Source organism: Haematobia irritans, chromosome 5 (assembly GCF_050003625.1).
Source record: "Haematobia irritans isolate KBUSLIRL chromosome 5, ASM5000362v1, whole genome shotgun sequence".
Taxonomy (NCBI): domain Eukaryota; kingdom Metazoa; phylum Arthropoda; class Insecta; order Diptera; family Muscidae; genus Haematobia; species Haematobia irritans.
The window spans coordinates 39355560-39416507 of NC_134401.1; the positions used below are offsets into that span (position 1 = coordinate 39355560).

At 33.5% G+C, this 60948-nt stretch overlaps 4 protein-coding genes across 4 annotated transcripts; 3 read left to right on the plus strand and 1 right to left on the minus strand.

The window, feature by feature from the left end:
* Nucleotides 1-26159: 26159 nt before the first annotated feature.
* Nucleotides 26160-28009, plus strand: LOC142239642 (uncharacterized). The gene is made up of 2 exons (XM_075311434.1): nucleotides 26160-27884; nucleotides 27965-28009. Exons 1-2 carry the CDS (start codon nucleotides 26160-26162, stop codon nucleotides 28007-28009), a joined length of 1770 nt encoding a protein of 589 aa, XP_075167549.1.
* A 9353-nt stretch (nucleotides 28010-37362) lies between these two features.
* Ir56c (Ionotropic receptor 56c) lies at nucleotides 37363-39198 on the minus strand. Its single transcript, XM_075311435.1, has one exon. It carries the CDS (start codon nucleotides 39196-39198, stop codon nucleotides 37363-37365), a length of 1836 nt encoding a protein of 611 aa, XP_075167550.1.
* A 5203-nt stretch (nucleotides 39199-44401) lies between these two features.
* On the plus strand, nucleotides 44402-45938 carry LOC142239378 (uncharacterized). Its single transcript, XM_075311160.1, has one exon. The coding sequence runs from the start codon at nucleotides 44402-44404 to the stop codon at nucleotides 45929-45931; it is 1530 nt and encodes a 509-aa protein (XP_075167275.1). The 3' UTR covers nucleotides 45932-45938.
* A 9676-nt stretch (nucleotides 45939-55614) lies between these two features.
* On the plus strand, nucleotides 55615-57468 carry LOC142239645 (uncharacterized). The gene has a single exon (XM_075311436.1). It carries the CDS (start codon nucleotides 55615-55617, stop codon nucleotides 57466-57468), a length of 1854 nt encoding a protein of 617 aa, XP_075167551.1.
* The last annotated feature ends 3480 nt before the right edge of the window (nucleotides 57469-60948 follow it).

Below are 60948 nucleotides of genomic sequence, written 5' to 3' on the forward strand. Positions count from 1 at the left end.
AAATAAAATTTTGTCAAAATTTTAATTCTATAGAAAATTTTTGCAAAATTTTATTTCTATCGAAAATTTTGTCAAAATTTTATTTCTATAGAAAGTTTTTGTCAAAATTTTATTTCTATAGAAAATTTTGTCAAAATTTTATTTCTATGGAATATTTTGTAAAATTATATTTCTAAAGAAATTTTTGTCAAAATTTTATTTCTATAGAAAATTTTTGCAAAATTTTATTTCTATTAAAAATTTTGTCAAAAATTTTATTTCGATAGGAAAATTTGTCAAAATTGTATTTCTGTAGAAAATTTTGTCAAAATTTTAATTTTATATAGAAAATTTTGTTAAAATTTTATTTCTACAGAAAATTTTGTCAAAATTTAATTTGACAAACATTCTTTACCTCTGTTGGTTAAGCTACACTTGTAGTTTAGTCAATGTATGGTTTTAAGCTGAAATCAAAAAAAACAACAACAAAATTTTATTTCTTTAGAAAATTTCGTCAAAATTTTATTTCTATAGAAAGTTTTTGTCAAAATTGTTTTTCCAAAAGAAATTTTGTCAAAATTTTATTTCTAAAGAAATTTTTGTTATAGAAAATTTTGTCAAAATTTTATTTCTATAGAAAATTTTTTCAAAATTTTGTTTCTATAGAAAATTTTATCTAAATTTTGTTTCTATAGAAAATTTTTTCAAAATTTTGTTACTATAGAAAATTTTTCTCAAAATTTTATTTCTATAGAAAATTTGTCAAAATTGTATTTTGATAGAAAATTTTGTCAACATTTTATTTCTATAGAACATTTTGTTAAAATTTTATTTCTATAGAAAAATTTTGTCAAAATTTAATTTCTAAAGAAAATTTTGTTAAATTTTGTTATAGAAAATTTTCTCAAAATTTTATTTCTATAGAAAATTTTGTCAAAATTTTATTTCTATGGAATATTTTGTAAAATTATATTTCTATCGAAAATTTTGTCAAAATTTTATTTCTATAGAAAGTTTTTGTCAAAATTTTATTTCTATAGAAAATTTTGTCAAAATTTTATTTCTATGGAATATTTTTTAAAATTATATTTCTAAAGAAATTTTTGTCAAAATTTTATTTCTATAGAAAATTTTTGCAAAATTTTATTTCTATCGAAAATTTTGTCAAAATTTTATTTCGATAGGAAAATTTGTCAAAACTATATTTCTGTAGAAAATTTTGTCAAAATTTTAATTTTATATAGAAAATTTTGTTAAAATTTTATTTCTACAGAAAATTTTGTCAAAATTTAATTTGACAAACATTCTTTACCTCTGTTGGTTAAGCTACACTTGTAGTTTAGTCAATGTATGGTTTTAAGCTGAAATCAAAAAAAAAACAACAACAAAATTTTATTTCTTTAGAAAATTTCGTCAAAATTTTATTTCTATAGAAAGTTTTTGTCAAAATTGTATTTCTATAGAAAATTTTGTCAAAATTTTATTTCTAAAGAAATTTTTGTTATAGAAAATTTTGTCAAAATTTTATTTCTATAGAAAATTTTTTCAAAATTTTGTTTCTATAGAAAATTTTATCTAAATTTTGTTTCTATAGAAAATTTTTTCAAAATTTTGTTTCTATAGAAAATTTTTCTCAAAATTTTATTTCTATAGAAAATTTGTCAAAATTGTATTTTGATAGAAAATTTTGTCAACATTTTATTTCTATAGAACATTTTGTTAAAATTTTATTTCTATAGAAAATTTTGTCAAAATTTAATTTCTAAAGAAAATTTTGTTTGTTATAGAAAATTTTCTCAAAATTTTATTTCTATAGAAAATTTTTCTCAAAATTTTATTTCTATAGAAAATTTTGTCAAAATTGTATTTCTATAGAAAATTTTGTCAAAATTTTATTTCTATAGAACATTTTGTTAAAATTTTATTTCTATAGAAAATTTTGTCAAAACTTTATATCTATAGCTAAATTTTGTAAAAATTTTATTTCTGTTAAAAAGTAGCACATTGCTCTTAAAACGTATTTGAGGTGTTCATATTCTTCCTCTCGGTGTATTTAGTTTATATCCACACCCGTTTAATAAAAAATACTGTTTAATTCCACGCCTAGCTCTCCTAGTAAATTCTATATAATTATGAAACTGGTCCAGTTTAATTGCAAACAATCATGTACTTGGCCATTATTTGACGGTGAAGAAAAACTTTCCAAATTATATTCGAATATAAATTGTCCGGCAAAATATAATTATTCACAGTTTAGTTTTTTATCACCAGCAGTAATATCGGATCAAACAACAAAAAACAATGACTTTAAATAGCACTACGACAATAGCTTTAATAATTCTAGCTGGCAATTTCAACAGAAGGTCAGTCAACGAAGTAACCTTAATAGCTCAACCTCAAATGGCGAACAGTCAATTGATTATGGATATTGTGGACAATTTTCATAGGCATTATAAAATAGAAAATTTTGTATTCTACATTCCTCCAATTTTAATGATTAGCAATGAACTTGCCGAAGATTGCAGACAAGGATTTTGGAAAGTTTTTTCTATGGGGTCAATTAGGCTAAAAACTGATGATGCTGGGGAGATGAGAGGATTTTTGAGGAATCCTTCGTTGTGTATGATATTGACGAAACATCTAACGAATCCTACTGGGAAAAAAGATGCTGTGGCCATGAAGAGAATAAGTTTCCGAAAAACTGTATTTTTTATTTTTACATTAAATAAAACGAAAGGTATTTCCAATATACAAATTAATCAGCACATATACAAACGGTTAAGGAGAAGGAAATTCATAAGATTCGCTTCAAAATGCCCACTACGATTTGTTAACAACATTCAAGCTTTCAAGGTCACTTCACTAAGATCGCTTCAATACAAAATGGATTTAAATTCTACAAAAGCTAATCTATCACTCTCATCAGGATTCCATAACAAAACCCAGGAAATCAATACATCTCAATGTCAAAGGAATATAACCTATGTCCTGGAAATCGTCAAAGATATCCATCAATTATATGGATTTACAAATTTTGTAGTTTTTATATCACCTCTGTTGGTCTTGGCGAAGGACATTGAAACGGAGAATTTGTTGCAAGAATTTTTGCAAACATTTCCCTTGATGCCCAGAATGTTAATAACGGATATACCTTGGAAAATGAAAGGCTTGTTGAATACGTCTTCATTGTGCTTCGTATTAACTACAAGTCCAGATGATCCCATTATGGATAAAGCTGCATTCAGTATGAAGGGAATTCGTTCATTTAAAACTATTTTCATTTATCAACCCATTAAGGATGCCAAAGGGCGCCGTTATAAAAACCCAAGTAGTATTCCCGTTACAGAAGATATAGAGCTGTTATACCAGACAATTTGGAAAAATCAATTCATTAATTCAGCTCTTATTACCATGGACAAGAGGATCTTCATACAAGAACCCTATCCAAAGGCTAAAGTGTTCGAAATAACCAACAATTGGAATAACCGAAACGTTTTCATAAATTATCGTCAAAATTTCCAAGGTTATAGTATAGATACTCCCATCAGACTGGATGTTCCCAGGGTATTCTATATGATTCGCGAACCGAGGAAGCTACAAACGAAATATCGCATTAGTGGTGTCTCAGGAAAACTATTCATGGAATTTCTGGATTATATCAATGCTACAATAAGGCAACCTTACAATGACCTTAGGGAAAATGAGCCTGTAGACTTTACATATCTTACCGAAATGGTTTACTCAGGTAAATTGGAAGCTAGTATGCATTCCTACACGGATTTATTAAATAGATCAACCGAGAATAGCTATCCCATTGGTATTAATGATTGCTGTTTACTGGTACCCTATCGACAATATGTTCCTGACTATTTCCAGCTACTAAAACCCTTTCATCTTTCCATTTGGTTTCTGATAGCCTTTGGTTTGGTCTATATAGCTTTGGCAATTTGGCTTTGTACGCCCAAGGAAGAACGTGATGTAGTTATATCCCTTCTACAGGCAATGAAATCCATCTTTTTAACAACACCTTTGAGCATATTGATGCTACCCATAATTCGTATTCGTTTATTGTTTCTAATGCTCTTCGTTTTGGGATTTTTACTGAGTAATCTTTATATTTCCAAAATGGCCAGTTTTCTAACATTCCTTCCAAAGGTAGCACAGATTGATACGATTCAGGATTTAATTGATGCTCAAGTACCAATTATGATATCGCCAATTGAATATGAGATATTCGCACGTAAAGATGTTCCCAAAGAATTTATGGATCTCCTTATAAGTGTCAGTTCAAAAGAGGACTTGGAAAAACATCGTGATAACTTCAATACTTCCTATGGATATGGCATCCATACGGATCGTTGGCGTTTTACTAGCAAACAACAGAGCTATTTGAGAAAGCCTCTATTTCGCCTTTCGCAAATATGTCATGGCCCTTATTTTCATGTATACCCCATGCTAAGTGATTCACATTTTGCCCAACCTTTAAAACAGTTCATATTGGATACCTCGGCTTTTGGTTTAACAAATCACTGGGAACAGGCAGCTTTTCAAGATGCTTTGTATTTAAATTATATGCGTATGATACCGAATGATGAAACCAATAAGCCTTTAACTTTGAATTACTATATATCTGCTTTTTCACTCTATGGACTTGGAGTAATTGTGAGCACTGTAGCTTTTGTATTGGAGTTGAAATGGGTTAAGCTGAAGAAAATCCTTAATGTTTGTGCCCGAATCCCGAGAAGCATACGTAACTTAATTAGCAGTTTTTCCAATTATTTTTTAAAATATAAATAAAATCTTGCAATGTAGATTTAATAAAATTATTATTATTGTTTTTATAATTACGCGATCATATGTGAAAAGTAGAACAGGCCTGTATATATATGATTCCCTATCACGGTTGCCACTCGTGTCAAAAATAATCTACCAATATTTGAAAAAAAAAATGTTACCAAATTTAAATAATTTTTATAAATATCCCTTGGATCGTAAATGTGTAGAATTTTAAATGTTTTAACGATTTTAGCTTGTGTCAACAAGGACTAGTTACCACTTCTACAAAAAAGGAGATTTTGCTCACTTTGATAGTATCACCTAACACGAAAAATACATGTTTTAAAGATATTGAATTTAAAGAAAATTTAAAAAATTATTTCTGTCGAAAATTTTGTCAAAATTTTATTTCTATAGACAATTTTTGCAAAATTTTATTTCTGTAGCAACATTTTGTCTAAATTTTATTTCTGTAAAAAAATTTTGTCAAAATTGTATTTCTATAGCAAAATTTTGTCAAAATTTTATTGCCATAGAAAATTTTGTCAAATATTTATTGCTATAGAATTTTTTTTTCAAATTTTTATTGCTATAGCAAATTTTGTCAAATTTTTATTGTTATAGAAAATTTTGTCAAAATTTTATTGCTATAGAAAATTTTGTAAAAATTGTATTTCTATAGAAAATTTTGTGAAAAAAAAAATTATGGTTAAATTTTGTCAGATTTTTATTTCTATAGCAATATTTTATTTCTATAGAAAATTTTTGTCAAAATTTTATTGCTATAGAAAATTTTGTCAAATTTTTATTGCTATAGAAAATTTTTTCAAATTTTTATTGCAACAGAAAATTTTGTCAAAATTTTTATTTCTATAGAAAATTTTGTCAAAATTTTATAGCTATAGAAAATTGTGTCAAAATTTTATTGCTATAGAAAATTTTGTCAAAATTTTAATTCTATAGAAAATTTTGTCAAAATTTTATTGCTATAGAAAATTTTGTCAAAATTTTATTGCTATAGAAAATTTTGTCAAAATTGTATTGCTATAGAAAATTTTGTCAAAATTTTATTGCTATAGAAAATTTTGTCAAAATTGTATTTCTATATAAAATTTTGTGAAAGTTTTATTGGTATAGAAATTTTTTCAAATTTTTATTGCTATAGAAAATTTTGTAAAAATTTTATTGCTATAGAAAATTTTGTCAAATTTTTATTGCTATAGAAAATTTTGCCAAATTTTATTGCTATAGAAAATTTTGTCAAATTGTATTTCTATAGAAAATTTTGTGAAAAAAATTTTTATGGCTAAATTTTGTCTGATTTTTATTTCTATAGAGAAAATTTTGTCAAAAATTTTATTGCTATAGAAAATTTTGTCAAAATTTTATTGCTATAGAAAATTTTGTAAAAGTTTTATTGCTATAAAAAATTTTTTTAAATTTTTATTGCTACAGAAAATTTTGTCAAAATTTTATTGCTATTGAAAATTTTGTCAAAATTGTATTTCTTTGGAAATTTTGTGAAAAAAATGTATGGCTAGGTTTTGTCAAATTTTTATTTTTATAGCAAAATTTTGTCAAAATTTTTATTTCTAGAGAAAATTTTGTCAAAATTTTATAGTATAGAAAATTTTGGCAAAATTTAATTGATATAGAAAATTTTGTCAAAATTTTATTGCTATAGAAAATTTTGTCAAAATTTTATTGCCATAGAAAATTTTGTCAAATATTTATTGCTATAGAATTTTTTTTTTAAATTTTTATTGCTATAGCAAATTTTGTCAAATTTTTATTGTTATAGAAAATTTTGTCAAAATTTTGTTGCTATAGAAAATTTTGTTAAAATTGTATTTCTATAGAAAATTTTGTGAAAAAAAAATTATGGTTAAATTTTGTCAGATTTTTATTTCTATAGCAATATTTTATTTCTATAGAAAATTTTTGTCAAAATTTTTATGCTATAGAAAATTTTGTCAAAATTTTATTGCTATAGAAAATTTTTTCAAATTTTTATTCAACAGAAAATTTTGTCAAAATTTTATAGCTTTAGAAAATTTTGTCAAAATTGTATAGCTATAAAAAATTTTGTCAAAATTTTATTGCTATAGAAAATTTTGTCAAAATTTTAATTCTAAGAAAATTTTGTCAAAATTTTATTGCTATAGAAAATTTTGTCAAAATTTTATTGCTATAGAAAATTTTGTCAAAATTTTATTGCTATAGAAAATTTTGTCAAAATTGTATTTCTATAGAAAATTTTGTCAAAATTTTATAGCTATAGAAAATTTTGTCAAAATTTTATTGCTATAGAAAATATTGTCAAAATTTTAATTCTATAGAAAATTTTGTCAAAATTTTATTGCTATAGAAAATTTTGTCAAAATTTTATTGCTATAGAAAATTTTTTTCAAATTTTTATTGCTACGAAAATTTTGTCAAAATTTTATTGCTATAGAAAATTTTGTCAAAATTGTATTTCTATAGAAAATTTTGTCAAATTTTTATTGCTATAGAAAATTTTTTCAAAATTGTATTTCTAAAGAAAATTTTGTGAAAAAAATGTATGGCTAAATTTTGTGAAAAAAATGTATGGCTAAATTTTGCAAGATTTTTATTTTTATAGCAAAATTTTGTCAAAATTTTTATTTCTATAGAAAATTTTGTCAAAATTTTATAGCTATAGAAAATTTTGTCACAATTTTATTGCTATAGAAAATTTTGTCAAAATTTATTGCTATAGAAAATTTTGTCAAAATTTTATTGCTATAGAAATTTTTGTCAAAATTGTATTGCTATAGAAAATTTTGTAAAATTTTTATTCCTATAGAAAATTTTGTCAAATTTTTATTGCTATAGAAATTTTTTTTCAAATTTTTATTGCTACAGAAAATTTTGTCAAAATTTTATTGCTATAGAACATTTTGTCAAAATTTTATTGCTATAGAAAATTTTGTCAAAATTTTATTTCTATAGAAAATTTTGTGAAAAAAAATTTATGGCTAAATTTTGTCAGATTTTTATTTTCATAGCAAAATTTTGTCAAAATTTTTATTTCTATAGAAAATTTTGTCAAAATTTTATTGCTATAGAAAATTTTGTCAAAATTTTATTGCTATAGAAAATTTTGTCAAAATTTTATTGCTATAGAAAATTTTGTCAAATTTTTATTGCTATAGAAATTTTTTTCAATTTTTTATTGCTATGGCAAGATTTTGTCAAAATTTTATTTCTATAGAAAATTTTTGTAAAATTTTATTTCTATAGAAAATTTTTGCAAAATTTTATTTCTATAGAAAATTTTCGTTCTGTTTGTTATTGTTGGTTTCTCTTCAATCATTATACCCTCCACCATAGGATGGAGGGTATGTTAACTTTGTCATTCCGTTTGTAACACATCGAAATATTGCTCTAAGACCCCATAAAGTATATATATTCTTGGTCGTGGTGAAATTCTGAGTCGATCTGAGCATGTCCGTCCATCCGTCCGTCTGTTGAAATCACGCTAACTTCCGAACGAAACAAGCCATCGAAATTGGGCACAAGTAGTTGTTATTGATGTAGGTCGTATGGTATTGCAAATGGGCCCTATCGGTCCACTTTTACGTTTAGCCACCATATAAACGGATCCCTAAATTTGACTTGCGAATCCTCTGGCTGAAATTTGGTACATGGTGTCAGCATATGATCTCTAACAACCATGCAAAAATTGGTCCACATCGATCCATAATTATATATAGCCCCCATATAAACCGATCCCACGATTTGGCTTGCGAAGCCTCTAAGAGAAGCAAACTTCATCCGAACCGGCTGAAATTTGGTACATGGTGTTAGTATATGGTCTCTAATGACCATGCAAAAATTGGTCCGCATCGGTTCATAATTATATATAGCCCCAATATAAAGCGATCCTCCGATTTCGCTTGCGGAGCCTCTAAGAGAAGCAAATTTCATCCGATCCGGCTGAAATTTGGTACATAGTGTCAGCATATGATCTCTAACAACCATGCAAAAACTGGTCCACATCGATCCATAATTATATATAGCCCCCATATAAACCGATCCCCCGATTTGGCTTGCGGAACCTCTAAGAGAAGCATATTTCATCCGATCCGGCTGAAATTTGGTACATGGTGTCAGCATATGATCTCTAACAACCATGCAAAAATTGGTCCACATCGATCCATAATTATATATAGCCCCCATATAAACCGATCCCCCGATTTGGCTTGCGGAACCTCTAAGAGAAGCAAATTTCATCCGATCCGGCTGAAATTTGGTACATGGTGTCAGCATATGATCTCTAACTACCATGCAAAAATTGGTCCGCATCGATCCATAATTATATATAGCCCCCATATAAACCGATCCCCCGATTTCGCTTGCGGAGCCTCTAAGAGAAGCAAATTTTATCCGATCCGGCTGAAATTTGGTACATGGTGTCAGCATATGATCTCAAAAAACTATACAAAAATTTGTCCAGATCGGTCAATAATTATATATAGCCCCCATATAAACCGATCCCCCGATTTGTCTTGCGGAGCCTCTAAGAGAAGCAAATTTCATCCGATCCGGCTGAAATTTGGTACATGGTGTAAGTATATGTTTTCTAATGACCATGCAAAAGTTAGTCCACATCGGTCCATAATTATATATAGCCCCCATATAAACCGATCACCAGATTTGACCTCCGGAGCCTCTTGGAAGACCAAAATTCATCTGATTCAGTTGAAATTTGGTACGTGGTGGAAGTATATGATATTTAACAACCATGCCAAAAGTGGTCCATATCAGTCCATAATCATATATGGCCCCCATATAAACCGATCCCGAGATTTAGTTTTGGAGCCTCTTAGAGGAGCAAATTTCATCCGAGTCAGTTGAAATTTGGTACATTGTGCTAGTAACAGGTTGGCTGATAAGTCCCAGGTCTATCAAAGAAAAACACATTTTTTTTTTGTCAAAATTCGTTTTTATAATTCAACATAGTTCCCTTCAAGAGCGATACGACGATTATAACGACCTTCCAATTTTTTGATACCATTTTGGTAGTACTCCTTCGGTTTTGCCTCAAAATAGGCCTCAGTTTCGGCGATCACCTCTTCATTGCAGCCAAATTTTTTCCCTGCGAGCATCCTTTTGAGGTCTGAGAACAAGAAAAAGTCGCTGGGGGCCAGATCTGGAGAATACGGTGGGTGGGGAAGCAATTCGAAGCCCAATTCATGAATTTTTGCCATCGTTCTCAATGACTTGTGGCACGGTGCGTTGTCTTGATGGAACAACACTTTTTTCTTCTTCATATGGGGCCGTTTTACCGCGATTTCGACCTTCAAACGCTCCAATAACGCCATATAATAGTCACTGTTGATGGTTTTTCCCTTCTCAAGATAATCGATAAAAATTATTCCATGCGCATCCCAAAAAAAACAGAGGCCATTACTTTGCCAGCGGACTTTTGAGTCTTTCCACGCTTCGGAGACGGTTCACCGGTCGCTGTCCACTCAGCCGACTGTCGATTGGATTCAGGAGTGTAGTGATGGAGCCATGTTTCATCCATTGTCACATATCGATGGAAAAACTCGGGTGTGTTACGAGTTAACAGCTGCAAACACCGCTCAGAATCATCAACACGTTGTTGTTTTTGGTCAAATGTGAGCTCGCGTGGCACCCATTTTGCACAGAGCTTCCAAATATTGATGAATGATATGACCAACACGTTCCTTTGATATCTTTAAGGCCTCTGCTATCTCGATCAACTTAATTTTACGGTCATTCAAAATCATTTTGTGGATTTTTTTGATGTTTTCGTATGTAACCACCTCTTTCGGGAGTCCACTGCGTTCGCCGTCCTCCGTGCTCATTTCACCACGCTTGAATTTTGCATACCAATCAATTATTGTTGATTTCCCTGGAGCAGCGTCCGGAAACTCATTATCAAGCCAAGTTTTTGCTTCCACCGTATTTTTTCCCTTCAGAAAACAGTATTTTATCAAAACACGAAATTCCTTTTTTTCCATTTTTTTTTTCACAATAACAAAAGTTGCTTCACAAAAGACGCTCTATCTCACAAACTAATTTGAGTTACAGACGTCAAATTTTGACACGAATCATTTGAAAGTTGGTACTGTATAAAAATAATATGCATTTAATACTAGCGACGCCATCTATGTGTCAGACCGGGGACTTATCAGCCAACCTGGTATATGGCCGTTAACAACCATGCCTAACTAGGTCCATATCGGTCTATAGTTATATATATAGCCCTCAGATAAATCGATCCCCAATCACACAAAAATTGGTCCATATCAAGTTTATAATTGTATATAGCCCCCATATAAGTGACCCCTATATTTCAATTCTCTACGTACCGTGCAAAAGTCCATGTCGATTTGTAATTATTTGTAGACTTACCTAAACATACCTTTTTTGTCTAATATATACCACGTATGGACTACCTCACAATTTAGAAAACGATGTTAAGAAGTTTTAATCCATGGTGGAGGGTACATAAGATTCGGCCTGGCCGTACATAAGATTCGTCCTGGCCGTACATAAGATTCGGCCCGGCCGTATATACTTGTTTTAATTTTGTTTTTGGTGATAAATTTCAAATTTCGAAGAAATTTTAAAACTATAAAAAAAGAACAATGTTTTCGTTACATAACATGGCATAACATTAAAGCTGCATCCACCGATTTTGGGTTTGTCATATGTCTTTGAATGAAGAACAAAAAAAATCAATAATTTTTTTATCTTTATTACATAGTAATAGTACAATTTTTTATTTAACTTTATTTAATACTCTCCGCCAATAAAGAGCCCAAGCTTTTAGGCTTTTCTTCAACTTAATCAACTTCAATTCCAATACAAAGGCCACACTACTCACAATCACTCCAAGTCCATAGAGAGCAAAAATAGATATGTAGTAATTCAATGTTAAAGGCTTATTGGTCTCGACATTGGGTAGCATACGCACATAATTCAAATACAAGGCATCTTGGAAAGCTAGCTCTTCCCAGTGTTTTGTTAAACCGGAATCTGTGGTATGCAATATGAAGCGTTCCCAAGGTTGGGCAAAATGTGAATCGATTAGCATGGGATATACATGAAAATAAGGGCCATGGCATATATTCGAAAGATGAAATATGGGCTTTTTCAGAAAACTCTGTTGTTTGTTGGTGAACAACCAACGATCCGTATGGGTGCCATAGCCATAGGAAGTATTGAAGTTATCACGATGTTTGTCTACTACATCTTTTGAACTTACACTTATAAGGAGATCCATAAATTCTTTGGGAACATTTTTACTAGCGAATATGTTATATTCAATTGGTGATATCATAATCGGTACTTGGGCATCAATTAAATCCTGGATTGTATCAATCTGTGCTACCTTGGGAAGGAATGTTAGAAAACTGGCCATTTTGGAAATATAAAGATTACTCAGTAAAAATCCCAAAACGAAGAGCATTAGAAACAATAAACGAATACGAATTATGGGTACCATCAATATGCTCAAAGGAGTTGTTAAAAGGATGGATTTCATTGCCTGTAGAAGGGATATAACTATATCACGTTCTTTCTTGGGCGCACAAAGCCAAATTGCCGAAGCTATATAGATCAAACCAAAGGCTATCAGAAACCAAATTGGAAGATCAAAGGGTTGTAGTAACTGGAAATAATCAGGTATATAATTTCGATAGGGTACAATTAAACAGCAATCATTAATACCAATGGGATAGCTATTTTCGGTTGATCTATTTAATAAATCCGTATAGGAATGAATACTAGCTTCCAATTTACCTGAGTAAACCATTTCGGTTATATTTACAAAGTCTACAGGCTCATTTTCCTTAAGATCATTGTAGGGTTGCCTTATTTTAGCATTGATATAATCGAGAAATTCCATAAATAGTTTTCCTGAGACACCACTAATGCGATGTTTCGTTTGTAGCTTCCTCGGTTCGCGAATCATATAGAATACCCTGGGAACATCCAGTCTTATGGGAGTATCTATACTATAACCTTGGAAATTTTGACGATAATTTATGAAAACGTTTCGGTTATTCCAATTGTTGGTTATATCAAGCACTTTAGCCTTTGGATAGGGTTCTTGTATGAAGATCCTCTTGTCCATGGTAATAAGAGCTGAATTAATGAATTGATTTTTCCAAATTGTCTGGTATAACAGCTCTATATCTTCTGTAACGGGAATACTTCTTGGGTTTTTATTACGGCGCCCTTTGGCATCCTTAATGGGTTGATAAATGAAAATTGTTTTAAATAAACGAATTCCCTTCATACTGAATGCAGCTTTATCCATAATGGGATCATCTGGACTTGTAATTAATACGAAGCACAATGAAGACTTATTCAACAAACCTTTCATTTTCCAAGGTATATCTGTTATTAACATTCTGGGCATCAAGGGAAATGTTTGCAAAAATTCTTGCAACAAATTCTCCGTTTCAATGTCCTTCGCCAAGACCAACAGAGGTGATATGAAAAATACAAAATTTGTAAATCCATATAATTGATGAATATCCTTTACGATTTCCAGGACATAAGTTACATGCCATTGAGATTGAGATGAATTGATCTCCTGGGTTTTGTTATGGAATCCTGATGATAGTGACAGATTAGCTTTTGTAGAATTTAAATCCATTTCATATTGAAGCAATCTTAGTGAGGAGTCTTTGAAGTCAAATCTTGAAGTCAAATCGTTTAAAGGAAATCTCATTAATTTCCTCTTCTTTAATCCTTTGTATATATGTTGTATATGACTTATCCGGATATCGGAAATTGCTTCCGATTCATTTAAGGTAAAAATAAAAAATAAAGTTTTTCGGAAACTTATTCTCTTCCGGGCCACAGCATCTATTTCCCCAATAGAATTCTTTAGGTATTTCGTCAATATCATACACAACGAAGGATTCCTCAAAAATCCTCTCATCTTCCCAGCAGTTTTTAGTCCATTTGGCCCCATAGAAAAAACTCTCCAAAATCCTTGTCTGCAATCTTCTGCAACTTCATTGTTAATCATCAAAATTTGAGGTATGTAGAATATAAAATTTTCAATTTTATAATGCCTACGAAAATTGTCCACAATATCCATAACCAATTGACTTTTCACCATTTGAGGTTGAGCTATTAAGGCTACTTCGTTGACTGACCTTCTGTTGAAATTGCCTGCTAGAACTATTAAAGCTATTGTTGTAGTGCTATTTAAAGTCATTGTTTTTGTTGTTTGATCCGATACTACTGCTGGTGATAAAAAACTAAACTGTGAATAATTATATTTCGCTGGACAATTTATATTCGAATATAATTTGGAAAAATTTTCTTCTCGGCAAGTACATGATTGTTTGCAATTAAAATGGGCCAATTTCATAATTATATAGAATTTACTGGCAAAGTACCCGAAGAGTTAACAATATGGTATACAATACAAAATACCTTAAATAAAGGCATGGAATTAAACAGTATTTTTATTGAAATGGGTATATTCGGAATAAATACACCCAGAGAAGGAATATGATCCCTCAAGTATGTTTTAAGATCATAATGTTACTTATAATATCACGAAGACCTTGAAACATGTTTATTGCAACGATGTTATTTTCTCGGAAATTTAGATATCTGATTTCGGCAAGCTTATTTATGTTTGGCGAGAAAACAATATTTTTATTTATTTTGACTTTTAGACTCAATGTTCTTAAATGCCTCCTTTTTTATAGGGACAACTTTATAAATATAACTTAATTGGGTGATGGTCGCGGGAGAATATAAAAATGTATTCTATTAAAAATGAAGATATAGGAAAATGAAAAGAATGCCCTCAAAAGTATGCAATATTTGATATGAGTTTTATACTTTACTAGGTGTGCATGTTTAATCAATTTATGCCAATCACAAATTAATTATAAGATTTAAAGTCGAAAAATTTTTGTCTAAATGTTATTTCTATAGAAAATTTTGTCAAAATTTTATTTCTATAGAAATTTGTGTCCAAATTTTATTTCTATAGAAAATTTTGCAAAAATTTTATTTCTATTGAAAAATTTCCCAACATTTAATCCCTATAAAAAATTTTGTCAAAATTTAATTTCTAGAGAAAATTTTCTCACAATTTTATTTCTATAGAAAATTTTCTCACAATTTTATTTCTATTGAAAATTTTGTCAACATTTTATTTCTATAGAAAATTTTGTCAAAATTTTATTTCTATAGAAAATTTTGTCAACATTTTATTTCTATAGAAAATTTTTTTTAAATTTTATTTCCAGAGAAAATGATGTCAATATTTTAGTTCTATTGAAAATTTTCGCAAAATTTCTATAGAAAATTTTCGCAAAATTTTATTTCTATAGAAAATTTTCGCAACATTTAATTTGTAGAGAAAAATTTCTCACAATTTTTTTTCTATAGAAAATTTTCGCAAAATTTTTTTTCTATTGAAAATGTTGTCAAAATTTTATTTTTATAGAAAATTTTATTAAAATTTTATTTCCAGAGAAAATGTTGTCAATATTTTAGTTCTATCGAAAATTTTCCCAAAGTTTTATTTCTATAGAAATTTTTCTTTATTTCTATAGAAAATTTTTTCAAAATTTATGTCCATAGAAAATTTTCTCAAAATTTTATGTCCAAAATAAAAATTGTCAAAATTTAATTTCTTAAATTTAATTTCTTTAAATTTTATTTCTAGAAAAAATTTTGTTAAAATTTTATTTCTAAAGAAAATATGGTCAAAGTTTTATTTCTATAGAAATTTTTGCAAAAATTTTATTTCTATAGGAAATTTTCGTAACATTTAATTTCTATAGAAAATTTTTGTCAAAATTTTATTTCTATAGAAAATTTTTGTCAAAATTTTATTTTTATAGAAAATTTTATCAAAACTTTATTTCTATAGAAATTTTTGTCAAAATTTTATTTCTATGGAAAACTTTGTCAAAATTTTATTTCTATAGAACATTTTGTCAAAATTTTATTTCTTTAGAAAATTTTGTCAATATTTTAGTTCTATTGAAAATGTTCGCAAAATTTCTACAGGAAAATTTCGCAACATTTAATTTCTATAGAAAATTTTGTCAAAATTTAATTACTAGAGAAAATTTTCTCACGGTTTTATTTCTATAGAAAATTTTCGCAAATTTGTTTTTTCTATTGAAAATGTTGTCAAAATTTTATTTCTATAGAACATTTTGTCAAAATTTTATTTCTATAGAAAATGTTCGCAACATTTAATTTCTATAGAATATTTTGTCAAAATTTTATTTCTATAGAAAATTTTGTCAAAATTTTATTTCTATAAAAAAATTTTGTCAAAATGTTATTTCTATAGAAAATTTTGTCAAAATGTTATTTCTATAGAAAATTTTGTCAAAATTTTATTTCTATAGAAAATTTTGTCAAATTTTTATTTCTATAGAAAATTTTGTCAAAATTTTATTTCTATTGAAAATTTTTGTCAAAATTTTATTCCTATAGAAAATTTTTGTCAAAATTTTATTTCTATAGAAAATTTAGTCAAAATTTTATTTCTATAGAAATTTTTGTCAAAATTTTATTTCTATAGAAAACTTTGTCAAAATTTTATTTCTATAGAAATTTTAGTCAAAATTTTATTTCTATAGAACATTTTGTCAAAATTTTATTTCTTTAGAAAATGTTGTCAATATTTTAGTTCTATTGAAAATGTTCGCAAAATTTCTATAGAAAATTTTCGCAACATTTAATTTCTATAGAATATTTTGTCAAAATTTTATTTCTATAGAAAATCTTGTCAAAATTTTATTTCTATAGAAAATATTGTCAAAATTTTATTTCTATAAAAAAATTTTGTCAAAATGTTATTTCTATAGAAAATTTTGTCAAAATTTTATGTCTATAGAAAATTTTGTCAAATTTTTATTTCTATAGAAAATTTTGTAAAAATTTTATTTCTATAGAAAATTTTGTCAAAATTTTATTTCTATGGAATATTTTGTAAAATTATATTTCTAAAGAAAATTTTGTCAAAATTTTATTTCTATAGAACATTTTTGCAAGATTTTATTTCTATCGAAAATTTGGTCAAAATTTTATTTCGATAGGAAAATTTGTCAAAATTATATTTCTGTAGAAAATTTTGTCAAAATTTTAATTTTATATAGAAAATTTTGTTAAAATTTTACTTCTATAGAAAATTTTGTCAAAATTTTATTTCTATAGAAATTTGTGTCAAAATTTTATTTCTATAGAAATTTTTGTCAAAATTTTATTTCTATAGAAAACTTTGTCAAAATTTTATTTCTATAGACATTTTTGTCAAAATTTTATTTCTATAAAAAAATGTTGTCAAAATTTTATTTCTATAGGAAATTTTCACAACATTTAATTTCTATAGAATATTTTGTCAAAATTTTATTTCTGTAAAAAAATTTTGTCAAAATTTTATTTCTATAGGAAATTTTCGCAACATTTTATTTCTATAGTAAATTTTGTCAAAATTGTATTTCTATAGAAAATTTTGCAAAAATTTTATTTCTATAGAAAATTTTGCAAAAATTTTATTTCTATAGAAAATTTTGTCAAAATTTTATTTCTATAAGAAATTTTCGTAACATTTAATTTCTATAGAAAATTTGGTCAAAATTTTATATCTGTAAAAAAAATTATCAAAATTTTATTTCTATAGAAAATTTTGTCAGAATTTTATTTCTATAGAAAATTTTGTCAACATTTTATTTCTATAGAAAATTTTATTTCTATAGAAAATTTTGTCAACATTTTATTTCTATAGAAAATGTTGTCAATATTTTAGTTCTATCGCAACATTTGATTTCTATAGAAAATTTTGTCAAAATTTAATTTCTAGAGAAAATTTTCTCACAATTTTATTTCTACATAAAATTTTCGCAAAATTTTTTTTCTATTGAAAATGTTGTAAAAATTTTATTTCTATAGAAAATTTTCGCAACGTTTAATTTCTATAGAAAATTTTGTCAAAATTTAATTTCTAGAGAAAATTTGCTCACAATTTTATTTCTATAGAAAATTTTCGCAAAATTTTATTTCTGTAGAAAATTTTGTCAAAATTTTATTTCAGTAGAAAATTTTGTCAAAATTTTATTTCTATAGAAAATGTTGTCAAGATTTTATTTCTAGAGAAAATTTTGTTATAATTTTATTTCTATACAAAATTTTGCCAAAATTTTATTTCTATGGGCAAACGATATATGATTTCTTTTGTAGGCTGGCAACTCATCCGGCGAATATTAGCTTTCACCAGTTTGAAGAATTCCTTGTGCCGTTTTAAAGGAATTACTGTGCTTATCCGACAATGTTCTTGGACAAATCCCAAATTTTTGAGGATAAACAAAGAATTTTTGCACGCAAAAAAAAAAGTTTGGAAGACGTGTATCGAAAACGTTGTTCTCTTGTTGGAATATTTTGAATTTCTTCGAAAATTTCAAACTTTTCTTAAAGCAAAATGGGAAACGCTATTTGTTTGTCTAAATTTATTTTTTTGGTAATCAAAACATTTACCTACAATACAAGTACCAGAGATTTATCTAGACTGGATTTTGTAGGATTGAATTTGATTGAATTGAATTTGTTAGACAAAATTGAAATAAATTGTATTACCTTTAGTGAGATTTCCTTAATGCGTTGTTAAAATAATGAAAATCTACTGACATGATCGGATTTGTAACTAAAATTTAATAAAAAAAAAACTCATTGTTCCCAAATCACTCTGTAGTTCATTCTTACGAAAGTGTACGAAAAACTTATTCTGCTTTAGTTAGTTTAGGTTAGGTTTAGTGACAGTCCGATATTTCAGGCTTACTTACACTAGTCAGTCCATTGTGATACCACCGTGGTGAATTTGTCTCTTATCACTGAGTACTGCCGATTCTATAAATCGAAAATCGATTATTCGAATTTTGGCAATAAATACCTAGAAAAATCGAAATCGATTATTAACCTAAAACTAATCTCAAAATCGAATTTGGATTTTCGATTTTCAACTGTTTCTTAATCTTGACTATCAAAAATCGATATTAATGTTTTCTTCTTTCTTACTCATTGGTTTCAATTGAATTGAAAAATACCTAGATGTGGGGAAAAGCGCACATATTTCTTAATTTTTTATTAATAAAATTCCAGTACCAATAATAATAAAAGTTCTGATTTGATTAACCCTTTCACTACCGAAATAAAGCACATGTTTTCAATTTTCTCGAATTTATACTGGTCTTTTTTTATTTGGGGAAATGCGAAATGAAGAATAATTAAAAAATTTATATACAACATTTTAAATATAAATATTAAACAAATTAAAAAAAAAAAAAAACATACATATATACAGTAGTAAGTTCGGACGGGCCGAATCTTAAATACCCACCACCATGAATCAAATATAATAGTTTCCTTTTAAAACTCTTCGTCGTAGCGGGTTACTTGATATTATATATAATTTCAGGGGGTTTGATGACAGATATTCTCCCAAGCAAATCAGTTCAACCAGTACGCTTCCCGAAGATAAATTTAAAGATTCTACCTATGAAGACTAGATCAGATTCTGGATTTATAAGAATCAATTTTGTTTGATTTTTAGAGAAATCATAAACATACAGTGTAAATGATGAAATAACGCCTTGATTTGAATTTTTAAATCTGTCGATTTTTACCGCCATTATTTAAATGATTACGATGAGTAAAATATGTAAATTTAACTTTCAGTTTTAAGTAATTTTCATGTTATACACTGAGAGAAGAGTTGTCTTTTCTAAGGAACAAAATTTTAGACCAGCAAAGTTTCCTATTGACACAAATTTTAGAGACAATCGTTGAATCGCTTATCGAAAATTCGGATTAATTTGCTTTAAACGAAAATACTTTATACGAAAGAGGAATTTCGTTTGTCTAAAATTACATTCCGGAGGAAAATATTTTTTCTTTGTGTGTACCCTCAAAAAGTGAAATCGATCTATATCGATGCCTTACCAAATGGACCGGTGAAAATAAATGCGATACACTTTGAGGGTCTAAAATGCCAGTATATTTACATTTTCGGGCAAATCGGATAAAAACTATTGTTTCTAGAAGCCCAAGGTGTTATATCGTGAGATCGGTCTATGTGGGGGCTATACCAAAATATGGGTCGACACACACCATATTCGCCTGACCTATTTATGGTTACTCGGATTCAAGAAGTCCTAGAAGTAAAATCGGTAAATCGGTCTATATGGGGGCGATACCAAAACATGGGCAATAATCACCATTTTGACACACCTCTTAATGGTCCTCAAATACCTCTAGAATTCCAATTTCAGATAAATTGGGTAAAAACTACGAATTTTAGAAACCCAAAAAGTAAAATCGGGATATCGATCTATATGGGGGCTACACCAAAACATGGACCAATACACCCCATTTTCGACACACCTATTTATGATACTAAAATACTTCTAGATTTCCATTTTCAGGCAAATCGAATAGTAAATACAGTTTATTGAAGCCCAAAGTTAAAGTCGGGAGATCGGACCGATATGCACCATTTTCGACACACCTTTTGATGGTCTTAAAATACCTCTCGATTTCCAATTTCAAGCAAATTGGATTAAAACTACAGATTCTAGAAGCCCAAGAAATAAAGTCGCGAGAACAGTTTATGAAATGGTCCGTATCGGTGTAGCCCTCATGGCTCCCCATTTTTGACGCACCTCTTTATGGTCCCAAGATACCTCCAGTCGTTTTCGAATGTCCTCTGTAGTGGACATCGGTAGTGAAAGGGTTAAAAGTCAATAAGGGAAAAATCGATTTGCACTATACACGCAGAGAAGAAACATGATTGTCACAATCATATTCGAAGAGCAAAATAATATGATAGGAGCTATTTTTGCGGCGACCATGTAACATTTTCAACTGCAACCATGTTGGCTCAGTGAACATGGTTCTAAGAAAAATAAAATTGTCCTCATCTAAAATGTTTTTATATTGGTAAAAAAAATTTTTGTTTCCATTAAAAGACAATGGTCAGGATCTAAAATGTTATGGTATTCGTCAAAAATGTTTTTCTTCCAGTTAAAAGAACATGGTCACAACCTAAAATGTTTTGATCTTTATGAAAAAAACTTTTTTCGTCGTCGAGAAAAGGACGCCACGTGAGACAAGAAAACACAAAATTAACTTTATTTATTTGTTTTTATTTCTTTATAAAATAATTCATTATTTATTTGTATTTATAATGGCGTGCAAGCAAACATCACATATTTTTAAAACCATATTTTGGTTCAGTTTCAACAATAAGTAATCATTCCATATTTACTTCGTGCCCATCAAATGTACCAACGCAGACATCATGTAATTGCAAATAAAAATAAATTATACCATATATCAAAAAGCAGAACAAAAAACAGGTACATTTTTTTTCAATTACACTTCCCTTTTTTGTGTTCACATAAAATCACGTACCACTTCTGAATAAATAAATTAACACAAAGCACAGTAAATCCGTATTTTCCGTCCATTCCAAGAAACAATCAACACAAAATGAAAATCGTGTGTATCTGCTCAATGCTTTTATAAAATTCTTTTCGCTGCAAAAAAGTTAAAAAATTAAATGGTCACGAAAAAATGTATATGGTCTTTATGGCCATGTAATGGTTCTAGACATGTCTATACGTAACCCATAAAAATACTTTTTTCCCTGCAAAAAAGTAAAAAAAAAATGGATGGTCAGGTACATGATTTTCCCGACCATGTAATGATCTCACATTCTATAATTTAAATAATAGAACATGGTTGCGGCATGGTTGAGAACCATTTAAATGCTTATTGCCAACATATATTTTTCTTCGCTCGAAAATTATTTTTACAAAGACAAAATACATGGTTTTCGCGACAATTACATACTCTAGATAAGCATTAAATGGATGCGGCAACCATGTCCAAACATGTTTTTTCTGTGCGTGTAGATCTCTAGTTTAGCTCGAAAACAAGGAACCTCTTTTTTATAGAAGAGTACGAACGTCGAGGACACATTACAGTGAAACCACTTAGAGAAGCTTTGAAACACTCAGTAATGTCACCAGCATCACTGGGGTTGAGCCCACGACTGTATGTATGCTAGGCGCTCATGCTAACTATTGCATTGTTTTACTATTTTAGTTAGCATTGAACTTATTTTTACGCTCATAGAAATTTATTACCAATTCGATCATACATTTTTGGGACATACTTGGAATAAACAAAATTCACTGGGAAAACTTTCTTTAAAAATTTTGAGTCATATAAAAAAATAATTTTTGGATTCAATCACGAATTTAATTGATCCAATTAATTTTTAATTGAAATGTCTTCAATCACACAAATCATAGTATTAATCACCGAAGTCAATTAAAAAATTAATTGATGCTATTAATTTTTGTGATTGTTTTTTGTTTTAATTAAAAAAATTATAGAATCAATTAATATTTTAATTGATTTTTTTGAAAATTCAATTAAAAATTTAATTGAAAATATTTTATCGAAGATTTTTTCTGTATGTGATTGATATTTGTTTTAATTAAAAACAAGTATATACGGCCGTAAGTTCGGCCAGGCCGAAGCTTATGTATCCTCCACCATGAATTGTGTAGAAACTTCTTCTAAACACTGACATCCACAATCGAATTACTTAAGTTGCGGTAACGCTTGCCGATGGCAAGGTATATTAAAACCTCCTAACACCGTCTTCTAAATTGTATGTAAGTCCATACGTGGTATATATTAAATCAAAACAGATCGATCAAATACGTATATAATGCAGTTTGACAAAATTTTCTACAGAAATAAAATTTTAACAAAATTTTACAGAAATAAAATTTTGGCAAAATTTTCTATAGAAATAAAATTTTAACAAAAATTTTCTATAGAAATAAAGTGTTCACAAAATTTTCAATGGAAATAAAATTTTCACAAACTTTTCTACAGAAATAAAATGTTGACAAAATTTTCTATAGAAATAAAATTTTGACAAAATTTTCTATAGAAATAAAATTTTAAAAAAAAATTTTCTATAGAAATAAAATTTTCACAAAATTTTCAATGGAAATAAAATTTTCACAAAATTTTCTACAGAAATAAAATTTTAACAAAATTTTCTATAGAAATAAAATTATGGCAAAATTTTCTATAGAAATAAAATGTTGACAAAATTTTCTATAGAAATAAAATGTTGACAAAATTTTCTATAGAAATAAATTTTAACAAAACAAAATTTTGACAAAATTTTCAATAGAAATAAAATTTTGACAAAATTTTCTATAGAAAGAAAATTTTGACAAAAATTTTTTACAGAAATAAAATTTTAACAAAATTTTCTATAGAAATAAAATTTTCACAAAATTTTCTATAGAAATAAAATTTTGACAAAATTTTCTATAGAAATAAAATTTTGACAAAATTTTCTATACAAATAAAATTTTGGTAGATTATTTTTGGCTCAGATAGCAACCATGATTATGACCGATATATATATAACTATAGACCGATATGAACCAATTTTGGTATGGTTTTTAAAGATCATATACTAACACCACGTTCCAAATTTGAACCGGATCGGATGAATTTTGCTCCTCCAAGAGGCTCCGGAGGTCAAATCTGGAGAACGTTTTATATGGGGGCTATATATAATTATGGACCGATATGAATCATTTCTGGCACGGTTGTTAAAGATCATATACTGGTTGTTAAAGATACCATGTTCCAAATTAAAACCGGATTGGATGCAATTTGCTTCTCTTGGAGAATTCGAAAGCCAAATCTGGGGATCGGTTTATATGGGGGCTATATATAATTATGGACCGATGTGGACCAATTTTTGCATGGATATTAGAGACCATATACCAACACCATGTACCAAATTTCAGCAAGATCGGATGAAATTTGCTTCTGTTAGAGGCTCCACAAGCCAAATCTGAGGGTCCCTTTATATGGGGGCTATACGTAAAAGTGGACCGATCAACACTATTTGTGCCAAGTTTCAAGTCGATAGTTTGTTTCGTTCGGAAGTTAGCGTGATTTCAACAGACGGACGGACGGACTGACGGACTGACGGACATGCTTAGATCGACTCAGAATTTCACCACGACCCAGAATATATATATACTTTATGGGGTCTTAGAGCAATATTTCGATGTGTTACAAACGGAATGACAAAGTCCTATGGTGGAGGGTATAAAAAAAGATTCTACATCTATTAAGTTTTTAATTGATTTTTTTTTTTTGGAAAATTCAATTAAAATTTTAATTGGAAATATTTTGTTGAACATTTTTTTCTGTGTATTGGTTCAAAATTCTTTCTTATCCCCAGTGTTATATGTAACAAGTAAGGAAAGTCTAAAGTCGGGCGGGGCCGACTATATTATACCCTGCAACAAAGTGGTGATCTAAATTTTCACATCCGTCAAATGTGTTGGGGGCTATATATAAAGGTTTGTCCAAAATACATACATTTAAATACCACTCGATGTGGACAGAATTTGATATATTTCTACAAAATCTATAGACTCAAAATTTAAGTCGGCTAATGCACTAGGGTGGAACACAATGTTAGTAAAAAAATATGGGAAACATTTAAGTCTGAAGCAATTTTAAGGAAACTTCGCAGAAGTTTATTTATGATTTATCGCTCTATATATATGTATTATATATGTAGGAAAATTAGAGTCATTTCTACAACTTTTCGACTAAGCAGTGACGATTTTACAAGGAAAATGTTGGTATTTTGACCATTTTTGTCGAAATCAGAAAAACATATATATGGGAGCTATATCTAAATCTAAACCGATTTCAACCAAATTTGGCACGCATAGCAACAATGCTAATTCTACTCCCTGTGCAAAATTTCAACTAAATTGGAGCAAAAAATTGGCCTCTGTGGTCATATGAGTGTAAATCGGGCGAAAGCTATATATGGGAGCTATATCTAAATCTGAACCGATTTCAACCAAATTTGGCACGCATAGCAACAATGCTAATTCTACTCCCTGTGCAAAATTTCAACTAAATTGGAGCAAAAAATTGGCCTCTGTGGTCATATGAGTGTAAATCGGGCGAAAGCTATATATGGGAGCTATATCTAAATCTGAACCGATTTCAACCAAATTTGGCACGCATAGCAACAATGCTAATTCTACTCCCTGTGCAAAATTTCAACTAAATCGGAGTTAAAAATTGGCCTCTGTGGTCATATGAGTGTAAATCGGGCGAAAGCTATATATGGGAGATATATCTAAATTTGAAACGATTTCAACCAAATTTGGCAGGCATAGCTACAATGCTAATTCTACTCCCTGTGCAAAATTTCAATTAAATCGGAGTAAAAGATTGGTCACTGTGGTCATATGAGTGTAAATCGGGCGAACGATATATATGGGAGCTATATCTAAATCTGAACCGATTTCAATAAAATTTGGCACACTTGACTACACTACTAATTGTACTCCTAGTGCAAAATTTCAACCAAATTGGGGTAAAACTCTGGCTTCTGGGACCGTATTAGTTCATATCGGGCGAAAGATATATATGGGAGCTACATATATCTAAATCCGAACCGATTTCAATAAAATTTGGCACACTTGACTATAGTACTAATTGTTATTCTTGTGCAAAATTTTAAGCTAATTAGTGTAAAACTCTGGCTTCTGGGGCCATATAAGTCCATATCGGGCGAAATATATATATATGGGAGCTATATCAAAATCTGAACCGATTTCTTCCAAAATCAATAGGGATCTATTCTGAGCCGAAACACATACTTGTGCCAAATTTGAAGTCGATTGGACTAAAACTGCGACCTAGACTTTGATTACAAAAATGTGTTCACGGACAGACGGACAGACGTACATGGCTATATCGACTCAGGAGCCCACCCTGAGCATTTTTGCCAAAGACACCATGTGTCTATCTCGTCTCCTTCTGGGTGTTGCAAACATATGCACTAACTTATAATACCCTGTTCCACAGTGTGGAGCAGGGTATAAAAATTTCAGAGCTCTTTAAAGAGTCCCGCAAATGGTCCCATTGTGCAGTGCAACAATGTTCTTTTGTATCCAATGCTAAAAGAAAACAGAGCTAAGTAATGTTTTTTAATTCTATGGTTCAAATTTGTGATTTTTACTATGGATTGGCATTTTATATCCCTGTTTTTTAGAAACTCTCTCTTTCCTTCTTTTGTGGCATGTGTCCATAATTATGGCATATGGAATTATAATTATGAAATTGGCCACATTAATTGTAAACAATCAAATACTTTGCGCTAATATGACAGAAGTAAATCCGCCTCAAAAATAACACTCGAATATAAATTGTCCTGCCAAATGGTATCCAGAGTTTAGTTTATTAGCACCAGTAGATTGGAGTTCAAAAGCAAAATGACTCTAACCAATAGTACAACGACAATAGCTTTAATGCTTCTAGCAGGAAATATAACCAGAAGGCCAACTAACGAAATAAGCACAACCTCAATAGCTCAACCTCAAATGGTGAACTTTGAATTTGTTATGGAAATTGTGGCAAAACTTCATGGGATTTATAAATTTGAAAATTTTGTCTTCTATATGTCATCATTATTGAGGATTAATAATGAAATAGGAGAAGATTTCCTACAAGGCTTTTGGAGGGAGTTTCCTTTGGTACCGATGGTAGCAATGACAAGCAAAGCAGGTAATATGAGAGGATTTTTGAGTACCTCTTCGCTGTGTATGATATTGACCACACATCTAGAGGATCCAATTATGAATATATCGGCTAAGGGTATGGAGGGTGTACATTTCCTAAAGACACTCTTCATTCTGTTTCCCCTGAATGAGGTCAGTAACAACATCGGCCATAGCGACCAGCAAGAGGCAGAATTGTTGAAGCATATACATCAGATATACAAATGGATATGGAAGAGGCAATTCATTAATACGGCTCTTGTAACCATCAATGAAAATGTTTTCATCCAAGAACCCTATCCCAAGGCCAGGGTTATAAATGTCACGGGCCTGTGGAATGCCCAGACATTTTTCATCAATTATCGTCGCAATTTTCAAGGATATGTTATACGCACCCCCTTACGCCATGACTTGCCCAGGGTCTTCTATATGGCCACAGTACCCAATGGCTGGAGAAGAAAACATCGTGTCAGTGGTGTTAGTGGAAAACTATTCATGGCCTTTGTGGATCACATCAATGCCACCTTTGTGGACTACTATGAGGATCATAGGGAGCAAGAGCCCGTTAAGTTAGCCAAAATTATCGAAATGGTGGAGAACAATGAATTGGACTTGAGTCTACACTCCTATACAGATATGCTCAACTCTACGGCCGGTAATAGCTATCCCATTGGCATCAATGATTGGTGTATTATGGTACCATTTCGCAACCGTTCTCCCGAGCATATTTATCTACAGAAAAGTTTCAATTCCTATACCTGGCTACTGATATGCTTCAGTATTTTCTATATAGCTGGGGGAGTTTGGTTTTGTTCCTCACCCAAAGATCGTGATTGGGGTCAATGTTTTCTCCAAGCTCTGAGCTCCATGCTACTGATAATGCCTTTGAGAATTGTTACTGTACCCATTGGTCGTATGCGTTTCCTCTATGTGCTGCTATTCATCATGGGCTTTTTCATAACCAATGTTTATATAACGAAAATGGCCAGTTTCCTAACTGCCTCGCCGTATGTTGAACAAATCAATACAATTCAGGATGTAATCGCCGCCAAGCTACCCATTATGATAATGGCCTATGAATATGAAACGCTCAAGGAATTTAATTTTCCCAAAGCATTTATGGATCTCGTTATCAATGCCACTAAACCGGAAATGGATAGACATCGTGATCGTTTCAATACCACCTATGGTTATTCCACACAAACCGATCGTTGGGATTTTGCCAATTTACAACAGGTCAATTTGAAATATCCTGTATTTCGTTTATCCTCTATATGCATTGGACCCTATTATCATGTATATCCCATGTTAAGCGATTCACATTTGGCCGCACCATTAAAACGTTTCATAATAGCTGCAGAAGAAGCAGGCCTGATCCGCCATTGGAAAAGGGAAGCTTTTGCCGATGCTATATTTTTGGAATATATGCATATGATATTGGTCAATAATGAGTTTTTTCCATTGACCTTGAATTTTTATCGTACCATATGGTTTTTATGGTTTTTTGGTATCATTGCCAGCATTATAAGCTTTTGTTTGGAGATAAAGCTATTCAAAAGGCTTAAAATTTGTATATGGTTTAGAAAATCATGCAAGAGAATATGCAATAAAATATTGAAATTATAGAGAAAAAAACTATTCATATATTTGTGGACATATTAAAATTTATACGCATATACTTTTAATAATTATTTGTAATTTATATATGTGTGTGTGTTTTACTTTCAAAAGGGGAAAAGGTTTTTGCCTAGTGGAAAAGCTTTTTATAATATCATACATTTTGTACTTTTGAAAACTTTGAATTTTTATTTTTATCACTCAACATTCTGACTTTAAGGCCGGTATGCACCTCTAGCGAAATTTTCGGTAGCAAAATTTATTTAAGTCTACAACAAAAAAAACAGGGCTGTGTACACACATTTTAAACCAGCTAATCGCTTTTAAAATTGTTAATATATGTTCCAAATATTCCTCAAATAAATTGTTTATTATTTACAGACCTTTTAAAACTTTTACGCACACAATGATTGTAATAAATTAAATGTTTGCTGCCGAAATATGCTTTTGACAACCCTGTTATTTTCATTAGAGGTGCGTACCAGCTTACGAAATTGAACGCTACCGAAAATTTCGTTAGCGTAAATAGCAATGCATTTCTTATGGGAATGCAATTTTTCGGTAGAGGTGCATAGCGGTCTTTAGCTTAAAAAATCACCAAAATTTTTCCAATTGAAATTTGAATTGATTTTTTTTTATACCCTCCACCATAGGATGGGGGTATATTAACTTTGTCATTCCGTTTGTAACACATCGAAATATTGCTCTAAGATCCCACAAAGTATATATATTCTGGGTCGTGGTGAAATTCTGAGTCGATCTAAGCATGCCCGTCCGTCCGTCTGTTGAAATCACACGAAACAAGCTATCGACTAGAAACTTGGCACAAGTAGTTGTTATTGATGTAGGTCGGATGGTATTGCACATGGGCCATATCGGTCCACTTTTACGTATAACCCACATATAAACGGACCACCAAAAAATTTTGCTTGCCGATCCTCTAAGAGAAGCAAATTTCATTCGATCCGGCTGAAATTTTGTACATGGTGTTAGTATATGGTCTCTACCAACCATATACTAACCATCCAAAAATTGGTAAACATCGGTCCATAATTATATATAGCCCCCATATAAACCGATCCCCCGATTTGGCTTGCGGAGCCCCTAAGAGAAACAAATTTCATCGGATCCGGCTGAAATTTGGTACATGATGTTGGTATATAGTCTCTAATAACCATGGAAAAATTGGTCAACATTGGTCCATAATTATACAAGTAAGGAAGGTCTAAAGTCGGGTGGGGCCGACTATATTATACCCTGCACCACTTTGTAGATCTAAATTTTCGATACCATATCAGATCCGTCAAATGTGTTGAGGGCTATATATAAAGATTTGTCCCTAATACATACATTTAAATATCACTCGATCTGGACAGAATTTGATAGACTTCTACAAAATCTATAGACTTAAAATTTATGTCGGCTAATACACTGGGGTGGAACACAATGTTAGTAAAAAATATGGGAAACGTTCAAATCTGAAGCAATTTTAAGGAAACTTCGAAAAAGTTTATTTATGATTTATCGTTCGATATATATGTATTAGAAGTTTAGGAACTTTTACAACTTTTCGACTAAGCAGTGGCGATTTTACAAGGAAAATGTTGGTATTTTGACTATTTTTGTCGAAATCAGAAAAACATATGTATGGGAGCTATATCTAAATCTGAGCCGATTTCAACCAAATTTGGCACGCATAGCAACAATGCTAATTCTACTCCCTGTGCAAAATTTCAACTAAATCGGAGTTAAAAATTGGCCTCTGTGGTCATATGAGTGTAAATCGGGCCAAAGCTATATATGGGAGCTATATCTAAATCTGAACCGATTTAAACCAAATTTGGCACGCATAGAAACAATGCTAATTCTACTCCCTGTGCAAAATTTCAACTAAATCGGAGTTAAAAATTGGCCTCTGTGGTCATATGAGTGTAAATCGGGCGAAAGCTATATATGGGAGATATATCTAAATCTGGGCCGATTTCAACCAAATTTGGTACGTATAGCTACAATGCTAATTCTACTCCCTTTACAAAATTTCAACTAAATCGGAGCAAAAAATTGGCCTCTGTGGTCATATGAGTGTAAATCGGCCGAAAGCTATATATTGGAGCTATATCTAAATCTGAACCGATTTCAACCAAATTTGGCACGTATAGCTACAATGCTAATCCTACTTCCTGTGCAAAATTTCAACTAAATCGGAGCAAAAAAATTGGCCTCTGTGGTCATATGAGTGTAAATCGGGCGAAAGCTATATATGGGAGCTATATCTAAATTTGAACCGATTTCAACCAAATTTGGCACGTATAGCTACAATGCTAATTCTACTCCCTGTGCAAAATTTCAACTAAATCGGAGCAAAAACTTGGCCTCTGTGGCCATATGAGTGTAAATCGGCCGAAAGCTATATATTGGAGCTATATCTAAATCTGAACCGATTTCAACCAAATTTGGCACACATGGCTACAATGCACGCATAGCTACAATGCTAATTCTACTCCCTGTGCAAAATTTCAATTAAATGGTAGCAAAAAATTGGCCTCTGTGGTCATATGAGTGTAAATCGGGCGAAAGCTATATATGGGAGCTATATCTAAATTTGAACCGATTTCAACCAAATTTGGCACGTATAGCTACAATGCTAATTCTACTCCCTGTGCAAAATTTCAACTAAATCGGAGCAAAAACTTGGCCTCTGTGGCCATATGAGTGTAAATCGGCCGAAAGCTATATATGGGAGCTATATCTAAATCTGAACCGATTTCAACCAAATTTGGCACGCATAGCTATAATGCTAATTATACTCCCTGTGCAAAATTTCAACTAAATCGGAGCAAAAAATTGGCCTCTGTGATCATTTGAGTGTAAATCGGGCGAAAGCTATATACGGGAGCTATATCTAAATCTGAACCGATTTGGCTGATATTTTGCAAGTTTTTCGAGACTCATAATATATTCGGATGTACGGAATTTGAGGAAGATCGGTTGATATACACGCCAATTATGACCAGATCGGTGAAAAATATATATGACAACTATATCTAAATCTGAACCGATTTTTTTCCAAAATCAATAGGGATCGTCTTTGAGCCGAAACAGGACCCTATACCAAATTTTAGGACAATCGGACTAAAACTGCGAGCTGTACTTTGCACACAAAAATACACCAACAGACAGACAGACGGACAGACAGACAGACAGACGGACATCGCTAAATCGACTCAGAATCCAATTCTAAGACGATCGGTATACTAAACGATAGGTCTCAGACTTTTCCTTCTTGGCGTTACATATAAATGCACAAACTTATTATACCCTGTACCACAGTAGTGGTGAAGGGTATAAAAACTGAATCAAAAGAACTTCCTGCGTAGTTAAAGTAAATAACACCTTTGGGAAGTGCTTTTAAAGTCGTGCCTTTACTTCCAAATTGTTTTTTTTTCTGGGAAATCATAATTATAATAAATCATAATTATATCATAATTATAATAATAATTAATTAAATAATAATTAACAAGCGATATGAACCATGTTTCGTATGACAAAATTCAAATTTCAACCGGATCGGAAGCCAAATCATGGGGGTCGGTTCATATGGGAGTTATATAAGTATGGACCGACATGAAACAGTTTTTGCACGATTGTGCCTGGGCATATACTAACATCACGTGTCAGATTTCCACCGGGTCCGATGAAATTTGCTTCTCCAAGACCATCCGGCAGTCAAATCTGGGAATTGGTTTATATGGGAGCTATATATATATTTATGAATCAATAGGCACAAATTTTTGCATGGTAGTTCGAGGAAATATTCCAATATCACGTACGACTTTTCAAGCGGATCGAATGAAATTTGCTCCTCCAAGAGGGTCCGGAGGTCAAATCTAGAGTTCGTTTTATACCCCCAGAAAAAAGACAACGTAGTTTTTTAAACCTCTAATGCCCCATATTTTTTTTTTTTTTTTTTTGGGAGCTGAAAAAAAATTTCTAAGGTTTATGATACAAAAGCAAGAAAATTAAACAAGAAAAAAATATACGATAAAATCGAGTATATGCTGCAAAGTCTCTGTAGAGTTTTAACTAAATTTTATTTCTAGAGAAAATTTTGTAAAACTTTTAGTTCTATAGGAAAATTTGTCAAATTTTTATTTCTATAGAAAATTTTATCAAAATTTTATTTCTATAGAAAATTTTGTGAAAATTTTATTTCTATAGAAAATTTTGTGAAAATTTTATTTATATAGAAAAATTTGTGAAAATTTTATTTCTCTAGAAAATTTTGTAAAAATTATATTTCGATAGACAATTTTGTCAAATTTTTTTTTCTATAGAAAATTTTGTCAAGAGGCTCCGGAGGTCAAATCTAGAGTTCGTTTTATACCCCCAGAAAAAAGACATTTTTTTGGGAGCTGAAAAAAATTTCTAAGTTTTATGATACAAAAGCAAGAAAATGAAACAAGAAAAAGTTATACGGTAAAATCTAGTATATGCTGCAAGTCTCTTGTAGAGTTTTAACTAAATTTTGTTTTTATTTTAGCCGTTTTTGTTATCTGTAGGTGTGTTAAAAAAATTCCCGTTTAAACGAAGCCCGCCTAAAGGCGGGTTTGCGCATTAGAGGGTTAACTTTATTTTATGAAAATTATTAGATTTTTGTTCAATTTTGCCAAATGTGAGAAATTTTCTCTTATTTTAATTATTTTTTGCTAACTGAAATTGAATTCAAAAGTTTCTAAAATTTTAGTTAAATTGTGCCTATCTATAACTTCATATAGTGCTAAAGATATTTTAACAATTTTTAATTCCAAAATATGAAATTTTACTAAACAACGGAAAAAGTTATTGTTTTTAATAAATTATCTTCAATTAGACAAAAATTATTAACTAATTTTTATCACGTTGCAATTATTAAAATATTTTAGTTAAAATTTTCTAATATTTTCTAAACCTACATTTTATTTCATGGTGAGTTCACTTTTTTCTGGGTGTATGGTGTGTTTATATAATATGGTGTGTTTATACAATTATATATGGTTGTTAAAGGGCATATGTTAAAATTCAACCGGATCGGATGAAATTTATCCCATAAAGGATATACCTTCTGGGTCGTGTTGAAATTCAAAGTCGATCAAGCGATATCAGTGCGTCTATCCACTTCGTTAAAATCACGCTAAATTCCGAAAGATACACTCTATAGGTTTGAAATTTTGGCACATTATTAATACATGTAAGATGGTATCGCAACTTGGCCACATCGGACCACGTTCTTGTATTGTCCCCATATAAACCGATCTCCAGATTGGAGTTCTGACACGGTTGCTTCAGTTGGTAGATTCTACCAAAAATGGTAGATTTTTTACTGTTTGGTAAATTGGAAGAATTCTTGATGGTTAGGTTAGGTTAGATCAGTCCATTGTGATACCACAGTGGCGAACTTCTTTCTTATCACTGAGTGCTGCCCGATTCCATGTTAAGCTCAATGATAAAGGACCTCCTTTTTATAGACGAGTCCGAACGGCATTCCACATTGCAGTGAAACCACTTAGAGAAGCTTTGAAACACTCAGAAATGTCACCAGCATTACTGAGGTGGGATAATCCACCGCTGAAACACTTTTTGTTCGGTGGAAGCAGGAATCGAACCCACGACCTTGTGTACACAAGGCGGGCATGCTAACCATTGCACCACGGTGGCTCCGTGGTGCATATTTTGCAAAATATTCCTCTCCACACACAAAAAAATTTCACGAAAATTTTTCCAATTAAAATTTTAATTGAGTTTTAAAAAATATTCAATTAAAAATTTAATTGATTCAACAAATTTTCTAATTGAAACAAAACTCAATCACAAAAATAATAGTATCAATTAATTTTTTAATTGGATCAATTAACTTTTTAATTGACCTTCAATTAATTTTTAATTGATACTATCATATCTGTGATTGAAGATATTTCAATTAAAAATTAATTGGATCAATTAATTTCGTGATTGAATCAGAAAAACGTTTTTTGTGTGCAACTTTAGTTTTCTATAGAAATAAAATTTTGACAAAATAGAAATAAAATTTTGACAAAAAAATTGTGACAAAATTTTCTATATAATTAAAATTTAGCAAAAATGTTCTACAGTAATAAAATGTTGACAAAAATTTCTATAGAAATAACATTTTGACAAAATTTTCTACAGAAATAACATTTTGACAAAATTTTTTATACAAATAAAATTTTGACAAAATTTTTATAAAAATAAAATTTTGACAACATTCTCTATAGAAATAAAATTTCGTATAGCAATAAAATTTTTCAAAAATATTCTTTGAAAAAAACTTTTTCAAAAATGTTCTATAGAAATAAAATTTTTCAAACAAAAAATCTATAGAAATAAAATTTTGACAAACTTTTCGAAGAAATAAAATTTTGACAACATTTTTGTAGAAAAAAATTGACAAAATTTTCTATACACAAAAAAAAAATTTTTCTTATTCAATCACGAAATTAATTGCTCCAATTAATTTTTAATTGAAATGTCTTCAATCACAGAAATTATAATATCAATTAAAAAATTAATTGAAGGTCAATTAAAAAGTTAATTGCTCCAATTAAAAAATTAATTGATACTATTAAAAAATTAATTGATACTATTATTTTTGTGATTGATTTTTGTTTCAATTAAAAAATTTGTTGAATCAGTTAAATTTTTAATTGAATATTTTTTAAAACTCAATTAAAATTTTAATTGGAAAAATTTTCGTGATTTTGTTTTGTATGTAGAAATAAAATTTTGCAAAAATTTTCTATAGAAATAAAATTTCCTTTAGAAATAAAGTTTTGACCAAATTTTCTATAGAAATAAAATGTTGACAAAATTTTCTATAGGAATGACATTTTGGCAAAATTTTTTAAAGAACTAAAATTTTGACAAAATTTTCTATAGAAATACAAGTTTCACAAAATTTTCCATAGAAATAAAATGTTGACAAAATTTGCTACAGAAAAAAATTTGAACAAAATTTTCTATAGAAATAAAATTTTGCCAAAATTTCTTTAAAAATAAAATTTTCACAAAATTTTCTATACAAATAAAATTTTGACAAAATTTTCTATAGAAATAAAATTTTGCACAAATTTCCCATAGAAATAAAATTTTGCACAACTTTTCCATAGAAATAAAAGTTTGACAATTTTTTTCTAGAAATAAAATGTTGACAAAAGCTTCTATATAAGTAAGACTTTGAAAAAAAAAAATTCTATAGAAATAAAATTTTACAAATTTTTTATAGAAATAACATTTTGACAAAATTTTTATAAAAATAAAACAACAACAATGATTAAAGAACAAAAACCAACAATAACAAAACAAAACGAATGAAAGAAAGAAGAGGAAGCACGCTCAAAATAAAACCCAGCCAACTTCACTCAAATCGATGATTTGATGGTGGCAAAGGAAAAGAGAGATGTTTGTACGAATTTATTTCGGCATAAGCCGGCTATCAATGTAAAGCCTTTTTTCGGAGGGTTCAAGTGTGGTTTATTGTTGGGTTTAATGAACTGCCTGAATTTATTCTGATAATTGGTTGATAGTTTTGCTGCAAGTAGAGGATGCTTATGAGGAATGTGGTAATTCCGAAACGTGCGTCCACCCAACCATCTTGCAGTCTATAGGGCTTTGCCCAAATAAATTTGACAAACATTCTTTTCCTCTATTGGTTAAGCTACACTTGTAGTTTAGTCAATGTATGGTTTTAAGCTGAAATCAAAGAACCAACAACAATGATTAAAAATAAAATTTTAACAAAATATTCTCTAGAAATAAAATTTTGTATAGCAATAAATTTTTTTCAAAATGTTCTATAGAAACAAAATTTTGCAAAAAAATTCTATAGAAATGAAATTTTGACAAAATTTTCTATAGAAATAAAATTTTAACAAACTAATTTATAGAATTAAAATTTTGCAAAAATTTTCTATAGAAATAAAATTTTGCAAATATTTTCTATAGTAATATAATTTTCTATGGAAATAAAATTTTCACAAAATTTTCTATAGAAATAAACTTTTCACAAAATTTTCTAAAGAAATAAAATTTTCACAAAATTTTCTATAGAAATAAAAAAAAACAAAATATTCTGTAAAAACATTTTGTTTTTACAGAATATTTTGTTTCTGTAAAAAATTTAAAATTTACTCCAGGAATAAAATTTTGACATAATTTTTCTTTTGGAATAAAATGTTCACAAAATTTTCTATGGAAATTAAATTTTGTCAAAATTTCCTCTAGAAATAAAATTTTTACAAAATTTGTTTTAGTAACAAATTTTTGACAACATTTTCTATAGGAATATACTATGAAAGATCATTGTGGGTAAGTTCTCACTTTTTGTAGAAGTAGCAATTTTCCCTTGATGGAGCAAACATATTTAAAATATCGACACATTTATAATTCAATGATATATATACACCCAAATAAATTGTAGCCTTTTGAAGTGATTATAAAATTTTAAATAAACTTCTAAAATAAAACAATAAATCATTTCTATCGAAGTATATTATTTTCATAATAAACACAAAAATTTTACCGAAAACTGTAAAATAAGATTTTTGTTATTTTGTAGTTGTTTGGTAAAATTTTCTTCAAATTTTGGTAGATCATTTTTGGCCCGAATGGCTTCTTACAAAAACGCATCGAAATATTTGTCTCAGACCCCATATAGTATATATGGTGAAATTCTGAGATGATATAGCCATGTCCGTCCATATACTGAAATCTCGATAACTTCCGAACGAAACCATAATATAACAATCATTGCTTACGTTAGGTTAGGTATAGGGGTCCTATTTTAGACTCACTAAGGCTATTCAGTCAATTGTGATACCTCACGTGGTGAACTTCTTTCTTATCAATGAATGCTGCCCGATGCTGTGTTAAATTCAGAAATAAGGGACTTTCTTTTTATAGCCGATTTCGAAAGGAGTCCATAATTATATATAGCCCCTCATATAAACCAATCCCAGATTTGCTCCCACGGAGCCTCTTGAAAGAACATGTTACATCCGATTTTTGCTATATGATGAAGACCATTTTTAAGATATCTTACCATCGGAAACTGTTACTACAACCCATATAATCGATTGTGGATGACAGGATTTAGTAGGACTTTTTGTAACCAATCCATGGTGGAGGGTAAATAAGATTCAGCACTACCGATCTTTCGGCCGTATATACTGATTTTTTTTACTATTTAATTATTAATTTATTCACAAATTATAACATTAGTAGAAGTTAATTGTAATTATTTATTTCCCTAAAATAGATAATGCATTTTGTGCACGACCAATTCCAACAAAAAACACAATGCACTCAATCCACACATAGCAAACAATATGAAAAAAATCAAAAATAAATGTTGCAAACCAGCCGAAGTATACTCATGACTAACTTCTAGGCGTTGGATATATTTCGCCGCCAAAGAATATTGAAAAGCTTCCTGTTCATATTTCTGTATTAAACCATTGGAATGTGTACGAAATGTAAAATACTCCAGGTCACGCCATACTGCCGAATCTGTTTGTATGGGATAGGCCAAGTGGTAGGAACCAAAACAAATGTCGGAAAATTTAAAAACCCTTTGTTTTAAATGCCTTTGGGCTTCGTTCAAAAAGTGCCAGACATCGTCGGTAACGAAATAACCAAAGCTGGTATTAAACTGCAATTGGTGTAGAGCAAATGTGGCTGGATCCACTGGACGCAAAAGTTGAGAGAAATTCTGAGGCAATATATAACCTTGAGAATAGAGAAATACCAATTCATAATCGATTATCATGATGGGTAATTGTAGTCGTATGATATCATCCATGGTATTAATTTGGGCCCGAAATAGGGTTACCGTTAGGAAGGTACCCAAAAATGAAGTATAATTGGCTGATAGGAAGAAACCAAAGAAAAATATTGTCCCAAAGATTAGAAAACGTAGCCATGATGGTGTGGTTAATGCCTTAGGAGTGGCCACATAAAGGACATAACAGAAGTCATTCAACCAAGCTTCACTTAATAGGGTATAGAACTTATATCTCCTCCGAAACACTTTGGTCTCCCACAATACTCTGCCATAATCCAAAAGGCATAGTGCCAACAATACTCCTCCCACACTTAACCAAACTTCCCAGCTAAAAGGTTGAATGGGATACAGAAATGTTGATATGCTATTCATTACAGGAACCATAAGACACCATTTCACAACCATTATGGGATAGCTCTTATCCAAATCATCATCGGTATCATATAATGCATAAGCATGAGCCACCACATCCAATTCTCTGCGACGTACCAACTCCAAAACCGCCTTCATATTTACAGCCTCTCCTCCTAGATTATCCTCAGGCATTTTATATTCCACCATAGAGCCATTCAAGCCATCTATGAATTCTTTTAGAATCCGATACATAGTCCCCTCCAGATGTTCCTCGCCTTGTTTATCGCGATATTTGATGACATAGGGTAAATCTAGCCTAAGAGGGGTGTAAAATCTATAGCCCTCCACATCCTGATTAGCAGCCATTGCCTTTGCATATTGCTCTTGTAGATATTTTTGAAAATCTGTTTGATTTATCACCGAAAAACTTGGATATTGGCGATAACCATACATTAGTTGGGATCCCTCCGTCGTCTCAAAGAACACCATGCTATTGACAAAGCTACCCTTATATAGGATATAGCAGACATCTTCGATCACAGATAGATTCGCCACTTTATCCACATAAACCACTATTGATAGACCAATATGACGTCTAGTTAACATGCGATTGTGCACATGCATAATGGGATCAGAGGATCCTGTTGTAAATACCACCACCATACTATTGCGTTTGGAATCAATGTTGGTCAAACGTAAATCGCTACGATTGGTAAAGACAAATTGTGGTACCTTCGTAACCTCATGGATGCGTTTTACTGATGCATCCAGGTTCTCTGTGTGTTTCGTGCTTAAACGTTCGCTGAAGAACCACAATGTATCCTGTGACTGAAACATTGGAAAATAGGTTGCTATGAATGTATACAGATGAGTTTCACTCCATTGCCAACAGGGAAACAGGAAGTAACTGAAAGCTATAACCACACTAAGGAGTTTCCTAACGTTCATATTCACGGCCACGATTGAACTTTGAGTGTTGGGCAACAGTTTTGATTTATGGAAACGAATTGAAATGGTAAATGTATCTATATTCCCAAGGGCATACATTGGACAACATTTGTTTGGTTGTTTTGTCTTTGGGTAAACAACAACATCGTGACATTAGCATTAGTAAGATTTTAACTTATTGTTGATGTCACACAAATGCAATACAAAGCTTATTATGTCTTGGTTGGAGATGGGATAACAGGTTGGCTGATAAGTCCCCGGTCTAACAAAGAAAAACACATTTTTTTTTTCAAAATTCGTTTTTATTATTCAACATAGTTCCCTTCAAGAGCGATACAACGATTATAAAGACCTTCCAATTTTTCGATACCATTTTGGTAGTACTCCTTCGGTTTTGCCTCCAAATAGGCCTAAGTTTCGGCGATCACCTCTTCATTGCAGCCAAAATTTTTTCCCTGCGAGCATCCTTTTGAGGTCTGAGAACAAGAAAAATTCACTGGGGGCCAGATCTGGAGAATACGGTGGGTGGGGAAGCAATTCGAAGCCCAATTCATGAATTTTTGCCATCGTTCTCAATGACTTGTGGCACGGTGCGTTGTCTTGGTGGAACAACACTTTTTTCTTCTTCATATGGGGCCGTTTTGCCGCGATTTTGACCTTCAAACGCTCCAATAACGCCATACAATAGTCACTGTTGATGGTTTTTCCCTTCTCAAGATAATCGATAAAAATTATTCCATGCGCATCCCAAAAAACAGAGGTCATTACTTTGCCAGCGGACTTTTGAGTCTTTCTACGCTTCGGAGACGGTTCACCGGTCGCTGTCCACTCAGCCGACTGTCGATTGGACTCAGGAGTGTAGTGATGGAGCCATATTTCATCCATTGTGACATATCGACGGAAAAACTCGGATGTATTACGAGTTAACAGCTGCAAACACCGCTCAGAATCATCAACACGTTGTTGTTTTTGGTCAAATGTGAGCTCTCGCGGCACCCATTTTGCACAGAGCTTCCGCATATCCAAATATTGATGAATGATATGACCAACACGTTCCTTTGATATCTTTAAGGCCACTGCTATATCGATCAACTTCATTTTACGGTCATTCAAAATCATTTTGTGGATTTTTTCGACGTTTTCGTCGGTAACCACCTCTTTCGGGCATCCACTGCGTTCACCGTCCTCCGTGCTCATTTCACCGCATTTTTTCCCTTCAGAAAACAGTATTATATGAAAACACGAAATTCCTTTTTTTCCATTTTTTTAACAAAAGTTGCTTCACAAAAGACGCTCTATCTCACAAACTAATTGACTTACAGACGTCAAATTTTGACACGAATCATTTGAAGGTTGGTACTATATAAAAATAATATGCATTTAATACTTGCGACACAATCTATGTGTCAGACCGGGGACTTATCAGCCAACCTGTTAGCTTAGAGGTTTCGTATTCCGTACACGGTTGCCACAAGAGTTAAACATAATTTAACCAAATATAAAAAAAAAATCAAACCAAAATCTAACAAATTTAATTTATTCTCCAACATTTTTATACGAGCTTATTGGATAAGAAGATGAATGAAATTAGGTTAGATTCAGAAGAGGAGTCAGGTTGCCAAGTTCCAAGTTGGCTGACATACACCTAAGCCATTATCCATCCGTTGTGAACTCGAACTTTCTCTTTCCTTCGTTCTCTTTTTTATTCCAGAAATCCTGGAAATCCTAACAAATTCCCTAATTTGTTTTCAGGTCTCGTTTCCAAGCAAGGTCTGGTCCCAAATCACCTATTCACCGATATGGTTAACTATTTGCCTAGTAAGGACAGGGAAGTGACAGAGGTAGTGCCGTCAAAACTCGCCCTAAATGCACCATCCTCCGCTACTCCTATTCGGCACAGATGTGATCTCAATTCTAAGTGTCCAGTCATTATTGACTGACTGTTACCCTACTCTTCATGAGTAGGTCTCCAGACATTTTCTTATCTGCGTCAACCCATAGTATTTTTTTGACCCTACTGACCGTTGAATGGATTTTCTATGAGCATTCATCCAACTCGGCCCACATTGTATCTATTGCGTTTGCGTTTTCTAAGTCAACTGCCCTAGCTCTTATCGCCAGTTAATTTGCCTTTACGTTTCTTCTTATTCTGGCATGTCCCGGTACCCACATGATGCGGATCCATACTGCAGGAACGAATACCGGTACCCATATGATGCGGATCCTGCAGTATGGATCCGCATCATATGGGTGCCGGTATTCGTTGATCATGCATTTGCATTCCAATACAGTTCGCGATCGAAACGTAATGTCTGCTATTGCCCTCCGGCAATATTTTAAAATGTTCACGTTTTGTGGTCTCGTACTACTTCCGAGCCATTTCGCACGTTCCGTTACGACACGCACTTCAAACTGCAAGATTGTGCTGTGGTGCGGTAATAGCAATAGGATGTTATATACGCCCGGTCTCGTCCTCTTACCCATCTTCGATCCATCGGTACAGGTTAGGTTGAATAGAGGTTAGGTTAGGTTGGAGATAGGATTCAGATTGCCCTGTCGACATTCGGGTTTTTGTGAGTCTAATTTCTTCTTTCCCTCCTACCCTTCTTTTATTCCACGAACTCTGTTTCCCTAACGAATTCCCTAATTTGTTTCCAGTCTCTGTTCCAAGCTGGGCCAGATTCTGAACTCTAGTAACTACAGGAAAGTGACAAAGGTAGTGTCGTCAAAACTCGACCTACATTCACCATCCTCTGCTGCTCCAATTTGGCGCAAATGTGTTCTCACTTCTAGGAGCCCGGTCATTATTCTGACCGGCCTCTCGACTGTCGTTCCACTCTCCTTATGTAGTTCTACAGTTTTTTTTTTTTTTATCTGGCCCACGTCATTGTATTTTCGTCACATTTCCGACCGTTGCATTGGTCTATCGCTTTATGTATTTCCCGTGTCCATTCATCCTCTATTCGCATTGTTATATTGGCTTCACTTCCCTATCTGCCTAAGAATTAGGGAATTAGGTTAGGTTTGGTTTAAAGTAGGTCTAAGGTTGCCCGGTGATACACCTAAGCTGGTATTTGGCTTTTCGTAACTCTGTGTCTCCAACGAATTCCCTAGTTTTTTTCCAGTTCTTGTTTCCAAGCTGGGCCAGGTCCCAGGTACTATGGGTCACGCCATACTATTTTCGTCCTTCTTCCGACCGTTGCATTGGTCCACATCACACAATCACCTCTTCACCTATATGGTTAACGCTGTTCGTAGTAAAGGCAAGATAGTTCCAACGGTAGTATTCCAAGGTATGATCATCCTCAAAACACGCCCTACATACACCATCGTTTTCTGCTTCACACCCAGTCCCGTCCTCGACGCGTATGCCAAGATTGGCCTGATTAGGCTCTCGTATATCCAGTGCGTCAGGTCCCGTTTAGACCCCACCGCTCTTTTGCACAGTGCCCAATATCTGGAGTCATTCTCAGTCCTCTCTTTCTTGCACCCATGTCTTGAATCTGTTGCTATTTCTGCAACAGCATTTCCTGCTTCCACCTCTTGAGTCACCATATCATCATGACTCTTAGAAACCAAATCTTCTTCCTGTAAAGATAAGAAAGAAATGTTAAAAGTTTTTCCCTAAATCTCAGTTGCTTTGACTCCCACCACGTTTCCTTGAGTTGCAACTTGAACAGGCGCTTCAGTATTGGCTTTTTTCGACTTGCATAGCTGCAGCACAATTAGATGCCTTGGCCAGTACCATCAAATTCAATTTGCGTAGGTCTCTGCTCTTCGTTTGGTGAATCTTTGGAACTATTCCCATAGACCCAAATAGTAGGATTGAGGTCAGAGCTGTTTCAGCAACTGCCTTTCTTGTTTCCACCTCTTGGGTCTCCATATCATATTGACTCTCAGAAACCAAATCTTCTTACTTTAAAGAAGGAAACGTTAAGAGATTCTCCCAGAATCTCTGTTGCTTCGCAGCCCTTTTGTGGTTTCTCCACACTTTCTTCAGTTACAACTAAAGCAGGCGCTTCCATATTGGCGGCTTTTTCGACTTGCGTAGCAGCAGTCCATCAGTTGCCGTGGCGTCGGGACCATCAAATTCAGTTTGCGTAGAATTCTGCTCTTCGTATGGTGAATTCTTGGATCTATTCCTAAACACCCTAATAGTAGAATTGAAGTCAAGGCTCCTTCCAATGGAGCCTGACTCCTCGTATCTATTCCTGTAGACCCAAGTAGTAGGATTGAGTTTAAAGCTCCTTTCAATCGATCTTGATTCCCCCATCACCCCTTAATAAGATTTTATGACCAGGCATGTGCAGAACATCAGCGCTTATTGGTGCGTTATCTGTGTTTTTATTTTAATTGCTTGGCATAAATCTTATCTACCCTGACTACACAATTCTCAGATAACACATATCTTAATTTCTGAACTCTAGAGATATTTCTGGGTGTTTCAAAGCTTCTCTAAGTCGTTTCACTGTAATGTGATGGGGATTCGGATATAAAGGGGTTAAGTTAAACATAAATCGGGCAGCACTCATTGATAAGATAGAAGTTCACCATGTGTGAATGGACCTTCAACGTCTCTTCACCAGACATTAACCAGGTCCCTATCTAGATTGTACATAATTGTTAAACAAGTTTTTTATTATAAACTTGTTAAGATACCCTAACATCAATTTGTCCAAACCCATTTAAATTAGTGAGCTATCATTGAAATGACGAACTTTTCGCACGCATTTATGGTACCACATTAGATGATGTATTTTCAATTATTGCTTAATTGCATCGAATCATGGAACAAAGTCACGATATCCACAATCGATGGTAGCCTATAAGAGAGGCATCAACTTGGTAATGCAGTTGAAAAGCAATCAGTAGGTTATACCACATCGGAACACACTGAACAGAACGGCTAAAGCTTAGTAGTATCTAAATGGCTAAAATACTGAAAATCCTATTTATTTTAATACTTTCAACACTGAATGCCATCTCTTGGAATGTGGAGTATGTAACAAAACGTTTGGTAATGCCTGTAGCCATGGGTACCCAGGAAATTGTCTATTGTCCATGTTCCCAATGCTTTGATGAACGTTTAGATTTTCTTATGAAATGGACAATGGCAACCACCATGCATCCTTAGCTATTGCTAACGAACATTACGGATTACAGGGTACGAGATCATAATGTAAAGCGCAACCTTTTGAGTATAATGCTTATTGAAACCCTGGAGGATCCTATAGTCCAGATACATAAAGAACTACTCAGGCATCGGCATTTCTATTTGGCCATTGTTATAATGTTGCATCCAGTGGAAAATATTACGGAGATCGATACAATTCTGAGATATTTGTATATGGAAAAATTTGTAAATTCGGATATATATTATGTGAATGCTTCTAGCCAGCAGGATGAGGTGTTTGGATTTACAACCTATCCCGAATTTGCGAAGGAGAATAAAACACATTTGGTGGGAAATGTTAGAGAATTCTATCATAAAATTGTGGACAAGACCGACTTACAAGGATATCGTTTCGAAACTCCCCTAATGATGGATGCTCCCAAGGTGGTACGCTATCGCAATAGAAATGGAGAGTTACGTATACAGGGAGTTGCCTATAATATCATAAAAATGTGTTTGGAATATCTCAATGCTAGTCTGGTGGAATCGCACTTGGTGGGCTATTCTTCGGCCGATGATAGTATAGTCGATATGCAAATGGTCTTGGATGAGGTACGTCAACATAAAGTGGAATTGGCTGCTCATGCCTATGCCTTATTTAACAATGATGATGATGTCCAGAAAAGTTATCCCATTCTGGTGGTGAATTGGTGCCTTATGGTTCCCATTAATAATAAGATCTTCACTATGTTTTATCCTTTGATGCCTTTCGAATGGTCTGTATGGTTTACCATTGTGGTGGCCTTTACTTTGGTAAATTCCGTCTCTTATATATTTCTGAAATTTCATCATTTGGATAGCCGAAATTTTATTTTAATTAATTTTTGTAAATTTATCAATACCTCACCTCCAGCCGGGGCCAATTACCATGGCCAAGACAGTTGGTTTCAAATGGTTCTGCAAGGTTTTATATTCTTTCAAGGTTTCTTCATTGCCTCATTCTATACTTCCACGTTGGGTAGCTTCTTGGCAGTGACGAAAATCAAATCGGATATCAATAACTTGCATGATGTCATCCATAATCATTTGCCCATTATGATTATTGATTATGAATTGGATTTTCTTATCTCCCAACGTTTCGATTTACCCAAAAAATTCTTTGATCTCTTAAGACCAGTAAACTCTTCAACATTTTATTTCAATCAATTGCATTTGAATACATCACAAGCCTATTTTACCACCTATGATATGTGGCATTTTTTGAATATGCAACAGGCCCATTTAAGACCTCCGATATTTCGTTATACCGACATTTGTTTTGGTGATTATCATTTGGCCTTTCCCATGGTCTCGGAATCACCCATATGGCGTGATATTGAATATTTAATGTTTCGCATACATTCCTCTGGTTTGTATTACTATCATGAGAGGAAATCATTTGAATATGCCCATCGTGCTGGAGTTATCGAGTATAGATTGGAAGATGATTCATTTCATACCGTTGGATTCCAGCATCTAAGAATGGTAGTGGGATTTTTGCTTGGCGGCAGTGTAATGGCTTGCCTGGCTTTTCTCCATGAATTATGGTCATTTAGGAAGAAGAATCGTAAGAACATTTAATTTACTTGAGTATTGAGAAAATTAATTTCATTTTAATAAAAAGGAAAAAAATCAAATACATGTTGATGTTACACTTTCGGGAGGGCATTCATTATCTGAGACCGAATTGATTTAGTCAATTCCGGTGAGTTTTCACTTAAAAAGATGACTACAAATCACTCACACATTTTGCAACAGATGTCCCCCGAGGATTTTCTGAACGAACATTTCCTTGAAGTTACTGGTGAAACAAAAAACTTTAGTAATATGATGGAATGCCATGACTGACACATTTTATTATATCCTTTCGAACATTTATCTCTCTACCGCTCTATTAACTAAAAGGAAAATATCAGTTATCGCAATGATCTTTGATCTAGCTGGGTGATTAGCTTTCATCATCGTTGTAGCTAAAATCCTTTTGCAGCAGTTATGGATTGATGGGACTGATTGGGGCGAAGAAGTTAAATCCCATTCTCTAGAAAAATGGAACATCTTCCGCTCATGGGGTATTGAAAACATTCATAAGGCTCTTGACAAACAAAATGGTGCAATGGTTAGCATGCCCGCCTTGCATACGCAAGGTCGTGGGTTTGATTCCTGATTCGACCGAACACCAAAAAGTTTTTCAGCGGTGGATTATCCCACCTCAGTAATGCTGGTGACATTTCTGAGGGTTTCAAAGCTTCTCTAAGTGGTTTCACTGCAATGTGGAACGCCGTTCGGATTCGGCTATAAAAAGCAGGTCCCTTGTCATTGAGCTTAACATGGCATCGGGCAGCACTCAGTGATAAGAGAGAAGTTCACCAATGTGGTATCACAATGGACTGAATAGTCTAAGTGAGCCGGATACATCGGGCTGCCACCTAACCTAACCTAACCTAACCTTCATGGAGTTTGAATGTGAGAAGCCTTACTGTGTCTGCAATTATACACGCAGAGAAGGAATATGATCACCTCAAACATGTTTCAAGAGCAAAATGTAATTTTTACCCGGCAAATATGGAACATATTTGTCGCAAAAATGTTGTTTTCTCGCCAAACAAGTACATGGTTGCTGAACTAAGATACATAATTTCCGAGAAAATAACATGGTTGCGACAAAAATGTTACACGTTTGCCATCCAAACAAAATATTTTGCTCTTGAAACATGTTTGAGGTGATCATATTCCTTCTCTGGGTGTAGTTGCAGAATATCCTCACAAAACCATAGAACTTCCTACTTAATCGCATCAATAAGTAAGGAAGCTTGCCAAAAAACTGTAAGTCTTCCGATTCAACAATAACTGCATGGTTGGACAAAACACCATTTCATTGGAAAACCTTTCTCGCAAATAAAATTACAGAGATGTGGGACAATGTAGGAAATTCTACTCGGAGGTAGTAGAAACCGAAAACTCTGGAGTTATTGGAACTCTGGTTTGTTCTGCTGCAGAACTGTGGTTCTACCGCAGAAATAACTGGTAAAACAATCTGAATTTTGGCCAAAATCCACAACATACAAAGAGCCCGATCTGGAAGGAAAAGTCACTACATTTCAAACTGAGACTGGAAGTCATGATACAGTGGACAGATTTTCATTTTTTAACTGAACAATGCTCCCGAATTTCAAAGGTCGGAGCCCAGTCTCTTTAGAACATTCGAATTACTCGCTGACTAGTCACGAGTTTGTGACCCCTCTGAGTAGGCTTACTGTACCTGCATTTATAGTTGCACAATATCCTCACAAAACATTAGAACTTCCTACCTGTTCGCCTCAAAGGTAAGTAAGGCAGCGCCCTAAAAAAACGCAAGTTTTCCACGTCTTGAATTATGTGCACTCTTACCGAAAGTTTTAAAGTCTGTGTCCCAAAATCTGACCATTTCTGTTTCTGACGTTTATCTCTCTTCAAAAAGTAAGGTAGCGCCCCTAAAAACTGTAAGTCCACCGCTTCTCGAATAGTGTGGTGCTGCACTCTTGTCGAAACTTTTTTTCTGTGTCCCAAAATCTGAACATTTCTGTTTCTGATGTTTATCTCAGGCCCAATGCAACAATAACTTTATCGCGAATAAAATTACTAAGATTCTGGACAATGTAGGAAATGCTATTTGGAGGCATGTTCCAACAAACGAAAGCCTTGGTATATTTGAACGTGACAAGATTGACATAGATAATTTTATCGATCCAACCTAACATGGTATGAATTACTTATATTGTGGACATTTGCCAACTAAAGTGAGACACGGATAGGCGACTGACCGAGACTTTAGATAAATATCTGCATCTACTGTATACAGCTAGGTTCGTATCGTGCTACGAGTGGTTCATTGCACATCGTTCCGCTTGTAGTTCGGTGGTATTTTTTCGTCGTCTGAGGAATATTCCCAGAAGCAAAATTAGTGGAACACAGAGACCTACTGTTTCCTCACAGAGGTCTTCGGGCATACTGTTTCACCACAGAGACTTTTGGCCTACTGTTGCCCCAACAGAGACCTTCGGGCCTACTGTTCCCCAACAGATATATTCGGGGCTATTATTCCACCACAGAGACATTCGGGCCTATTGTTCCACTACGGAGACCTTCGGGCCTACTGTTCCACCACATAGACCTTCGGGCCTAGTGTTCCTCCACAGGGACCTTCGGGCCTTCTGTTCCACCACAGATATCTCCGCGCCTACTGTTCGCTCGTAGATTAGCTAGTAGCCGGAGTAGAAGTTTGTGTGATTGACCGATTAGCAACCCGAAGCAGATCCCGCCACTGCCACACCGCCTCTACAACAATCAACTGCAGCACCACTAGCAACCGTCTGAAAGCCGAAGATCTCATCAGTAGTTTCCGATCACCTACAAGGATCAAGCATCCACGTATCAACGAATTCAATAGCATCCGATTGTTAACGTATCATCAAATACAGAGCTTAGACGAACCGATGGTCTCCTCCACTACCGATTATAAACGAAGCGCACTTCGCCTCAATTACCGAACATTGATAAACCGACGTTCACATCACTACTGATAATCAACGAACCGAATTCCTCACCAATTATCGAATCTCTACGCGCCTACATCCTCATCCAAAACCTTCATTAACAAGCCAAATACTCAACAACTACCGACCATCAAGACCACGATGCATTCATCAACGAACCGAATCTCTCATCAAATCCCGATCATCAAGCAAACGAAGAATCGAAGTACCTAGCATTATCTACGAATCGAATTCCTTCGTCATCTCACGAAGATACCAGTTGTCAATACGGACGACATCCTGCCTGCTCCCATCAGATCCTACTCATATTAGAGAGATTGTCAAATATCACACAAGTAGATGATAAAATAGTTTTTATTAGTAAAACCGAATTAATTAATATTTAACTCGAACACTTGTGTTCTTATTCCGATAGGTTTAGTGAGTCCTCTCGGATACTCTGGAGGTGGCTGAGCTTATCTCAGCCGACGAGAAAACGACGTTACATATTAGAATTCGGATTTGTACTGCTGCGGAACTATAGATCTAACAGTGTTGTGGATTTACAAAATCCACAATACTCAATGAACCTGATCTGGAAGGAAAAGTCACTACATTCCATACTGAGACTGAAACTCATGATATACTGAAAAGATTTTCATCTTTTAACCGAGGAATTTAGACGAGATCGTTGGATACAAAGTTCCTGAATTTTAAGGGACGAAGTTGAGTCTCTCGAAATCAGCAAGATACTTGGGAATTCTCTTGCACTCCAAACTGAACTGGATGGAAAATACCGCAGTCTGCATAATGAAGGCCTATGCGGCATTGTACTCTTGTAAAAAATTAGTTGGGGAACGATGGGGAATGCGACCTTCCCTTTTTAATTGGCTATATGTAGCTGCCACGTATGGTGCACAATCGCGAACCACCAAAATCAAATATCGAAAATAAATAAGATCAATAGAACAGACGCTGCCACTTTAGAGGTGCTGATGAGAATTTGCCCACTGGATTTGCACATAAAGAAAACAGGAAAGCAATGTTTGCAGGCATAGAGAACGATAGGTTAGGTTAGATTAGGCGGCATTGTGATATCACAGTGGTGAGCCACCGTGGTGCAATGGTTAGCATGCCCGCCTTGCATACACAAGTTCGTGGGTTCGATTCCTGCTTCGACCGAACACCAAAAGTTTCTCAGCGGTGGATTATCCTACCTCAGTAATGCTGGTGACATTTCTGAGTGTTACAAAGCTTCTCTAAGTGGTTTCACTGCAATGTGGAACGCCGTTCGGACTCGGCTATAAAAAGGAGGTCCGTTGTCATTGAGCTTAACATGGAATCGGGCAGCACTCAGAGATAAGAGAGAAGTTCACCAATGTGGTATCACAATGGACTGAATAGTCTATGTGAGCCTGATACATCGGGCTGCCACCTAACCTAACCTACTGTTCCACCACAGAGATCTTCGCGCCTACTGTTCGTTCGTAGATTAGCTAGTAGCCGTAGTAGAAGTTTGTGTGATTGACCGATTAGCGACCCGAAACAGATTCCGACTGTCACGACACTGCCACACCGCCTCTACAACAATCAACTGCAGCACCACTAGCAACCGTCTGAAAGCCGAAGATCTCATCAGTAGTTTCCGATCACCTACAAGGATCAAGCATCCACGTATCAATTCAATAGCATCCGATTGTTAACGTATCATCAAATACAGAGCTTAGACGAACCGATGGTCTCCTCCACTACCGATTATAAACGAAGTGCACTTCGCCTCAACTACCGAACACTGATAAACCGACGTTCACATCACTACTGATAATCAACGAACCGAATTCCTCACCAATTATCGAATCTCTACGCGCCTACAACCTCATCCAAAACCTTCATCAACAAGCCAAATACTCAACAACTACCGACCACCAAGAAACCGACGCATTCATCAACGAACCGAATCTCTCATCAGATTCCGATCATCAAGCAACCGAAGAATCGAAGTACTTAGCATTATCTACGAGTCTAATTCCTTCGTCATCTCACGAAGATACCAGTTGTCAATACGGACGACATCCTGCCTGCTCCCATCAGATCCTACTCATATTAGAGTGATTGTCAAATATCACACAAGTAGATTATAAAATAGTTTTTATTAGTAAAACCGAATTAATTAATATTTAACTCGAACACTTGTGTTCTTATTTCGAAGGATTTAGGGAGTCCTTACGGAGACCCTGAAGGCGGCTGAGCTTATCTCAGCCGATGAGAAAATCACGTTACATATTAGAATTCGGGTTTGTACTGCTGCGGAACTATAGATCTAACAGTGTTGTGGATTTACAAAATCCTCAATGAACCTGATCTGGAAGGAAAAGTCACTACATTCCAAACTGAGACTGAAACTCATGATATACTGAAAAGATTGTCATCTTTTAACCGAGGAATTTAGACGAGATCGTTGGATACAAAGTTCCTGAATTTCAAGGGACAAAGTTGAGTCTCTCGAAATCAGCAAGATACTTGGGAGTTATCTTGCACTCCAAACTGAACTGGATGGAAAATACCGCAGTCTTCATAATAAAGGCCTATGCGGCATTGTACTCTTGTCAAAAATTAGTCGGGGAACGATAGGGAATGTGACTTTCCCTTTTTAATTGGCTACATGTTGCTGCCACGTATGATGCACAATCGCGAACCACCAAAATCAGATACCGTTGCCACTTTAGAAGTGCTGATGAGAATTTGCCCACTAAAGAAAACAGGTGACACTCCGGAGACTTTAAAGCATATATACCCTGGAAAGCAATGTTTGCAGGCATAGAGAACGTTAGGTTAGGTTAGATTAGGCGGCAGCCCGATGTATCAGGTTCACTTAGACTATTCAGTCCATTGTGATAACACAGTGGTGAACTTCTCTCTTATCACTGAGTGCTGCTCAATGACATGGAACCTGCTTTTTATAGCCGAGTCTGAACGGCGTTCCACATGGCAGTGAAACCACTTAGAGAAGCTTTGAAACCATCAGAAATGTCACCAGCATTACTGAGGTGGGATAATCCACCGCTGAAAAACTTTTTGGTGTTTGATCGAAGCAGGAATCGAACCTACGACCTTGTGAATGCAAGGCGGGAATGCTAACCATTGCACCACGGTGGCTCTCAGAGAACGTTATAGAAAGTCGAACTATAGGGCGACTAAAAATGTTTATAACAAATATGGAAGAGTGGGAAGAAAGGAGGATACCTTCCAGATGGATCTAAAATGAACGAAGGAACTGAAATCAGAGGGCGATTCTAGTATCTTTCAAGCAGAAAGCGATTCTAGTACCTTTCAAGCAGAATCAAAAGCGATATCAGTTTCTTTATCGAATGTCGGGCAATGCAAACATAAGGTCCAAGGTAGTGAGCCTTGAGCCTGAACAGCATAATAAGAAGGGCGTTCATGGCACGAATAATGTTCTTGCTTTTCTCCGCTGTCTTTACATCTTTACATGATTCTTGTCAAATATAATGAACTACGGCGATGACGATGGATCTCTTCGGAAGGTTTGAGCAAATGAAGTTGAAAGAGTATGAAAAAAATCGTAGGAATAATGAAATTCTGGACTTATAACTTGACCTAACACGCATGGGAAACTTATGCTAAGAATAAGCCTCAAAGATAATGACAGTTGCAGATGGTGTCTGGACTCAGAACGTACGGAAGACTCGTACCACTTCCTGCATCTTGTTAATTCTAAAGGATAATGCTGGACTATCCTTTAGAATTAACAAGATACTGGGCCCCTTTTTCTTTCAGACTCTCACCGTTATGCGGAAGTGTAGCTTAGGGAACATACTCGACTTCCCCAGGGCCTCTGGTTGGTTGTTTTAAGCAACTTTAAGGAAGACGGATAAATGGAACTTTAAGGAAGACGGATAAGCGACTTTAAAGAAGACCAATTCAAGAAGAAGAAGTTGAAAAAATTACCTTGAGGAATCGCTATGAACCTATAGTGGTCTACGAGTACGGTTCGGAAACATCTTAGCCTATCAATGAAAGAGAATAGTTAGTTTTTCAAAAATATTTTTATTTTTCAATATAATCTCCTGAAACTTCAATATACTTAGTCCAACGCTTTTCTAGCACTTCTATCCCTTGATTAAAATAGTTTTCCTCAAGGTCTTCAAAATAGTGGTTTACAACTGTAATTGCATCTTCATTTGAGTTAAAACGCTTGCCAGCAGGGAATTTTTTTTTAGATTTGGGAACAAGTAAAAGTCACTGGGAGCTAAATTAGGAGAATAAGGTGGGTGGTCAAGCAACTCGTTCTTTAATTCGTTGATTTTAGCCATTGTTAAAACACTCTTGTGCGCTGGTGCGTTGTCTTGATGAAAAATTATTTTTTTTGTGTTCTAAGCCAGGACGTTTTTCTCGAATTTGTACATTTAATTGATCCAAAAGGTTGCAATAGTACTCTGAATTTTTTTGTTTTACCCTTTTGCAGATAGTCAATCAATAAAATACTTCAAAGTCCCAAAAAACCGTTGCCATAACCTTACCAGCCGATTGAATTGTTTTTGCCTTCTTTGGGGCACTTCCTCCAGCTTCAGTCCATTGTTTGGATTGTTCTTTTGTCTCTGGAGTATAGTGGTGGATCCATGTCTCATCAACAGTTGTGAAACGACGCTTAAAATCCATTTTAAAGGGTGATACGGTCAAAATTTGGTCAAGGGAAAACGCGTGTAAATCGGTGAAATCGTTTATTTAAAAAATCAAATTAAATTTCTTTTTCAAGTTCAATTAGTATAAAATTCAGGAAAAATATTCAGTTAGGCTTTCGCTTTTCCAAATCCGAATTGCCGGGCCTCACGCTTGACACCTGCCATCAGATTTTGTACAGCCACCTTGTCCACCTTCTTCGCCGCAGAAAGCCAGTTTGCCTTGAACTGCTGCTCGTCCTTAGCAGTTTTTTTTGGTCTTCTTTAGGTTCCGCTTGACAATAGGCCAGTATTTCTCAATTGGGCGGAGCTCTGGCGTGTTGGGAGGGTTCTTGTCCTTGAGAACCGCCTGAACGTTGTTGGCGGCGTACCACTCCATGGCATTTTTACCGTAATGGCAAGATGCCAAATCCGGCCAAAACAGTACGGAACAAGCGTGTTTCTTCAGGAAAGGCAGCAGACGTTTATTCAAACACTCTTTCACGTAAATTTCTTGGAAGCTATGAAAATGCTGCTTTTCAAGCCACAGGTACAGATGGCTTGCCAAACCAGATATTTCTTTGCGAACTTTGACAGTTTTATGTGCTTGAAAATATCTGCTACCTTTCCCCTTCCTTTTGCCGTATAAAACTCCTGTCCCGGAAGCTGCTTGTAGTCGGCTTTGACGTAGGTTTCGTCGTCCATTACCACGCAGTCAAACTTCGTCAGCATCGTCGTGTACAGCCTCCGGGATCGCGCTTTGGCCGTCGTATTTTGTTTATCATCGCGATTTGGAGTCACTACCTTCTTGTAAGTCGATAGTCCGGCTCGTTTTTTGGCTCGATGCACGCTTGTAGACGATACACCCAGCTTATTTGCGGCATCTCGGAGAGAGAGGTTAGGGTTTCGCTTGAAACTACCGGCAACTCTCTTTGTCGTCTCAGCGGCTTCCGGTTTTCGATTTCCCCCCGATCCAGACTTCCTGGCTGTCGACAAACGTTCCCCAAACACTTTAATTACATTTGTAACGGTTGATTTGGCAACTTTTTGCGATTTTGCCAGCTTTGCGTGCGAGTAGCTCGGATTTTCGCGATGCGCGAGCAAAATTTTGATACGCTGCTCTTCTTGCTTGGACGGCATTTTGACAACTGAAGAGTGAATTCCAAAATCAAAATAGGAGCAACATTCTACACACACACACACCTTCAAAATGAGGGGTGTTCAGGTTTTTTAAATGCAAAATTGAAAGAAATACGTCAAGTTTATATTGACCAAATTTTGACCGTATCACCCTTTATTTCGCTTAAAACGATCCAAACAAGCTTGAGAAATGTTCATTCTTATGCGTTTTTTATCGACTGTTAACAAATGCGGCACCCATCTTGCAGAAAGCGTTTTCATCTGTAGTTCTTCATGCAAAATTAAATGGACTCGATCATTTGAGATGCCCGCACTTTTATTCGTCCATCATTTAATACCATATCATGCACTTTGGCTACAATTTCTGTTGTTGTTGCTGCTTTTGGACGTCCTCTACGTGGTTCATATTCAATGCTTGTGCGACCACGTTTAAATTCAGCAACCCAATTTTTTACTGTCCATATCATTATGAATTTCTTGTCCCGATAAACCATTTTTGTGTAAATATTTAATGACAGCACGCATTTCTAATTTTTCCATTGTAAAAAAAATTGCGGATGCGTCTTTTTTGAACACATGTTTCTATATGAAGGAGTTGCCAGATCGAAACAAAATTTAACATGTGTTCATAACAGAGATGGAAGTTTCCAAAACACTTAACTTTTTTCTGTTTATACCGCGTTTTTTGTGCTAGGCTAAGAAGTTTCCGAACTGCCCTCGTACTAAATCTATTTTCGAATCTAACCTACTGATTTACTTAGGAGCTCTTGAGTTGTATGCAAATATTGTACTATGTTTGGAAATGATGAGTTAACCTTGTATTTACAAACATGTTGTCGAATGTATTCCTTTGGGGATACCAATTCGTTTTCCACTGGAATTCATTTTTGAACAGCCAAAGTCATTTCATTTGCTTTAGCACCGTGTCACAGTTATGGATCTCAAGAAACTCATAGTGGTGGTCATAGTTTTGTCATATCTGGTTCCCAGTTTGCAATGGAGTGACACTCAACTTTATAAATTTATTGCAACATATTTTCCTGTGTTTCAATCATTGGATGTAGTGTGGTTCCTAAGTGAACATTTGAGCAGCAAAAATTCCGAAATCCTGGATGATTTTATGAAACGTATCCATGATATTACAAAGATTCCACAATACGTGTTTACAAATCGTAGTGATTTGAGAATGGCCAACATAGATTCGAAGCGCAATGGTATGAGTCTGGTCTTCACAACTGGACCTACAGATCCCATCATGAATGTCCATAATCGCATGTTGACACGCCGTCACAATGGCATCAATATTGTGGTGTATGTCCATAAGGTTGTCAATCTTAAATCCATTGACGAAGTCTGTTATGTCTTGTACAAAGGTAGCTTCGCCAATAGCCTGGTGTTCTTTGAGACCATGGATGGAGAACAACTCATATATAGCCATCGTCAATATCCCGAATATGAATTTGTGAATCGAACAGATTTCCAGAAATATCTACTAGAGCAATATGCAAGAGTATTGGCTGCTACTCAGGATGTCGAGGGCTATAAATTTTACACTCCCCTAAGACAAGATTTGCCCTATGTCATCAAATATCGGGATAAACATGGTGAACAGCATATAGAGGGAACTATGTATCGGATTTTAAAAGAATTTACAGATGTCTTGAACGGGACTATGGTGGAATATGAAATGCCTGTGGATAGTCTTGGAGGAGAGGCTTTAAATATGAAGGCAGTCTTGGAATTGGTACGTCGCAGAGAATTGGATGTGGTGGCTCATGCTTATGCTCTATATGATACCGATGATGATTTGGATAAGAGCTATCCCATAATGGTTGTGAAATGGTGTCTTATGGTTCCCGTAATGAATAGCATATCCACTGTCTTATATCCCATTCAACCTTTTAGTTGGGAAATTTGGTTAGGTGTGGGAGGAGTTTTATTGGTGCTATACCTTTTGGATTTTCTTCGAGTATTGTGGGAGACCAAAGTGTTTCGGAGGAGATATAAGTTCTTTTCCCTATTAAGTGAAGCTTGGTTGAATGACTTCTGTCATGTCCTTTATGTGGCCACTCCTAAGGCATTAACCACACCATCATGGCTACGTTTTCTAATCTACGGGGAAATATTTTTCTTTGGTTTCTTCCTATCAGCCAATTATACTTCATTTTTGGGTAGTTTCCTTACGGTTACCCTATTTCGGGCCCAAATTAATACCATGGATGATATTATAGGCGTTCAATTGCCCATCATGATAATTGATTATGAATTGGAATTTCTCTACTCTCAAGGCTATGTATTGCCTCAGAATTTCTCTCGACTACTGCGGCCTGTGGATCCAGCCACATTTGCCCTACATCAATTGCAGTTTAATACCAGCTTTGGTTATTTCGTTACCGACGATGTCTGGCACTTTTTGAACGAAGCCCAACGGCATTTGAAGCATAGTGTTTTTAAATTCTCGGACATTTGTTTTGGTTCCTACCACTTGGCCTATCCCATACAAACGGATTCCGCCGTATGGCGTGACCTGGAGTATTTTACATTTCGTACCCATTCCAATGGTCTAATACAGAAATATGAACAGGAAGCTTTTCAATATTCTTTGGCGGCGAAATATATCCAACGCCTAGAAGTTAGTCATGAGTATACTTCGGCTGGTTTGGAACATTTGTCTTTGCTTTTTATGATATTGGGTGCCATGTGTGGTTTAAGTGGATTGTGTTTGTTATTGGAATTATTCTTACATAAGTGTGGTGGTCACTTATGGAAATTTAATTATAAAAAATAATTGCGCATAACTTATTGATATCACAAAGATAGTAATAAATTAATAAAGTTATATTCGTAGCACTAATAATTTATAACAATTTTGGGTAAAATTATTTTTTATCAAAAAAAAAAAAAAAATTATATAGTAGCGGCATTAGTCATTGAGCTAAAAATAGAATTGATCAGCACCTATTGATAAGTGAGAAGTTAAGCGCGTTGAGTATCACAATTACACCCAAAAGAAAAACAAGTATATACGGCCGTAAGATTCGGCCAGGCCGAATCTTATGTACCCTCCACCATGAATTGCGTAGAAACTTCTACGAAATACTGTCATCCATAATCGAACTAGTTGGGTTGTGGTATCTTAAAACTTCTTAACATCGTTTTCTAAATTGTGGGTTAGTCCATACGTGGTATATATTAGACAAAAATGTTATATTTAGGTAAGTCTACAAATAATTACGAATCGACATGGAAATTGAAATATGGGGTTCGCTTATATGGGGGCTATATAGAATTATGAACTTGATATGGACCAATTTTTGTGTGATTAGGGATCGATTTATCTGAGGGCTATATATAACTATAGACCGATATGGGCTTAGTTAGGCATGGTTGTTAACGGCCATATACTAGCACAATGTACCAAATTTCAACAGAATCGGATGAAATTTGCTACTCCAAGAGGATCCAAAACCAAATCTCGGGATCGGTTTATATGGGGGATATATATAATTATGGACTGATATGGACCACTTTTGGCATGGTTGTTATATATCATATACTACACCCAGAGAAGGAATATGATCACCTCAAACATGTTTTAAGAGCAAAATATTATTTTTGGGTGGTGACCATGTAACATGGTTTTCGCAACCATGTTATTTTCTCGGAAATCATGTATCTGATTTCGGCAAGCAGGTTATATTTGAGGATAAAAAAACATTTTAGTGACAAACATGTTACATGGTCACCATACAAAAATAACATTTTGCTCTTGAAACATGTTTGCAGTGATCATATTCCTTCTCTGCGTGTACCACCACGTACCAAATTTCAACCAGATCGGATGAATTTTGCTTCTCCAAAAGGCACAGGAGGTCAAATCTGGGGATCGGTTTATATGGGGGCTATATATAATTATGGACCGATGTGGACCAATTTTTGCATGGTTGTTAGAGACCATATACTAACACCATGTCCCAAATTTCAGCCGGATCGGATGAAATTTGCTTCTCTTAGAGGCTCCGCAAGCTAAATCGGGGGATCGGTTTATATGGGGGCTATATGTAATTATGGACCGATGTGGACCAATTTTTGCATGGTTATTGGAGACCATATACTAACACCATGTACCAAATTTCAGCCGGATTGGATGAAATTTGCTTCTCTTAGAGGATTCGCAAGCCAAATTTGGAGGTCCGTTTATATGGGGGGGGGGCTATACGTAAAAGTGGGCCAATATGACCCATTTGCCATACCATCCGACCTACATGAATAACATCGTTTTCTAAATTTGAGTTAGTCCATACGTGGTATATATTAGACAAGGCTCCCATATAAACCGATCAGCAGATTTGGCTTGCGGAGCCTCTAAGAGAAGCAAATTTCGTCCGATCCGGCTGAAATTTGGTATATGGTGTTAGTATATGGTCTCTAATGGCCATGCAGAATTTGGTCCACATCGGTCCATAATTATATATAGCCCCCATATAAACCGATCCCCCGATTTGGCTTGCGGAGCCTCTAAGAGAAGCAAATTTCATCCGATCCGCCTGAAATTTGGTACATGGTGTTAGTATATGGTCTCTAATTACCATGCAAAAATTGGACCACATCGGTCCATAATTATATATAGCCTCCATATAAACCGATCAGCAGATTTGAACTCCGGAGCCTCTTGGAAGACCAAAATTCATCTGATTCAGTTGATATTTGGTACGTGGTTTTAATATATAACCTCAAATACCCATGCAAAAATTGGTCTAAATCGGTCAATAATTATATATAGCCCCCATATAAACCGATCCCCAGATTTGACCTCCGAAGCCCCTTGGAAGCACAAAATTCATCCGATACGGTTGAAATTTGGTACGTGATGTTAGTATATGGTCTCTAACAACCATGCAAAAATTGGTCCACATCGGTCCATAATTATATATAGGCCCCATATAACCCGATCCCCCGATTTGACCTCCGGAGTCCCTTGGAAGCACAAAATTCATCCGATACGGTTGAAATTTGGTACGTGATGTTAGTATATGGTATCCACCAACCATACAGGAATTGGTTCATATCAGTCCATAATTATATATAGCCCCCACATTAACCGATCCCAAGATTTGACCTCCTGTGCCTTTTGGAGAAGCAAAATTCATCCGATCTGGTTGAAATTTGGTACGTGGTGGTAGTATATGATATTTAACAACCATGCCAAAAGTGGTCCATATCAGTCCATAATCATATATAGCCCCCATATAAACCGATCCCGAGATTTGGTTTTGGAGCATCTTGGAGGAGCAAATTTCATCCGAGTTGAAATTTGGTACATTGTGCTAGTATATGGCCGTTAACAACCATGCCTACCCAGCAAAAACTAGGGAACCACATCTCATTACAATTGACATTACCAGGAGTAAAGCTGTCATTACACGTTGCATTACATTACGGCGAGTTATAATGACTAACTTGTAATGACAAAAATAAATACTTCTCGGTAATTTTCGAATTGTTATTCTCAAATTTTTAGGCAGTTGTAGTTAATATAATTATTCACATAATCGAGCACTTACATAAAAAATCAAAAAGAATATGTAATGTAAAGGCAATTCTTAAAATTTTTCCGTTAAGAATTTTTTATCATAAATATTTCATAATAATTGTGTTTAATGACATTATCACATTATGTTTTAAATAAATGCTTTCTTATACCTCATTGACATTACACTTCCAAAATGCGCTTAAACTAAATTTCAAATGCCATTTGCCTTATATAAAAGAGACTTAAAATCCACTTTTAGTAGATTTCGAACCTTATGTGAATTGGTTATTGGATATATTATAACGTAATTCACAAATCCAACTCCCTAAAACAACCTACATTTATTTCTATTTTAAGTGTGAAATTAATTTGAGTGTAATCTTATTTAGATTATTTATTAGATTTTTTGTTTATTTATACAATATTCTATTTCTATTCAAGTAGTTCTCCTATTACAGCACCACTCGCCATATTTTGATCCATTGTAATCGGCGATAGAAATCAATATTTTCGAGATTTGGTTGCCTGAGACAATAAGTGGCTATTTTGCAAGCTTTGGTGTATCTACGAATAAGTCATTACATATTAGGTGATTATATGCTTTAAATGCACTACTTATTTTATGGCCGAAAGTATGCCTGGGGAGAAGTACTTTCCTCCTAGGACATGCGTATGTAAATGTAATCCGATGCGATGCCAATTAATAAGTGGTTATTAATTTTTAAATAGGCTTAT

Excerpts from the sequence above, each read along its gene's own strand:
- LOC142239642 (XM_075311434.1), top strand. The coding sequence starts at position 26,160 with ATGACTCTAACCAATAGTACAACGACAATAGCTTTAATGCTTCTAGCA. Across the intron at positions 27,885-27,964 it reads AATATATGCATATGATATTG|CATTATAAGCTTTTGTTTGG; the intron begins GTCAATAATGAG and ends TATCATTGCCAG.
- Ir56c (XM_075311435.1), bottom strand. The coding sequence starts at position 39,198 with ATGAACGTTAGGAAACTCCTTAGTGTGGTTATAGCTTTCAGTTACTTC.
- LOC142239378 (XM_075311160.1), top strand. The coding sequence starts at position 44,402 with ATGCTTATTGAAACCCTGGAGGATCCTATAGTCCAGATACATAAAGAA.
- LOC142239645 (XM_075311436.1), top strand. The coding sequence starts at position 55,615 with ATGGATCTCAAGAAACTCATAGTGGTGGTCATAGTTTTGTCATATCTG.